The sequence below is a fragment of the Callospermophilus lateralis genome, chromosome 7 (assembly GCF_048772815.1).
Source record: "Callospermophilus lateralis isolate mCalLat2 chromosome 7, mCalLat2.hap1, whole genome shotgun sequence".
In the NCBI taxonomy this organism is placed as follows: domain Eukaryota; kingdom Metazoa; phylum Chordata; class Mammalia; order Rodentia; family Sciuridae; genus Callospermophilus; species Callospermophilus lateralis.
In genome coordinates this window covers 20,222,388-20,294,107 of record NC_135311.1, presented here as the reverse complement: position 1 = coordinate 20,294,107, position 71,720 = coordinate 20,222,388, and the positions used below count along the sequence as shown (strand labels likewise).

General features: G+C 43.4%; 1 protein-coding gene across 2 annotated transcripts; it reads left to right on the top strand.

The window, feature by feature from the left end:
• Positions 1–34,173: 34,173 nt before the first annotated feature.
• Positions 34,174–63,582, top strand: Atp1a1 (ATPase Na+/K+ transporting subunit alpha 1). Of its 2 annotated transcripts, none has more exons than XM_076862852.1 (23): positions 34,174–34,487; positions 44,594–44,704; positions 45,310–45,369; positions 47,016–47,219; positions 47,805–47,918; positions 48,259–48,393; positions 48,520–48,637; positions 49,035–49,303; positions 49,829–50,027; positions 50,340–50,449; positions 52,742–52,876; positions 53,334–53,526; positions 54,797–54,972; positions 55,669–55,805; positions 56,585–56,735; positions 57,280–57,448; positions 57,582–57,736; positions 58,343–58,466; positions 59,559–59,704; positions 59,836–59,966; positions 60,243–60,344; positions 62,534–62,625; positions 63,223–63,582. In XM_076862852.1, the coding sequence occupies exons 1-23, from the start codon at positions 34,476–34,478 to the stop codon at positions 63,249–63,251; spliced, it is 3,072 nt and encodes a 1,023-aa protein (XP_076718967.1). In that variant the 5' UTR covers positions 34,174–34,475; the 3' UTR covers positions 63,252–63,582. The 2 variants fall into 2 exon arrangements, with proteins under 2 accessions (XP_076718967.1, XP_076718966.1); XM_076862851.1 differs by lacking the exon at positions 34,174–34,487 and adding an exon at positions 42,619–42,725.
• Positions 63,583–71,720: the final 8,138 nt, after the last annotated feature.

Sequence of the window (71,720 nt, the reverse complement as noted above, 5' to 3'; positions counted from 1 at the left end):
GAATCACCTTGGTCAAGGTCACATCCTTCCTGAGGTAGCCTGCCTCCAAAGGCTTATTGGAATGGGTTATAAAGCCTCAGCCCCCTTCTCTGGAACTCAGGACAACTCTATAGCAACGTCCCTGTTTCATGGGGAGACTGAGTCACAGCTCGACTTCTTCCACGGGTCTAAGTCTCACGAGCTTTTTCCCATATATTTTTGCAAGCCAGTCTCCACCTCAGAGTTAGCTTCCCAGGCAACCTAATTGAGACAATGACCAGAAGAATCTAGTAAAAATTTTTTTTTAAATTATGTAACTGCCTCTTAAATTACGTGTCTGCCTTTTTCTTTTTTTTTTCTTTTAACCCCTGCCATTAGCAATAAAGCTCTTTAAATGCAAATGATAGATGTTCTCGCGCAGCCTTCATTCTTGACGCAGCAGTGTCAATCTCACGGGAGAGTATTAGAAATGCAAAAGCTCAGCCCACCCCAGACCAACTCAATCAGAATGTGTATTTTAACAAAATCCTCAGATGATTCATATTCGCAGTCATGCTCCGTAAGCCCTGGCCTACATGACAGTTGGGTAAGGATGGATCCACAGGAATGTGCTTATCACTACCAGAAGTATCCCAGCCACCCCGCTTTTCTTCCCAATGAGAGTGAACCGTTTTTAGTTCAGAAGTTATTGTTCCTACTAGAAGGAGTTTGAAGACATGACTTTGCCACAGAACAACCACAAACAAAGAAGCAGAACACAGAGAGATGGTCAGCGAATTGCTCCTTTTTAAGGATCTGATCTGCAGGGGTATGTCAACTGCAGAAAGAAAATATATAAAGTTAGTACCAGCATTTCTCAGCATATAAAGGAAAGATAAAAGCCCTCCCTGGCAATACAATCAATGACCTTTGAACACAAGCAGTGATTCGGATCTTTCCCAAATGGCAATAAGGAACCTAGTCTAAGAGATCTGTCCCATCATTCAGGCATATAGGTAGCTCTGGGCCAGAGGCAACTCACCCTGAACCACCTCTTAGCCACACCAGTTAAAGGTTTTCACTTGTTTCTCAGAAGGGCAGAGCTAATGAATGGATGAATGGCAAGAGTTTGCTATAGGCAATGTGCTGAAACGTTAATGTCATGAAATGATTCATGGGGAACATTAGGTCATTCTCAGTAGATCTCTTTGTTGCTGGTGAAACACCGCATTCAACTGCCTCTGTTATTTCTTCATGCAAGAATATCTAGTCAGAGCTTGGTTTCTATATGGCTTTTCCAATAAAAATTTTAGAGTAGGCAATAATGGGTTACTAACACTCCACCACCATGCTTTGTCTATACTGGACTATGGTCTGTTCCCAAGGAAAAATTTGGCACAGCCAGTCCTATTAGAAAAGCAACCCCATGGGCAACTGTAAGCATTAGTGGCCACCAAGAGGCCAGGCCAGGGCTCACATTCCAGATAAGTTGGAACAAATGCGTCCTGCCCACCTGTTCCATGGAATGCCACGACAAAACCCCAGTGGCCTGAAAAGTAACAGGTGGATTGGAGAATACCAGAATTTGAAGTGCTATTCAACCAGCCACGGGTGTCCCATTTGTCCCCTGATCTTCCCCTCCCTAAAATTGGAAGCAGGCACCAGGTACGGAGAGAGGGAGTCTTCTAGTTCTAGCTCAAGGATAAGTTATTGCTCAGAGAGAGTGAAAAAAAAAAAATCATCCTCTTGTTGTTGTTTTGTATTTTTTTTCCTTTTCTCCAATCCCAGGCAATCCTGTGGCACCAGCAGCAGTGGTCATGGTGGCAGCAGCTGCAGTGAAGGTCATAGGGAAATCTTCCCTTTTGCTTGGATGAGCTGAGGTCCCAAGAGAATGAGGAAAACCTCCATTCTTTCCGCCCCCCCCCCACCCTTTCTCTATTCTCCCACTACATGGCCATAGGAAATGTGCAGTATAGCAACAGCTTCCTGGCAGAGGAGGGAAAGGGGAGCCTCAGAGGACTGGAAAGTACTAGAAAGAGCACAGAAAGAGAGGAACTCAGGAAAGTGGCCACAGACACAGCCTCCTGGTCTCCATCTGGGGCTGGGGCTGGGGCGCTGATCCAAGACAGCACACCGGAGCCCATGAGAAATGAATTGAGGATTCACCACTCCCCAGGTCCAAGACTGGCCACCCAGTGGCACACACATGAGAAAGATCTGCTTTCTGCAAAGGCTTAGAAAACAAAACAGATGATAAAAACGACAACTCGCAGAAGGCTGGCAGAATTTTCAGCCTAAATCTGTCCAGGTTGATTGCCTCGTAAAGCATTAATATTAATACTCACATAAGATACAAACAAAACCAAGTTTCTCATCACATAAATTCAAAGTGTTTAGAATACAATCCAAAATTACTTGACATAATTCCCTATTGGTGCAGGAACCAAAGGACACAAACTTAGGGCTTAAATTTTCTTATTGTAAAGTTCTGTAGTTCAAAAATCCCAAATCAGCCTCACCAGGCTAACTCTGGGTACCAGCAGGGCTGCTTCCTGTTGGAAGCCGTAAGGGAGAATCTGTCTCCCCGCCTTTTCTGGTTTCTAGGAGCCTCCCACATAGCTTATGGTCGGGACCCCTTCCTTCATCTTCAAAGACAGCAACATAACTTTTCTCTGACCCTTCTTCTAGGGTTACATCCCTTTCTGACCACAGCCAGGAAATGTTCTCTGCTTTGAAGAATGCCTGTGATTGCATTGGGTCCACCTGGATAATCCCGTACACTGTCCCCACCTCAAGGTCAGCAAACAAGAAATCTTGATTTGCATGTGCAACCTTAATTCTTTTGTGTCATATTGCATGGCCAAGTCAACGCTCAGAGAATCAAGACAGGAGATTTTGGAGGCCACTTTACTCTTCCTTCAGTCCTCAGTATACGAAGAACCACTAAATCTCCACTCAGTGAAAACATCCAAAAGACGTCAGCGCTGAGATGATGCAGATGTTGGAATTTTCTGACAAAGACTTTAAATAGCTTTTATAAAATATTCCAGGAAGTAAGGGAGAACACTCTCGAAGTAAGTGGAAAGATAAAAAGGTCTCAGCAGAGAAGTAGAAAGTATAAAGAAGATCCAAATGTAAATTTTAGGACTGAAAATTAAAAACTTCCTCTATAGGCAAATAGAAATTATCCAATATAATTCAAGAGAGGGAAAAAAAAAAAAAACGGACAGATCTTAGGGATCAGTGAAACAATACCAAATGTTTAACATTTGTGTCATCAGAGCGCCAGAAAAGAAGGGAAAAAAAATAAGGCAGAGCAGAAAGAAAAAAAAAACCTCCCGGAAAAAATAATGACTAAAAACTTTCCAAATTTGGCAAAGGATATAAATCCACAGATTCAAGAAGCTTAGTGAACTCCAAATAGGATAAATCCCAAGGCCATGTCCAGATACATTGTAATCCAAATGCTGAAAACTAAGATGAAGAGAACCTTTGAAAGCATCCAGAAAGACACACCAAGGAGAACAATTCAAATGACTGTGGATTTCTTATCAGAAATCAGGACCATGCAATTATGAATAAGTGGCAAAGGTTTTGTTTTCCAATTTTGCTCATCAAATTGGAAGACAAAATATTTAAAGTTACTATCTGGTGTTAGGATATGAGAAAATTAGTGAGAAAAAAAAAGAAAAACATTGGTGAAGGATAATTAAGCATAATATCTCAAAATCTTAAATCAACACACTTTTTATTCCTCGATTCTACTTCTAGAAATTTATCCTACAGAAATATCTGTTCATGTGCCAAAGGATGAATTGTGGCATTGTGTGTGATGGCAAATAAGGATATTAATTAACAAAATATTACAAATTAATACAGATGAAGTAATGCTTAAATAAATTAGACAACATCACAAGTGGGATATGATGTACTTTTTAAAACAATTATGTTGGAACCAAGTCTACTGGCATGGGGAGAAGTGAGGATGTACTGTAAAACAATAAAATGAAACTTGTCCAACAGTACACATACACATAAAGCAGGTTTTATAACTGTGTGTGAGATTATAATTGACTAGAAAAAGAACTGAGAAATAAAGCCCAAACATCAGAGTTGCTCTTGAGGAGTCTGAGGGAAGGTTACTTGTTACTCTATCTTTACATGCATATATTTACAAAGCCCATTATCCTGCAGTGTTCTGATCCTAGACATTCACCAGTCATTCACTGCTTTCTAAGAATTTAACATTTTATTCACTTCTCTTAAGGAAATCCAATCATCTCGTTTAGCACTCCCTAGTCTATGAGTTATTTATTGCTGCATAACAAATTTCTTCAAATTTTACCAGCTCAAAAGAACCAAACTGTTTTATCTCATACATCCTCTGAGGATTGGGAAGCCAGGGTGACGAGGCTGGATACTCTGGTCAGGGTCTCTAATGAACTTGCTGTCAACTCTGCAGGCCTGACCTGGGTTGGAAGACCCATGTACAAGTCCCTCACATAGCTGTTGGAAAGATCTCCTGCTGGCTCGTTGCCAGAGGCCTTGGTTCCTCCCTGCACAGGTCTCTCTATAGGATGCTCCCAGGGCGGCTGCCTTCCCTTCATTTGATTGGTTAAGGAAAGACAGAGAGAGCAACCGAGATGGAGCTGCAATGAGTTTTGTACCTAATCTGCACTTGAACTAGCACCACATCTTGTTATAATCTACTGTTTACAGAAATTACCCTTGGTACAATGTGGGAGGGGAATACAAAAAAGTGTGAATGCCAGAAGACAGGGATCATTGAGGGCCATCTTAAAGATACTGTGATAGCTCATTTTTCCTCGCTCTCTTTCTCTTGTCCCCTTAATTCGCAGACATTAGTTCACAGGACTTTTAAAGTACATTTCTCTCCTGATGCCATCACTGGTCCATTTAGGGGTTTGGGTGTATCTATTCTTTCATCAAAGGAAAACTTCTGAACTAATAAACTCCAGAACATGGAGCCCCCATCCTGTGAACAAGGGAATTCTGATTTTCCTAGAATGTGATGATTAAAGAGAGTTGGAAAAGTGAAAATATGGAAGAATTGTTCAAGGAGAAAAAATCATAGGTAGAACCAAGCTCCTCAGTGAGAATCTCTTCCATGAGGGGACATATCATCTGCTTCCATCCTGCAGCCCAATCTTTAATCCTCACAAGTTAGGGCAGCCATCTCTTCTCCCAAGTGGAAATTCCCATCAGCCACAGAATGAGGAGGTAGAAATGCTTGCCACCTTAGAAATCAACAATAAGGGCCACTAAAATCCTCTGTTACTGAGAAAATATTAGAAGTCAGTAGATAAAAGCTGGAAGTTAAAGGCTACCCATGTCTGCACTAAAACAATATGCAGTCCTCCAAGACAGAGCACGTCGGAGAATATGTAAGAAAATTTCCTGATGTGTGCAAAAGATATGTACTGTAAACCTTCGAGTATAATTAAATGGTGTTACACTGTGTAGCCTAGGTTCAGCCAAACATTTCATTAAGTTTTTCATAATATGCTTGTATAAATAGGGAGAAATAAAAGTAAGAGTTGATTCATCACAGGTTGAGTAATTTTTATGCAAAGAGTGTTGATTAAATCATTGTTAACGTGAAGCAAGTACCATGCCTCGGGGCTTTGAATTTGGCCCTGTCTCATTCAACACTTTTATGAACTATTTGGACAAAGACAAAGAAAATGTGCTTATTACATTTTGAAGTGTTACAGAGTTAGACTGGAGATCAAAGACATCAAATAATAAAATCAGAATTTCTGAAGGTCTCCAACAGGCTGAAATGACAGGTCAGAACCCTTGAAAATGAGTAGGAAGCAGCATATAATCCTGTCCAAGTAAAAATAGGACAGACTGGTACAACACAGTTAATGGAGAAAAGCTTCAAGTGAACCACGTATTTAATATGAGTCAGCAGTTTGCCAAGTCTGCCAAAAAAGGTAGCGCAAAAAAAAAATCATTCTGCATTGTAAAGAATACAGTGCTGAGAACTAGGGAGATCTGGTCCAATGAACACCAGGCTGGAAATATGTGGATTCTTGGAACGATTGGGAGATTCCTCTTTGACCATTTATATGTACACTTTAACTCCAATATCATACTGTTCTCTGTTGGTAGCGTTGTTCGTAATGACTAGTCTAGTAATTCTATCCAAGAAGAAAAAAGAAAGGAGTTTGATTTATTCCTTTAAGAAATATTTGCTAGGAAAAAAATAGATTTGGCAGATAATCTGCTAGAATTCAGAAATATAAAGATGCTTGGAACACAGACCCTGAGGATTAGAATCTAGGACATGGAGAGACTAGGGCCTGAATATTTGTATCCCTCCCAAATCTATGTTAAAACCTAATCCCTAATGTAAGAGTACAAGGGATTGGGTATTTGGGAGGTGGTTAGTTCTGAGAGCCATGCCCTCATTGGTGGGATTAGCGCTTTTATAAAGGAGGCCTGAGGGAGATCCTTCATTCCTTTCGCAGTGAAAAGACTCAGCAAGAAGGTGCCATCTATGAAGCAGAAAGTAAGGCCTAACCAGACTAAACTCTGCTGCTACTTTGACTTTGGACTTCCAACCTCCAGAACTGTGCAGAGTGAATATCCGTTGTTTGTGAATTACCTACACTAAGGAGTTTTGTTCTTACAACCTGAATGGATTAGGATCGGGGTATGGAAGGTGGGGCTGGCAGAATTCTGAGCTGACCTTCCAAAATTCTCATTCATATACCTTCTTCCAGGTATTCAGCCAACATTAACACCGACCCTTCTGTGAAGGGATTTTTTAATCAATGTGATTAAAGTTCTAGATCAGTTAAACTTAAGAAGATTATCCAGATGGGCCTCACCCAATCACATAAACTTTTTAAAAGGAGAGAGTTTTCTCGAGCTGGTGGCAGAAGTCGGAGGTTGAAAGCAGTAAAGGATTCCACGTACCATTGCTGGCTTGAAGCAGGAAGAAGCCACCTAGTAAGGAAGACAGATTCCTCTAGGAGCTGAGAATAATCACTAGCTGATAACTTTCAAGGAAACAGAGACCTTAGACCTACAACTAGAAGGAAATGAACCTGCCAATAACAAGAATGAGTTTGGAAGAAGACCCCAAGCTCCAGATGAGATCAGCAGTCCCAGTCAATCTAGGCCTTTCAATCTAGTGAAACCTTGAGCCGGGTATCTGGCCACACCATTTGCCATAATTAGGTGCCCTTATAGTACATTTTATAAGATGGTCTGTGATAGACAAAAGAGTTTAAGTGACTTGTCCAATGTCATACAGTTTATCAAACAATCTAGATTCTACAAAAGTCTTTGCTTAACACAGCACTGAAGTTTCTACCTCTTCCCACTTTTGCTGGCCAAAACTGAAAGCCTTTAAATCATGAGCTAAGCAAGCTGGCTCCGCCAGCCCCCACTCACCTGTCCTGCATAGGCACTCAGACATGCTGCCTGTGGTGCTGCAAATAATCATTAGCATATACTGAGTGCTTACTATGTGTCCAGCACTATTCAAAGCATGTTGTATATTAATGCTTCTAACCTGCAAAATGACACCGATGGAAACTACTATCACTACCCCCCCCCTATTTCATAGATGAAAAGACCATGCTAGCACTGAAAGTTTGAAGATCATGTATATGGTCATACAACTAAGTGGTAGAACTGAGATGAGGACCCCAGTAACCTGGATCCTGAGCCTGTGCCACTGAGTTTTTGAGCATCTTCTGTGTTCTGGGTACTAGACTGGGTCCTCTGCATATAGTTTCTCTAATCTTCACAGTATTCCTGTAAAAGATTTATGTTCCCAATTTTACCACCCAGGAACTTGAATGTCGAAGAGATTAAATAAACTAGCTGAAGATCTTGCCTAGTAGGTATAAATGTCCAGTTTCTACCAGGTTTATGCCATTCTGTAAAGTAACTTGCCTTTCCATGCACATGTTTGTTTGTTTTTTTCCTATATCTCTAACCAGGTTTCCTATTCTATCCTCCCAAGACCTATCTGAGATTACAGCCCAGGTCTGTGTTCTGAGCAAGGTAGAGGGAGGAGACAGAAAGAAGAAGGTGGTGGCTGCCAGCTGCTGCTCCAAATAAAATATATCCCCATTTACAAAGGCACCGGGACTGGTTGCCTAGCAACATCTTTCCGCCTCCCCAACCTGCTCCACCCCATCCCTACCCACTGCACATTATGCACACCCTTTGGCCTGCAAATGCCCTTTGGAGACATCCCCCTCAAGGCTGTCTTTGTTCACGTTAACCTGATTTGCTGGGCAAACGCTTGCAGCTTGCAACTTGCAGGGGAGTCCAGGAAGCACACAATTTGTGCCACAGATGGCCCTGGGACAGGCGAAACAGAGCTGTCCTCCCTGCATGGCCCATCCCTTGGCTCTCACAGGGTAGCTAGCACTGCAGGAAGGAGGGGGTCTCATTTCAGGCTCTTTGTCATATCCCCAAAGGTTTAAAAAAAGAGTTTTGTTTTTCACATATGTCAGGTCCTTTAAATAGTTCTTTGAAATAAAAGTTTGATTGGGATAGAATTAAAGCAGGCTGTCTGGATTTCTTTTTTCATCTTATCTCCCATGTTTGAAGTTAGAGCCTCTTAAATTTAAACTTATCTTCAGTTCAACCAGTCTAAAAGGCCTTGGGGCTATTCTTGTCCTAGAGTCTTAAAGAGAAGCAGGATGAGGCAGAGAATATGCAGTTCTCTGAGCTCTTCAAACACAAACGAAAAGTTGCAACAATAGTAATGTCCCAAAAAGTCCAGAAGCTTCCAAATTCATGGTAAGAAGGGGATGCTAAACTGGGAGTCAGGGCTGCATTAATGCTTCCATGGGCTCTGGGCACCTGGGTCTCTATGAGCCCTTTTTCCATAAAAAGAAAGAGAAAATATTAAAAAATGATATTTTATGACTAGCTGGTATAAAGACAAATATAATCCAGCTGGATTCACTTATACACACACACACACACACACACACACACACACACATACACACACAGAGTTATATTCATATATATAGTTATGATATACTCATGTATATATATAGTTATGCTATACTCATATTTTACTGATTTTAAAAGAGATTAAAATATTTTTATGTCTCCTGAAAGTATTGTAGGCCCAAGCCACTGTTCCCACAGTGCCCAGTGACTAAGTGGCCCTGTTGAGAGCAGGTCAACACATGGTGACTGTTGCTAAGGCTGGGTGCCCAGCTGCATGCCCGGAGCTGTGTGGTAGGAAAAGATGTAAGTGCTGCCTGCTTTCAAAGGCTTCCAGCCTAACTGGAGAGAAAAACAAATCTGATGGCCCCCCTCACCGAACCATAGAAACTCAAGTTGGCAATCACTACGGAAGCCCTTAAGACTCCTTTCTGGCCTGTTTGTATTTCCATGTAAATAAATAATACATTTGCTTTAAAAGCAAAACTTATGGAGAAAAGTCCAGAGAGATGAGAAGTGACACTAGACGGTGTGGTGGTAGATTGGTGGGAATGGGCTTCCCCTCCGGTGGAATGGGCTGGCTGAGAAATAAAAGTTAAGAGAAATAAAACATCGAAAAAACCACAGAACACAGAGAGTATGTCGCGAGGGGGCAAAATTGCTACGTGCGCCGTCGAGGGGAGAAATAAAGAATGTCCACGTACTTCCACCCCTTTCAACGTTTCATTCACTCAAATTACTCAATACAGTTTCACTCTATAGGTTCTTAATCAAGAAAACAACAATCCTTAATGCTAGGCACTGCAATCGATATAACCAATTCACAGCAAACAATTCTAGATTAATTCTAAGCACTGGAAAACACACTTAATCGTGACAGGCTAATGACAGACATTTCCTCCGCATGCTAAGTTCAAAAGTCTTCAGCCTTAGGCTTTATGTCCAGCAGATGCACACTCACTCAGACCGCAGTGACAAGGTCTGGATCCAAGGCAGGCTTTTCCTGGCGTGGAGTGGACGACTGGTTGAGGAGAGGGTTGTAGGGAGAAGCTGTGGCTCTCACTAAGGTCCAGACGAGACGGTAGAGTTTGAGAGCGGTGAGGATCACATAGAGGCTCAGGAAATGATGACAAGTGATGGGATGTCGGGTCCTCATCAGGCTCTCCAACTCGAGGGCATCCTTGTTTTGGTTGGCTGAATCCCTGTTCATTTGCTCTATTATTTATACTAAACTTGGGGGATTTTTTGACCCCCCCTTTCAATCCTTATCATCATTTTCCCTGGGGTCAGAAACCTCTGGTCTGGTGGTCTCCACCCTGATCTTCTTGCCTTTCCCTCTTATCAGGCGAGGACAGCCTGCCAGGGGCTTCACTCTGTTTATCAGGGTGAGGGGAAGTGACTTGTCTGAGGCCACACTGGAGGGCTCTGTGGGTGTGCCCGGTGAGACTGCAGGTTTCAAACTGGAGCTTTTTAAATGGAGTTGCTTAGGCTCAGGCCTAAGGCCCTCCTCACAGTGTACTTTCAAAAGCTGGGTAGGACAGGCAAGCTGATCAGCCCGACAGAGCTTCTGGACAAAATGGAGCCCACACCTGCTTAATTTATATCGGGGAAAATGTCAAAGAGATTCTATAGAATGTTCTTTTCCAAAAAAGGTCAAAGGTGGGCTCTTCGGTTCCTAACAGGTGAGGCCCATCTCCGGAGCTATGATGGGGGAGCTTCCTAGCAGAGTGTAGAGAAAGGTCACGTGCACTGGGAAATCTATTGCCCTGGGAGAGCCATGCCTATCTCTCTCTGGCTTTTATGCTGAGAGAAGATTCTCATGAATTTCACATGTGGCTTCCCTCAGTGGAGCCCAGTGGGAGGTCACTGGGGGCATACCCTCAAAAGAGATTGTGGAACCCCAACAGTCCTCTCTCCCTCTGCTCCTTGTTCAAGATATGATCACTTGCTTGCTTCCAACCTGTACCCTTGTCATTGCCATCCGCCAGATGCCACAAGGTGATGTGGTCAAGAAGCAGCCCTCGGGAAACCTATGCTATGTCATTGGGACTCACGGAGCCTCCAAAACTGTGACCCAAATAAACCTAAGTTAGCTGCCTCGGGTATTTACTGTGATAACATAAAGCCAATTAATACAGCCGAAGACTAGGATGCTGTAGCAAATACTGACATCCCAAGGCTCCTTATGTAAACACCTGCAACTCCCTGGGTTTTTCCAGCTTCAAGAATAGGCTTAGCCTATATATAAGACAAGCAGGGATTTTCAGAGAGTTAATGCCCGAGAAGCAATCCTCAACCAGTGATGGATAGGGAGTTAACATATAAATAACCCAGCTTCCTTATTCTTCATGCGGAATAACTCTGAGGCAGAGTCTATGAAATCTTACAGAATTTCCCTGTGATATTGGCCTTCTAGGGTCCTGGGAGAGATCATAGTCATCCTGGCTATACCTTCTTTGAATGAGAGTCTTCTTTGGATGAAGGGACTATGTAGCTAGCTCCCAGACCACGGGCATCTTAATGGAAGGACTGACATTTCTTCACTTTCCTTTGTCCAGTACTGGGAATTGAACTCAGGGCCTCACACGAGCTAGACAAACGCTCTATCATTGAGCTACTTCCTCAGCCAGTTTGACTATATGGTAAGACAGAGTCTTGCTCAATTGCCATCTGGCCTTAAGTTTGTGGTCCTTCTGCCTCAGCCTCCTGAGTAACTGGGATTACAAACATGCATCACCAGGCCCAGCTAAGGCTAACATTCTTAATAGATGACTATCAACTTTGTTATGATTTAGATTAGCCCACTGATGTGGGTTAACTAGCCGTTTTTACCCTCCACAACCTTCTGCCATGAGATTCTGCCTCGTCTTAGGCTCAGAGCAATGGAGTCAGCTGTCTATAGACTGAGAAGCTCTAAAATTGTGAGCATGAAATTGTGAGCACCAAATAGACTTTTCCTCTTTTAAAATTGTTCTTATCAAGCCTTTTGGTCACAACAACAAAAAAGCTGACTAAAACATGTCTTTCTGATGGATTTACCTTTTTTATTTCATCTTAAAATGTCCTTCTTTAATCATAGAGAAAATTCAAAATACTTAGATATGAACCAAACTGAAAGTATAGCATTCCAAAACTTACAGGGGCATGGCGAAAGCAGTGCCAAGGAAAATATATGTAGCTACAAAAGCTTACAAGGAAAAACAAGAAATATCTTAAATCAGCAACCTGACTTTAAAATTTAAGAAAATAAACAAACAAACAAAACCCCAAATCTAGCAGAAAAAAAGAAAATGGAAATAATTAAGATTAGAGCAGAAAACAACAAAATAAAGTCTAGAAAAAAACAAGAGGCAAAAATTGTGAAAATGAAAATTGTTTTCTCTAAAAGGGTCGACAAATAGACAAACCCTTAACTAAGTGGACCAAGAAAAAAGAGAGAAGCAGCCAGGCACAGTGGCACATGCCTATAATCCCAGCATCTGGGGAGACTGAGGCAGGAGGATCTCAAGTTCAAAGCCAGCCTCAGCAAAAGCAAGGTGCTAAGCAACTCAGTGAGACCTTGTCTCTAAATAAAATACAAAATAGGGCTGGGGATGTGGCTCAGTGGTTGAGTGCCTCTGAGTTCCATCCCTGGTACCCCCCTACCACCACCACAAAAAGAAAGAAAAAAAGAGAGATACGACAATTACTAAGACAAAAAAATGAAAATAGGGAAATCTCTACCAATTCTACAGAAACAAAAAGAGTTAAAAGAAAGTACTACGAGTAAATGTGTTCTAACAAATTGGTTAACCTTGATGAAATGGACAAATTCCAAAAAAAAAAAAACAACAAAATCTAGTGTCTCAGATCACGTATGCCGCTATAACCAAATATCTGAGACTGGAAATTTATGAAGTACAGAAATTTAATTCCTCATCATTCTGGAGACTGGAAAGTCCAACGTGAAGGCAAGAGCAGGTTCCATGTCTCTTGAGAGCACTTTGTCCTCTACTTCTGTGATGTCACCATGAGCAACGTCTTCACGCGGGGGAAGTTACCAAAGGACAAAAAGGGAATGAACACTGAGTTCTCACGGGGTAAAAGAGAAGAGCATAAGGAGATGAAAGGGATAAACTCTGTCTTTCAAGCTCTTTTATAAGATGCTGACCCCACCCCAGAGGCATAGCCCTCATGGACCTAATCATCTCCTGAATCCCCCTCTTAGTACTGATCCATTGAGTATTTAAGTTTTAGGGAGGATACAAACACTTAATGATAGTACCTACCAAGACTACATCACAAAAAAAAAGAGCCAGTCAGCACAGATCTACTACTAGTAAGGACGTTCAATTCATACTCAAATTTTTCCAAAGAAAAGCCCCGGACTGCATGGTGAATTCTATCAAACATTTAAAGAACTAGTACCAATCCTCAAAGTCTCCAAGAAGTGGAAGAAGAAAGGCTGTTTCTTGAACTCATTCTTATGAGGCCAGCATTACCCTAACATGAAAACCTGACAGACACTATAAGAAAACTGTAGACCAATGTCCCTGATGGATATTGATGCAAAAAACTCTCAATAAAACTGAATTCATTGGGTTATTTGGTTTTTGGTGTTTAGCTTTTTGAGTTCTTTATATACCCTAGAGAATAGTGCTCTATCTGATGTGTGAGGGGTAAAAATTTGCTCCCAAGATACAGGCTCTCTATTCACCTCTCAGATTGTTTCTTTTGCTGAGAAGAAACTTTTTAGTTTGAGTCTACCTCATTTATTGATTCTTGATTTTAATTCTTGTGCTATAGGAGTCTTATTAAGGAAGTTGGGGCCTAATCCCACATGATGGAGATTAGGGCCTGCTTTTTCTTCTATTAGGACACAGGATCTCTGGTTTCATTCCTAGGACCTTGATCCACTTTGAATTGAGTTTTGTGTATGGTGAGACAGAGGGGTTTAATTTAGAATAGTGAATTTAGAATAGATGAACTCTTGATAGGGCAGAGGGGTGGGAGGGGTACGGAGGGTACAGGGGTTTAGAAATGATGGTGGAATGTGATGAACGTCATTATCCAAAGTTCATGTACGAAGACACAAATTGGTGTGAATATACTTTGTATACAACCAGAGAGATGAAAAATTGTGCTCTATATGTGTAATATGAATTGTAATGCATTTCACTGTCGTATATAAATAAAAAAAGAAAAAAAATGCAAAACAAAATAAACTTGTGATAAATTAAAAAGAACTGAATTCCTCTGCATATTAAAATCATATTATATGCCATGTCCAAGTGGGATTTATTTCTGGAATGCAAGGATGGTTCAGCCTATGAAAAACAATCAATGTAATATACCACAGTGACAGAATGAAAGGGGAGAAAGCACACAATGATTTTGATTAAGGCAGAAAAAAAAGCATTAGACAAAATTCAACACCCTTTCATGAAAAAAAAAATACTCAAAAACCTAGGAATTGGAGGAGAGGAGCTGAACATAATAAAAACCATATATGAAAACCCTACTCAGTGAAAATCACACTCAATGAAAGACTAAAATCTTTTCCTCTAAAATCAGGAACAAGACAAAGATATTCACTTTTTGCCAGTTCTTTTCAATATATTACTTAAAGTTCTACAATTGCTCTTAATGTTCCTAATTGCTCTTATAGTCAGAGCAATTAGGTAAGGGAAAAACAGTGAAAGGCATCCAAACTGAGAAGGAAGGAGTAAAATAATCTCTTTTCACAAATTACATGATCTCATATGTAGAAAACCCTAAAGATGTAAATAATGTTAGAGGTAATGAGAAAATTCAACAAAGTAGCAAGATACAAAGCTAATGCACACACACAAAAAAAACCATTTGCCTTTCTGTACACAAACAATTAATATTATGAAAAGGAAATCACAAAACAATTCCATTTATAATAACACCACAAAGAATAAAATAGTTATGATTCACTTAAGCAAGGAGATAAAAGACTGGTACAATGAAAACTGCAAAACATGGCTTAAAATTTTAAAGTAGACATAAATAAATAAAAACACAGCCCATGTTCATGGATTGAAAGATATACTCTTAAAATGTGAATACTACCCAAAGCAATGTACGGATTCGGTGTAATTTTCATCAAAGTCCCGATGATGTTTTTTTTTTCAATATTGGGAATCGAAACAAAGCATACAATGGGAGATGATGTGGCAGTTCCTCAAAAGACTAAAAATAGAATTTCTGTATGATTCAGCAATTCCACCTCTGGAATTAAAAAATGGTTTTTAATTAAAAGAAATGAACCATTCCAGTGACCATTACCTATTATTTGAATGATATTGTTATGGTTTCTCAAGCTTATGAATGAGACAATAAAAGAAAGTTTAGAGGTGAAATGATTGGGTTATGAGAACCTTAACCCAATTAGTGAATTAATCCCCCAATAGGGATTAACTGAATTATAACTGTATGGACTGAGACCTCTGAATCCACGAGCCCCAAAATAAACTTTTTCCCTCTGTGTTGTTTTGCCAGGTATTTTGGTCACAGCATTGAAATACCTGACTAAAACACGTGGTTTTAGATTTTTTTATTATCCTGGACTTCCTCCTCTGCATGACTTAAAGATGTTGGAATCACTGTAAAACAGTATTAAGTAATTAATCTAATGCTACTCTATTGCTAACTTCTCTACATAAATTATCTAAATGACCCTTAATAGAAACTGGGAGATAAGTGTGTAAATGAGGAGGCCAAGGCACAAGGAAATTAAAGAACTTGATGGGATTTGGACAATGCAAGCCCAAATGATCTGATTCGGGAGCCTCCTTTTTTAGTCATCTCTTAAAACTATGACTCCTATTTCACTAAGTTCAAGCAAAATCTGATTTAATAATTTAATAGAAAAAATTGCATGAATGGTAATGTGCAAAATTATTTTTCTCCAATTATCTGTCTCTCTTTCTGCCTGAATGTATGTATAAAGAAATACCCAGAATGTATTTCCCAAGGGCTGATCCTTCTTGTTTATGGTGGTGGGTTTGGAGGATTTTGTTTTATGTTTTCTTTGCCTTTTTTTTTTTTTTTGGTCTTCTCCTAGCTTTTTATGTTGTTTGGATTTTTATGATAAATATGCATTATATTTGTTTTTTCCCTTCCAATGGCTTTATCAAGGTATAATTTATATACCATAAACTTTACTCAAGTGTATGCTTCAGTGAATTTCAGTGTATTCACAGAAATTTGCAATTATCTCTACAATCTAATTTTAGGAGTAGAATAACTTAGTCATATGGTCTGTACTAATCTTTGAAAAAAACCTGCTAGACTGTTTTTTCAAAGGGGCCGCACCATTTTACATTTCCAATCAGCAATGTGTCAACATTTCTCCACATTCTTACCAAATACCTGTTTATGTCCTTTTTTATTATAGTTACTCTAGTGGGTGTCATTACGGTTTTGATTTGCATTTCTAATGACTAATGACACTGAGAATCTTTTGACATGTTTATTGGCTATTGGTATATCTTTTTCCAAAATATATTATTTTTATAACAATCAAAATGATTAATTTTTAAAAAGACTTTTTGACATTGATCACTGGGCATAATCACCCAGATGACATCTGCCCAGCACAGAGTACAATACGTCAGTTGCCTGTGACATGCACTTGCCTATCTGCGAAGGCAGCCAGGACGTTGGGCCAACTGTCTCCATAGACACATTACACCATTAACTCAAATGAAGCCTGTGGTCAACTCAATACCCCAGATCCTGTTCACACTGACTATTGTGAAGCTGGTTTCTCTCATTCTTTTTTAGACAAGTGATTTTATTGAAACTAAACACTGAAGTTTATATTTATCCCTGTTGAATTTTATCCGGTCAGTTTAAATCCAATATTGTCCCCTATAAAAATAATATTTTATTTCAATTTTATCATCTCCCTTTACCTATCTGGCATGTAAAAAAAATCCCCTATCTGGGGATGTACAAATATCCAAAAAGGTGGATTTCTGATGATTACATTTTCTGAATCAAATTCCTACTTTTCCATAAGCAACACAAGGACTCAATTATGAGAAATAATTTTGTTAGAAGTAAATTTAGCTGGATACCATGACACAAGTCCACAATCTCAGGTACTGTGGCAGGAAGATCACAAGTTTGAGGCCAATCAGGGCAACTTAGCCAGGCCCTGTCTCACAATGAAAGGGTCTAGGGATGTAGCTCCAAGGCAGAGTGCTTGCCTAACACATGTGAAACCCCAGTAATGGGCAAAATTTTTATATTAAAAGCCACTGTAAAGGGGCTGGGATGTAGCTTAAGCTCCGTGGTGGAGCTGTTTCCTAGCATGTGAAAGGCCCTGGGTTTGATCCTAAGCACACCCCACCCCCCCCAAAAAAAAAAGAAAGAAAGAAAACACAAATATGACAGACCTATGAAACTCTGTATTTTTATTTTTCAAGATTATCATAGGGACATATCTTTGCTTTATGAGAAGCTTCTAAATGAGCTTTGCTGTCTAACTGTGCTTCAGAATAATGGCCATTTTTAACAGAGACTGAAAGAGATATAAAGTATATAAATATATTTAAAAAGAAAGTATATAAAATGTCACTGATAGGCAGATAGGTCAGATGTAGGGTTTTCTTTCACATTTTGATTCTTTCTAATTTCCTTCTCAGTGGAAACTTTTTCTTGAAATTCTGGGTGACTTTTCACCATTAGGTACTACATTGCATCACCCAATCATATCCGACTTCCTCCTGAGACCAGTCCAATCCTTCCCCTTCTCTAAGGTCCTCCGCAGATCCCTCTTAGGTTGTGCAGGACCCTCTCTGTTTCGTTTTCTCCAACTGCCTTCCATCCTCAGTTCCCATTTCCCTCCCTTCTCTAGTCCAAGCCTAGTGCATTTAATCTTTCTAGTCCAACTTGCCTATGTTCTTCTAGGTAAACAGGCATGCATTAGAAAGTGTTTAGATGTCTGACTTTTAAAATATGTAAATAATATTAGGCTGTATGTTATTAGATTTCCTACTTTAATGGGCCAATGTTATATTTTTGAGAAATATTCAGGTGTAATATGTAAACCTAATTTGGTATCTATCTGCTGCATGCTATTCCATTAAATGCACGCTAAAGGTACTTACTTACATGCTTCAAGGTGCACAGTCATCCTGAAAAACCCTTTTATGAACATCCTTGTAAATTTCCTACCTTTACACTGTTCTCTGTGCTGGTCAGAGATAAATACCCATAAAGAGAAGTTTGCAGATTTGACTTACAGTTTCTCTGAGGCATGAAGAAGAAAATTGCTAAGTTATAGGCTCATGCATGCATAATTTCTATAAAAATTTCGATGTTGCTCCCCAGAAGAGCAGTAGTGTTTTACTCTCCCATAGTAGTAGTGCCAAGACTTTGTTTCAACTTATTCTCCCTGGCGCTTGGTGTTGTGTGACTTCATGGCTTTGCCAATCTGACGGAGGTGAAACACCATCTCAACATGCTCTACCAGCTCCTTTGTGACAACTGGTCAAGTTGAACATCTGTCTCCTTATATGATTATGGGAACTGCCTATGCATGTCCATTGTCCTTTTTTTTCAATTATTTTTCTGTCTTTTTATTGCTGACTGGCATTAATCCCCCATGCATAGTGGCTGTTAAGATCTTAAAGGCTTCAGACATTGCAAATAGCTTCCAGACTGACACCAATCACTTGTCACTGTTAACCTTGCCTAGGATGTCTCGCACCCAACTATGTCTTTCATTTTTTATTATTGTGAAATTACTCCATTTACCTCTTGACAGCAGAAGCTTAGGGCTTTATTTAATAATTCCCTTACCACCAAAAGACAGACCGATATTCCCTACCTTATCCTCTGCTAGTTTTATAGTTTTCTTTTCACACTTTGTCCTTAATCCATTTTGATTTTTTAATGGGTTAAGACAGGGATTCCACTGTATTTTCTGTATATAATAAGACTTTTCTCCACAGTATTTTCTACTTCGTCTATCGATTTGCTCCAGACTTGTTGAGTTATTCCTACCATATACTTGCTTTTCATAAATGGATAGTTTGATTTGGGGACTTTCCATTCTTTTCACTGGTTTACCTGCTTGTTCTGCACCTAAACTTTGCAACTGCATATTTTTCTCAAATGTGTCATTTTCTAGTAGAGTGGTCCCATCCTTATATTCTTTTTTAGTTACTTAATTACTCAAGATTCTTGACTCTTTCATATAAAAGTTAAAATCAGTTTATTATAATTCTAGCAATTCTTGCTGATTTTCATTGGGATTATAATGATATGACATCAGAGCAATGCTAAATTGTTTCAGATATTTATTGAGGTCTTTCTTTCATTTTTCCTTTAATAAAACAAGAGAAGATTTTTTTCAATAAAGTTCTGATACATTCTTTATCAATATAATATCAGATACCTTGTTGCTTTTGAAAATTACATATAAATAAAAAACTATACACATCTTGTATAGCCATGTGTTTTATAAATTAATACTACATTTTCTAACATGGTCTTATAAATTAATATTTCATTTTCTATTTGTACTCCTGTGGTCTCTTTAGAGTTGCATTTGAAGAGAGGGAACCCACACTTCAGTTATTTACCCTATCGTATGCAACCATATTTAATACCTATATCCAGTCAATATCTTTAAACTTATGCTTCATTTGTGACCAGTGGCCGTCTTATGGTTTGGATCCGGAATGTTCCCCAAATTCTCATGTGTTGAGGCATGAGGTGGGGCTTTAAAAATGATTGGACCATGGAGGCTCTCAATTCATTCATCATTGGATTAATCCATTTGGTGGATCAATAATTTGAATGGACTACTAAAAAGTAGTGGTAACCGTAAGCAAGTAGGGCAAGATTAGAGGAAGCAGGGAGCAGAGGTTGTGCCCTTGGGAACTCTAGTTGTCCCCAACCCTTTCTTCTGTTTCTTTCCCTATCTCCACACTTCCCCTCCATCCTGGCTGCCAAGAGCTGAGCAGCCTTCCCCTGCTGTGCCCTTCTGCCATGATTTTCGGTCTTAGCTCAGGCCCAAAGCAATGGCACCAACCAACCATGAATTGAAACCTTCAAAACTTCAGACCAAAATAAATCTTTCCTCCTCTGAGTTGTTCTTGTCAGGTATTTGAGTTATAGAAAAAACAAACAAAGAAACAAACAAAACCGACCCACACAGGCTCCAGAGAGATCAGCATCTTCACTGAGATAGCTACTTGCACATTATGTCTTACATTACTTTCCTTGAGATGTAGCTCTGTGCTACGTGCGCACAGACAGAAATAGAGAGCTGCTGTCTGCAGGGCCCTTGCTAAACTGGAATCTGAAGATGTGAGTGTAGTCCTTGCTCTACTTCTGACTTTGAACCAGTCCATAATCCCTCTGAGTACCACCTTACCCTTCATGAACATTGACTAAGAAGTTGTCACAACAATTCAAAGAGGAAATAGATGTGTCTTGCACAGAATTTGGCATGTGGACCCAATGCCTGCTATTGGAAGCTAAAGGCAATGAATACTTAAATCAGCAATGGCAAGAAAGGATCAAAGACAGAAAAGGATTATGAGCTTCAAAACCTGTTTCCAATGATTGATAATTATTACCAAATTTACTCCAGCCAAGAACATTAGAGACAATTGATAACTATGTCTCTACATATCACATGCATTCATCAGTCACCGCTGAAAGGAGAGGCCCCGCAACTTGAAGACTGTCACTGGCCCTGGGCTTCCTGAAGCAGTCCAAGGAACATTTTTTCTGGGAATCTGTTCTTTTGGGTGAAGGAGGAAGCTGCTGTGGGTGGTGAGATACTCTTCCTCTGCAAAGGGATAATTTCAGCAGAATCCCAAATAGTACGATCAAGTTAGCTGTATTGAAATGCAAATTTTGTGCACATTAAAAAGTACCTTTACAGCAGCCCCTCCTGATCTTAGGGGGATACATTCCAAGACCCTCAGAGAATGCTTGAAGCACAGATAGTATTGAAACATATATATATAAATATATATATATATATATATATATATTAGTTTTTACCTATATATGTATATTTACAATAAAGCTTAATTTATAAATTAGGAATAGTAAGATAATAATAATAACTAATAATAAATGCAACAATAACAACAATATACTATAATAAAAGTTATTCAAAATTTACCAATTGTTTATTTTGCATTTAATATTTTTGCATTGCAATTGACCACAGGAAACTGAAGTCTCAGAAATTGAATCCTCAGATGATGGGGTGCTGCTGTGGTTGAAATAAGTAAGAATCCCTCTTATTTCCAACTACAATGGAGATACTAGAATGAAAGATGATTTCACAGTGAGGATGGATTTGAAAGAGGCAGGATCCCATAAGCATTCTGTAGAAACCCCTATAAACCTTTCCCAGGGATCTATAGCTAAAAGGAGAGAGGGAATCATTGAGATTGTGATGAAGAATGTAGCAGGAAGAGAAGGAGCAGGGAAAATTTGAAGAATAGGCGCTCAACACCTATGTGGGAAGACCCAAGCTCAAAGACTGGGCACCTCGGCAAAAGCGGGCTTCCTGGGGGAACATGGGAAGTATGAAAGAGGTTTAGATAGGGCAAAGGGGAGGGAGAAGAAGAGAGCGGGCATTGGATAGGAAAGATGGTGAAATGAGATGGACATCATTATCCTAGGTGCAAGTATGAAGACACGAATGGTGTGACTCTACTTTGCGTATAATCAGAGAAATGAAAAATTGTGCTCTAATATGAATGCATTCTCCTGTCATGTATAGCAAATCAGGACAAATTAATTAATTAATTAATCAATTAATTAATTTTAAAAGAAAGGGGAAAAAAAGCAGCCTTCCTGACCTTCCTAGCAAAATGGTATCCCCCACCCCAGGTCACTCAGTCACACCACCCTGCTTTAGGTCTCCTTTGAGCTACTCATTATCTTGCTTGTTTGTCTCTTTGTTATTATTCATGTCATTCACTAGGCTGGAAACATTAGGTTGAAAACTCAATAGGAACAGGGATGTGATCCGTCTTGTTCCTCTAGCTTGATCAGTGCCAGAAAGAATGGACACTCAACAAATGTCACTTGAATGAATGAAGAGAGTCCAGGTCTAACAGACATGGTGCAGTAGATGGGCATGGCGGCACACACCCGTAATCCCAGCAGCTCTGGAAGCTGAGGCAGGAGAATCACAGGTTCAAAAGTCAGTCCCAGCAACAGTGAGATGCTAAGCAACTCAGTGAGACCCTGTCTCTAAATAAAATACAAAATAGGGCTGAGGATGTGGCTCAGGGGTTGAGTGTTCCTGAGTTCAGTTCAATCCCCAGTAACCCACCCACCCACCCACCCACCCATCCCCCCAAAAGAAAAAGAAATAGTGTAGTAACTATTTCTAGTTTCCTCACGTCACATGAGGGCACTAATGGACCTTAGTGGTAGAAGGAAAATGAGGATGGAAAGTTGCCATAAAACAATTTGGTGGAACAAGCAACTGCTCGGGTAAGTGCCACCCCAAGGAGCACTCTTGAGTCTATCTGCCAGCAATAAGAAAGATGAACACACATTGTCCCTGTTGTGACTTAACCCCCGTGTCCCTGTGGATCTATACATTCCTGGTTTATCTTGAGATAATTGTCAGGGAGTAATACAAGATATAGAGCCCATGGCAATGACCTTGAATGAATGAGTAATGCAGCAAGCTACAAAGTTCTTAAGAGAAAGTTTGAGGTGATCTCATTCTCCTGAGCTTCCCTATTCTCTGTTCATTGCGCATAGTGGGTGGTGTCATGGGGGAATGATTTGGATAAAGAAATAATCAATTATTTTGGTTTTCTTTGTTCGTACCCCTCTCTGTGTTTTGAGAGAAAGAATAATAGAATGGGATTGGAAAGGTGGCAGACCTCTAATGAAATCACTTTTTTTTTTTTTTTTTTTAACAAAATGATAACACTAGAACCATAAGGCAAACCAGTAGGGGGTGTTAAAGATAAAATTCCCACTCAGAAGTCAATGGAAATGTAGTTACAGGCAATTATTGTGTGTTCTCTGTTTCCCTTGTAAGCGAATTGACCTTTAAAAATAAAATTGCTCTTGATTGTTTTTAAAATCTCATTATCTGTGCTTCAGAGATTGTTTCCAACTGTTGCCCATATATTTTTAAAATCTCCAAGTGTCCTGTCGTAAATCACAGTAAGTAAAATTTCTTGGATTATTAACTTCCCCATGTATTTTAAATATTCATACTATATATTTCACAATGAATAGATACATGATATTATATAAAAATTAAATACTATACAGTCATGAAGTAGTATATTTAAAGAACATTTTGTGACATGCAGAAATATTCCTTATATAATCTTATATATAAAACAGGATATAAAACTTCACATTGAGAATGCTCTTCATTTGTGTTTCATTACATTTAAAATAATGATTATGGGATTATGAGTGCAAATATAGGTGAGTTTTATTTCCTACTTTATGTCCTATAACAGTTTCTTTTTTCTTTTTTTACTTGTAGATGGACACAATACTTTTACCTTATTCGTTTATTTTCATGTGGTGCGGTGGAACGAACCCTGCACCCTACGCATGCTAGGCAAGATGTCCACTGCTGAGCCACCACCCCAGTCCCTTTAACAGTTTCTTTGTAATTCCTGAATCCTCTTCAATAAATATCACTCTTAAAATCCAGCTTTTATATTAAAAAAACTATCAGCTATCTGTTCAATACAATTTAATTTGTCTTTAAGGTATCTTTTTGAGGTAGACAGGGAAATCGATTTTACTCTTGTATTTTAAGGTCAAACTAATGAGATCGTGACTATAATCAAATAGCTCATGGCAAAGAATTGGAATCTGAAAGGGAAACCAACCTCTTAGATTGACAGGGCCTCTTCCCCTCCCCAGTTATGAGTCCCTGGGAGCCACGCACAGAGCTGATCTCTGCCCTGGTGACTGGCTGTCCAGCACTGACTTCCTCTTTGCAATGCTGTATCTGGAGGAGCCCCAGAACCTGAGTCTGAGGCTCCCCTCCCCTAGTCAGTTCTCTAACCTTCTGCCTAGGGAAGCTGAAAATCTCAAAATGTATCTCTGGTTTTCACAATTTTCAAATCATTGAATCCATCCAGCTGAGATCATTTCAGGTACAAATGCTATTATTGCAAAGGGCACCATTAACATGTTTCTGAGTTGCTAGAAGCCCAACTTCAGAATCAGCATGCCCAAGTCCCCTTGACCACTTCTTGAGAACAAGGACTGTATCCATTCTTTTCCAGATTCCTAAACAAATTCTCGATACAAAGACTTATGTTTGTCACGGAATCTTCATCAACAGCCATTAACTTACTAGTCATCAGCCTTAGGACAATTGAGGCTACTAGTTCAAATCCAGAATTGGTCCACAGTGTATGCAAAAAGCAACATTTCACTACCAGGTGAAACGATTTGTTCATCAAATGAGGGATCTCTAAATTTTCATTAAGAGAATTAAAAAAAAAAAATCTTGCAACTTACTGGAAAGTGGCTGTTTTAATTTTTTTTTCAAATGACAAATGACAACCATTTCTTTCTTTTGGTCCTTGCTCTTGACAAACAAACAAAAATGTTTGTTACCTGGTTTCATACATAGAAATTTGACTTTAATTCGTACCAAGAGGAACCCAGCCATTAGTATTCTTTGAAAAATCTCTTTTGACAATTCTAATGCTCTGCTAGGTTTGAGAACTACTGATTTAAACTGTGAATCTTTGCCTCTATGACATATTTAGTATCTGTGACTTATCCGATGCCAAGTCTTTGGTCAAGAATGCAACATCCAATTATAACACAGATCCCACGGGTAAGATCAGTTTTAGGATTTTCCATGTGGTTTCCAGAAATGTACTACAGTGAGAATCAAGTATTGTTGGATATTTTATATTTTTCCAATATCCAAATACCTCCCAAAGAAGTACATACCATAAACCTATCTTCTAGATGTTCATAGAGTCTATGAACAACACCCACAGAAAATCACAATATAGGTCTTCTACAAAAACCAAACCTTTTGCTCTCCATAGGATTCTATGAGAAGAATCCTTTAAAAAGCAAATGAGGCTAACACAGGAATCTCTGATACCTGTGTTGGAAAAGGAAGTTTTGCTGGTAAGCCTACAACAGCCCTTGTCCCCAAGACACTAGGACATTCTGGTCCCTCCAGCCTCCCTGCATCCCTGACCAGGAACAGAATCTAGAATCAGTACTCTGCCTCCATCTGCCCATGACCCCAACTCTATTCCAAAGCATAAGGACCTATTTTTCTGATTTCCTGCACACTAAGTATGGATTACAGTGTTAGAAGATGAAGTCCTATCTGTTCAGAGCTCAGAGAAGAAAACATTTTGCATAAAGGCAGAGATGTGGTTAGCCAGATGCTGCAGCAGAGAGAGAAACAGGAGTAGGCAAAAGAACAGGGAGACTTGAGACACTGTCCATTTGGCAAGAACGAGGAGAGTAAATAGACAATAATATCTCATGGGCTTAGAATGTGATTGATTCTAGATCAATATCAAAAGAGCCTTATTGGACAGAAATTCGTTTTGAGAAGGAAATTCATGAACTTGAATGCTTGAGAACAGGATACTGTGGATAAAATAATACGGCATCTTTTCAAATTTGAGCAAGTGCCCCTTTATTGGATTAAGAAAAGAGATCATGAGGCAGAGGGAACATAAGGGAGCCTGCTGGGAGATGGTACTGGCCACGTGAGGCTCTCTGGCTACATCTGACTCCTTACTTTCTGCTTCCTGCATGTGTTAAGCTGGATATAAAATATCCAGCTCCATATCCAGGCCCTGTCTAAACTACTGCCCTCTATCTTCTCTTCAGGATTCTCTTCCTATTGTCTCCTCTTGTTCTCCCTGGCTCTGGTTGGATAGCCTTGAAGTAGAACTGAGTGATGTCATCCAGTAGCCTAAGGAGCCCCCACTCATATTGATGTGGGGGTCAAGGGACTGTCCTTGGAGAGAAAAGAGTCTTCCCAGAAAAGTAGTGAGGAGTCATCCTGAGTCCAGAAATCCTGCAAAATATTTTTAACTTAATTTCACCTTCACATTAATTTCTCTGGTTGAAAAAAGAAAGATGCTTCCTTGAATTCTCGCATATTGAAAACAGTAGTGTGTGTGTGTGTGTCCGTACGCACGCCCGTTAAGATGCAGCCGTCTTGAGAAATGAGTAAAGTGAGGTTTTTAAGATGGGCTTATATAAGAATCCAGGGTATCATGGAAAATTATATTTAAGAGTACTGATCCTTTAAATTACATGTTTTGGATTTACTCCCTCCCCCTTTTTAAGAAGCAAAACATTTTGGTTCTTGAAGTTGACTCTTTGTAGTTGCCCTAAAGCTAAGAAAACATCATGGTGCAGTGGAAAGAGAAGGAGCTGTGGCTCTTGATTTGACATTAAGCAGCAGCTCTGTGACCCTAGAAAGCACTTGTACCCTCTCAGCCTCAATCTGATCCTGTAAGAAGAGGTTGGGCCAGGTTATTTCTGTTGCAGAATTCTCACTTCATGAGCTCAGTGTCCTTTCTAAAATCCAAAGTGCCTGTAAGCTAGAGTTTTATCCAAAGCTCAGCTTCCCTCCTAATTCAAGAATCAAATGCCGTCTGCATAAATCTCCTAATTGCACTCAGTTCTATTGCAGACATTTCAGATATGTAAGAAATGGACTCAAGAGAAGCACAAGAACTTGCTCAAGACCACCCAAGTTCAAAGCAGCTCTGTTTCTTGCTTTTTCGTGTCCTAAGCAATAGGGCATCAGCTCTGACATCAGCTCTGTGAAGGTAAGTGAAAGATGCACTTAGCCCAGACAGGTCTGGCTGGAGAGCTATTTTGCAGAGCTCCTGACTCCTGTTCTCTTGGTACATGGGGGTCTGAGGTGACTGAAACCCTCACATGCTGTTTATGCTGTACAAACATGCCTCCCATTGGGGAGCCGGAGTGACTGACAGTACCAATAGCAGCAGAGAACAGGAGGGCCTGATATTTCCCACCAGGCTGCTCACCCCTGTCTCCATTATTTGAGTAACTGGAAACAGCCTCCTGCATCCTCCAAGAGAGCAAGGTGATTTAAGTCACACATATTTCTGTGACATGGATGTCTAAACAGGAAGCCAAAGAGAATTGGCCTTTCAGATTTTATGTTTTTTAAGACATGTGGCTAGAAGTGAACAAGACCAACGATTCCTGCTGTAATTCTCAGTTTCTGCAGCCTGAGAAATGCAGCATGCATTGAGGTAACCTGATACAACGTGGCTTTCACTACTTAGAAATTAAGGTTTCTCCGCTGCTCATGGAATGCGAGCCTGTGTTTAGAAGTCAATGCAGGACCTTAGCTGACACTTCCATACCTGCCAAGAGCCACTGATGTGAACCAGGTGGCCTGCTTCAAGCAGAATTCAATTACCCAGATGGCAACTGTTTCTTAATTCAAAACTTTAACAGCACTTTTTTTTTTTTTTACCATTATGAAAAATGAGAGAGAGAGAAGAGAATACATTGAGTTTGAGCACTTCTGGTTTATGAGATTACAGCCATGGGAGGAAAGCATGTCCCTGGCCTCCCCCCAGCTCTCTGCAGCTCCGGTCCTAAGCACAATGCCTGTCTTATTCCTGGAACAGAAGTGACGGGCCTGAAATTCAGCCTCCTCTTGGGTCTGTTCTTCGGAAGCTAGAATAACTCTCCCTCTCTAATTAGCGATTGCATTAGCAGATGGTATCTTTTTTTTTTTTTTTTTTTTTAAGTGGAAAGGAAAAATGAGAAAAGGTTTTAAAGGTTTTAAATTGCATTTGGAAACAATGCTTTCTTTTTCCTGAGGAGGTTGTTCAGCATCAGCCCCTGAACTGCAGATCCTGGATTTTCAAGGCTTCTTATTCTGCAGGTGAAAATCTCTCAGCTGGGCTCCAGCTGCTATGTTGCAGTGGGCCTATTTCCCTGCTTCTCTCCTATGGTTTGGTATTCACAGGACCAGTTCAGACAGGTAGAGTGTTCAATGACCTCTACCTCCCAACTGGGTAGACCCAGCTGGCTATGTTTCAGTAGACAGATTTCTTTGTTGGACAAGAGATTGCTAGGGAAAGAGGAGAGCCAGCATAAAGTAGATTCTGTTCTCACTCCTCCTCTAGACTGATTTTTGCGGATGCCTTCATTCTTGCTTGGCCTTTGTGTTTTCCAGGCTTAGGAGGGATTTGGAATCAAGACAAGATCATCCCTTACTTTTTCTGAACAGTTACTACCTGGTAGACAATGTTGACCCTGGTAGCAGCATGGTGGTACAGTTACTATATAGTTTTTATAAATAAAAAGTTTCATGTAGGTAAGGAAAATGGTATTGTTTGAAGAAGGTATTTGTTTGGGATACTGTTATTTGACCAACAGTTTTGGATCCACCCACTACCACCAGTATCACTATCATCTTCTACCATTGCCTTCCTCACCACTACCATCATCACCATCACCGACTCCACCAGGACCTCTACCACCATGTTCATAATCAGGTGTCAAATGTCAAGTTGGCAGGGACTTGTCAAAAAAGCAAAAAGCTGAGATTTGTTGGCACACAGACATCTTTAACATGAGCTATTTGGACAATTGAAGCTAAATTATTCATTAATTTGGCCTCTTCCTCCTTTTTCTTTATCCTCTATAATTCTAATCTTTATAGATGAGATCCATTGCCAAGTGGCTTAAAAAATTTCTTTAGACAGTGGAATTGCATTAAGCTCTGGTCTCTGAGAGAAGCAGAAGCCAAAAAAGCCCTTGGTCTATTTGGAATTATGTTTAGAAAAACAAAACACAGAGAACCCAGATAAAATCCCTGAATCTTTCCAAAAAAATTGAACAATCTTTCAGGATTAGGGAATTGCATGTTAACTGATGGTTAAAATTATGTCTCAATTACAGTTTCTCATCATATCCAGCTATTTGAAAGCCTCTGTTTAGGGAAAAGTAGGGGATAATGTGGATAATAATGGGAATTAAGGCATGCTGCATTTGGGTCACACACAAAAAAAAAAAAAAAGAGAGAGAGAGAGAGAGAGAGAGAGAGGAAAATAAATTGAGAATGCTGTCACAAAAATATTCAGGAAGATATAGATGTCTTGAGATTCTGGGTTCTATAATATCATCAGAAGAACTTTGATAAATGGGCTGGTTGTGGAGTCCTATCCTAGCATTCTGGTGCTACCAGAGAAATCCTTCCAAAGCACAAATCTGATCATGCCACAACCCTGCTTAAAACCCTGCTGTGAGGCCCTGTGGCCCACCTGATAAAGCTGAAGTCCTTCTATGGCTTCTGTGTCCCCCCCACCCCCCGCAGACTGTACTCTGCTCATCTTTTGAACCCTGCGGCTCTCCCTCTCTCAACATAAGCTTGAGCCATTTTGAACTGCTGGCCAGTCCTCCAACAGACTGTTTATGTTCCAAAACTTTTGCTCATGTACCGTGTCTGATAGTGTCCCTTGGCTCCTCGCAAACACACACAGCCACTTAGTGACTTCCAATCCATCTTTCAAGGTCCAGCAAGGGAAGCTTTCTGATTCCGGGCAAAACTGGCCCCTTCCTCCTTCACATCTCTGAGATAACCATTTTAAGTACAGCTCCTCTCCCTGTGCTACTAACATCTCATTGTATGTCTTTCTTTTATGTCCGATTGGGAGCTTTATGAGAGTAGAGAGTACATCTTAGTACATCTTTATATACCAGCACCCAGCACAGGGCTAGGCTCAAAGTAGATACCAAATATTGGTTCCTCCATTTTTTTCCCCCCATGAATCAACTCTTAATTTTGTTAAATAGTATAAGAATACTAGAGTTATGGGTTAGAGAAGGTTCTTTATGAGAGGGACAGAAAGGGGTTTATTTGTAAGAGTTCCTACGTGGAGGTCATCCATCACTAAAATGGCAGCATCTCGAGTAAAACATAAGCTGTTAAAAATGAATTGAGCTGATTACTATTTTTGTACCTGACCTACTTTTTTGGTTACTTCTATGGCTGTTACAAAAGCCTCCAGAATTTTATAAATGAAACAAACCACTTTTTGATGGCCTCATATTCACTTCTGTTAAGGTAGTTCTTTACTGAGAAGAAAATCTGCACATTCTCTCTGATACCCCTCTTTAGTGCAAAGGCATTTATTGGCAGAGTATTGCTCTCAATAGGACCAACTTCCACCAAACATTCTCTGTTGTTTTCCCATAGAGGAGTTTAAGGCCAAGAATAGCAAATCCATCCACCCTAGTGATGGCAACTTATTTCCTTAATGCCCATCTTCCAAAACAGGCAGAGTAAAATGATAGTCACCTCCTGCCATTTCTCTGTTTCCAGCTTGCCATACTGGTTTGTAAGCATGCTCCAAACCACCTCCTTGGATGAAGATAGAACTCTGGTAGGAGGACAGTTTTTCACTTCAGACCTCTTCTTTGTTGTTATTTGATTTTTGTTTGCATTGCCCCCATGATTGATGATTTGTAGAAAACAATTAGTTAGTTTTCAAATGCCAGAATATCATAACATTTTATAGTGTTTTGAGTTGAAATGAGGAGAAAAGTGAGGTGTGTGTGTGTGTGTGTGTGTGTGTGTGTCCATGTCTGGGGCAAAAGTGCTACGAGACAGAATCCTGTCTTAATTTTAGAATCCAATGTAAAACACATGGGAAACAACTAAAGAATCCTTTATTACTGTTTATTTATAAGAACTGTTCTTCATAAGAGCACTATAAGTAACAGTCATGTTAAGAGGATACTGAGTAAGAGTAATAAAATGTAATTCCATTCTGATTGATAGCATCTAGAAGGTATGACAGTTTTCAAGTAAATTCTGACACTTAAAATTTCCAGAGGCAACACTTAAAGTCTTCTACAACCTTTAGCAGTAGAAAACACATTGGAAAGAATATTAAAGAGCTTTCAAAAGGAATGGAGAAGAAAATAGGGTTTGGGAGGAAAGTTAATGGGAGTCAGAATTATTTAACTGGCAGACTGTAAAGGTCAGCAATGTGCCTAGAATTATGCTTTGAAAGCAGGAGGCAATAGATTTGCTTCTGAACAGGAGAAGGGAAATAAATTTGCACAGGACGGGTAGAAATGGGCTAGGAAGAACTTGGGAAATGATGTGCAGAGCTGACTGCAGGGCAGGGAGAGTGGTTTTCTGGGGGAAACTGGGAAATGGGTAAATACCTGCTGATTGTTTTCATGCTAACTATAGGGCAAGCTAGGCAAAACAAAACAAAACAAAAAACAAAAACAAACAACAACAACAAAAAAAAAAAACCTTGTCATTCCAGATTCCTAGCTCATTGATTTCCTCCCTTTTTTTTCCTTCCTATGGAAAATGCTAAACTTGGGGTGGGCTCCAACTCATATTCTAAAGTCCTTAATTGCAATGATGTGTTTATTCAATCCAGCAAGTACTTACCCAAAGTGCTAACATTCTTGGCTCAAAATACCGACTTGCATCATATTTTTCACACATCTGCTGACTCTATTCACAATGACTGGGTCAACCCTCCTTGGTTGTGATCAAATCCTCCTTAAAGCTATCCAGGCTTGGCAGCCTTAAGGTCTATAAATGCTGAGTCTCTGGGCCAATCTGTTTTATTGTACCCAAGCTAGGAGCTTAAAAACAGCTGATAGGATAAGAAGCACATAGAATAGAGAAACATTACTTCCCCTGCCCCCTCTCTCTTCTAGAACCCATGTTTGTCCCCTGCACTGTCTGGGAGTTAGAAAAGGTACCTGGAAGTCCTGCCACTATGCTTGGAATATCCAATGTAAGTCACTCCCTGAGTCTTGTTTCTACATCATGAAATAAGGACAGTGTTACATTTTGAATCTCTAAGGTTTTATTCAGAAACCTTTCCTAAGACTAGAAAAGAATACTTTTCCAAGAAATTGACTTTTCTACCTTTGGCCATTTAAGTTCAAAAGTGTTTCTTTGACATCTGAGGATTCTGCACCTCAGTCTTGGCCATGCCTTCCTTCCCTTTTCTGGGTCCCATAGACATGACAAGAGATCCATATTTTAACCAGGTAGGGTTCTTTCCATCACTCTTTCCCATGGAACACTATAGTTCTATGCTCACAGACCCAACTTTAGAATTAGTCAGATGCTTCCCATTTTGCAATTTGGAGAACAAGCTTCTTCAATAACACGTGGCCTCAGGAAGGCCCCTGAGCCTCTAGTCTCCCTCTCTTTGCCTTGCCGACTTGGGAGAATTCAAGGACTTCATATATGTAAAACTACTATATGAAGCCAAAATCAAAATCCAGAGTTTAGTTAACATTCCTTCTATTTTCACCCTTTCTGTACCCAAGAACCCAACTAGATCTTTGTGGTCCTCCTGAGAAGACTTGAGCAACCTGCATCTATCAAAAAAAAAAAAAAAAAAAAAAAAAAAAAAAAAAAAAAAGGGCTCTAGTAGAAAGGGAAATACTTTGGTTTATGAAGGTTGTTTTGTTAAATGAATGAGTGGTAATTTTACTTATGGAGGGAGAATAAGGCATCAGCTGGCAGGAGAAAGTTACATTGTTCAGACTTGTGCTTTCTACATTTTGTTGTTGCTGCTATTCAGACCAGGGCCCAAGGGGTAATTAATCTTAAACAAGCTTAGAGATCCTTAGCAAGTAAAAGCCTGCTACAGAATAGCAGTAAAGGGGGGCTGTGAGGCATAGAAATGAGGATTTTTTTTTTTTTTAGAGCTTTGATAACATTGTAGCCTTTTGTTAAATTAACAGGATTGGGAACTCTGTTCTGAATTTGGGGGCTCTTCCTCCAGCATCCCTGACTTGAATTTTGTTTACAATTCTGCCTTCCTGGGAGTGATTAAATCAAGTCTGTAGGACACAAAAGCCCTTAACCATGTATCTTTGGACAAGAGGAAGGGGACTCTTACCAGCAAAGTTTCTTTTATAAAGGCATGAGAATTTTACTAAGAATGTAAGGGATAACACAGTTGCTAGTTTTTTTTTTTTTTTTTCTCTTTTCCTTCCCCATTTTTTTTCAAGCTTCATATTCTTGTTTGTTCATGTTGAATTAATTCTTGAAGTTGATAAGAGTTGCTTTAACTTGCTTAGTAAGTTAATATTTTCCTTGTTTTTCATAGAAATTTCCCAGAGATATGGAGTGACTTTCTCCTGTGAATCCTGTGGTTCCCCAGTGTATACTTGACTTCCTGACAATTGTTGATAATATACTTTTTTTTTTCTATGTCAGAGAACTTCAGCCACTGTGGCCTCTGTTATGAAGCACTCAAGGTTGCGGGTGGAGTGTGGTCTGAGTCCCCCTCGCCAACCCAAGACTGCCCTAGAGGAGTTGATACCGCGCAGGTGGACAGAATGGAGAAGCAGATAAGACTTCAAACACCTCCCCTTTACGCCACCCTTTCTTGCTAAAGATACACATTTTGGGGGGTGGGGGGGTGTTCAAGTTTTTCTTCCCTAAAAAGAGAATCCCCCAAATCGACAACTAGGTTTCATTTGCACAGTGGTGTGAATGAATTAATTGGATGACCTTTGGATTGTCACTTGGGGGTCTTGAATGGAGTGAGATGTGTGAGTTGTGGTGAGGGGTGGTGTGCGCGGGTCCTCTGGCGAGGCCAGTTCAAACTCATTTTCTGATGGTGGAGTAAGAAGTGAATACGAGGACCCCACGTCAGCAGCGGAGGCATCCGAAAAGCCACTTAGAACCTAGGGATGCCATCCGCAGATGGGCGTGGGTCCTGGGTTATGCCGAGGCAAAGTACCTCAGACACAGGCCATCCGAGACATCCGAGACCCCTGGTGCATGCCTTAGTCCCAGACGGACGCTCTGGAAAAGCAACTCCGTACTAGGCTTTGGTGCCTAGTCTCTGGCAACCAGGGGAGCCCAGTACCGAGACTTTACCGCATCCATTGCGAACCCTCAGTGCCCTACACAGCAGACGGGTCACGCTGGGGCCGCGCCATGGAAGGAAGGGCGCGGGTGTACCATGGACTCCAAGTCTTTGCTGCCCAGTGGGGAAGCGCTCCCCACAACCCTCCCGGGACTTGGGCACGCGCACCCATACCCGGGGCCTCGGCGCCCTCCTGCCTGGAGCCGGGACTGGCCGCAGCCAGCGCGGTCCCGGCCCGGGGGGTGGGACTTGGGGCGGGGGCGGAGCCAGCCCCGAGGCCGGTGTCAGGTTGCTCCGGTAACGGTGACGTGTGAGGCGTGGGCGGGGCCAGCACGCAGGTTGCATATTTTAGGAAGTGAGGAGGAGGCGCGGGCTTGAGCTGCGGCGGGGTCTGGGGCGCAGAGCAGCGGCGGGAGGAGGCGGACACGTGGCAGCAGCAGCGGTAGCAGCCCCGGCGGCGGCGGCGGCGGCGGCAGCAACAGCGGCGGCGGCGGCATCGACCGGAGCTGCCTGCCGCCCTCCCTCCCTCCCGCCCCGCGGCAGCCCTAGCTCCCTCCTCTAGGCTCCCCCGGCCCCGCTCGCTCGGCCGGGAGCTGCTCTCTTCTTTTTCTCTCTCTATTCTTAAGCGACCGGACCGGGCGCCAGGCACCGAGCACCGCCACCATGGGGAAGGGGGTGAGTGTCCGGTGATCCCGGGGAGGGGCGCGGGGAGCCCTGGAGGGGAAGAGAAGGAAGTCTGGAGGGCCACCGCAGCCAGCGGGAGGCCGCGGAGGAGGAAGCGGCGCGGCTTAAAAGACGACGCACTTTGGAAATGGAGGGAGCGCCGAGGGGACGCGCGGCCGCGCAGGGCGGTGCGCAGACCGCGGGCAGAGGCTGCGGGCCTCCAAGACCGTGCGCGCGGTGGCGGGGGAGGTTCTGGGGACCGCGCTCGGGAAGTGGCGCCGGGAGGAGGGCCAGAGATAGCGGGGCCGCCCCGGGACGGAGCGGGCCGCCGGCGGCATCCCCGAGCCCGGCTCCCCCGCCCCGGCCGCCCTCACCTCCCGTCTCTCCTCTTCCTTTTTCCCTCCTCCCTCGGTGCCCGGAGGAAAGGCGCGCCCCTCCCCTTCCCCTGGGGCGCTCCGCCGGGGCCCCCTCCCCGGCTGCCGTTCCCGCCGAGGCCCGGCGCCGGCGGGGGCAGCCTCCGGGTCGAGGCTCCTTCTTCTGGAAGCGCTGGGGCTTAGCCAGCTCCCCGCAGAGGCGGCCGCCCTCCCCCAAAGGAAAAAACTGGCTTCCCCTTACTGCGGAGCCAGTCGGGCGTGCTGGTGCCAGAAAGGGTGTGTCTTCACCGCCCTAAGATGGCCTTTAAGGTATACTTTTGAGAGCTTTATTGGGCCACTTTCCATAACAGGATGCGCCCGAGGTAATCCGAGTTGCCTTGACGGTGGGGAGAGGTGTGCGGATTTATTCGAGGGATGGGCCTTGAAGGAAGGCAGACTAACCAGCCAGGGCCTCTGGGTACAATAAACCCGAAAAAAAAAAAAAAAAAAAAAAAAAAAAGACTTGGGTAGTACGTGGGGGTAGGAATGGCTTGCGGGTTTCCAGCACCCAAGAGGCATCTGTCTGGAGGGCAGGAGAATGAGTGGCACCCAGCGCGAACAACATCGCTTTCTCACGTTTCTGGAACCCACTGTAGCCACTCCAGAACACCGAATTAAGGACCCCCCAAAGAGCTCAAGTTCAATTGAGAAAAATTTACACAAAATGACCCTAAAAATTGTCCGTGGAATGAAAAAGCACCGAGTCATGAGACACGGGTGGGAGAGAATCCACTCCTTCCTCTCCAGGGCTTAGCGCCTTGCGCGCCCCATAGACCTTTCCTGGTTCTAAGGCTCCTGGATGTGAACAGAGAGATGGGTGCAGAGGGAGGGCTCATTCTTCAGTGACTTTAAATGGATTTTGAAGAAGGTAATTGAAAGGCTTGGGCCTGGGAGGGAGAGTGGGATCGAGTGGGAATGTGTACCATGTGTTGTTTTTAGAAGCATAAAATATGGAGGTCTGGTCCTGGTCAGGTAGCATCAGAGCAAAGAGCTGAATGCCAGCCCTCTTTTTCCCCTTCCCAGGATGGAAACTGGGTTAGTGGCCTGTATTGTACCACACCATCTACCCTTTCCCCATTCCTATAAATATCTCCTTCTTTAAAGCACATTCTTTTTTATCTCTTCTTCCCTTAAGAAACTTTTCCTTTCTTTCCCAAGTGGAGATACATTACTGATTTTAAGGAGTATAGAGATCACAGATGTTTACTGGGGCCTAGGAAGGTGAAGTGATTTGCTCAAGGTCAAATGGTTGGTCAGTGAAAGAACAGAAGTCCCTGATTCCTGAACAGCATGTGATCTCCAGCCTAAAGGTACACTTACTCCTTCACCATTGCCCTGTGGCCATGACTCTGAAGTTATTCTTCAAATGAAACTGAGGTATTTGTGGTATTGAATTCTAGGCCAAGCAGATGTTTAGGTAAGTAACATATTACCTAGATGTCCGTGTTACCTAGATGTCTCTTAAACACACACTCAGGCCCAGTAGTGGTACAGTGCAGTAATACACCTTCCGTAGTTAGTGGATGTTTAATCCACATGTCTTAATGATCAGGGCATTATCCAAATGTAGACGTGACCCTGTTGTCTTCTGGTGTGCAAGCAGGTTGTGGTTAACATAGGATGGCATAGTGCCTGTCTGCTGTGTAGTATTTAGTATTTGAAGTTCCCTGAAACATTGATCATTAGGTTGCAAGTGTGCCTGTGTGTGTATGTACATATGTCCAAGCGTGTGCTTGTCCCAGTGGTTTATTGTGATAATACAAATGTTCAGAAGAATATTTCATACTGAAATGTTGGGATTTTTCCACATGGGGATTAGAATGTGGGTGGAGTGGTGACTAAAGCCCTGCTGATAATTGGTTAACCAGGAAGCCTGTGCCGGCAGTTAATTTTTAAGGTCATTGTTAATTTCTTCCCCTCCTCTTCTCAGTACTGTTTAGGGTTTAGGTCTTGATGATATTTCAGGTAATTCTTATGTCCTTAAAGATCTAGTTCCTAGCATTTGGTAAGAAAACAAAGAATGGCTCTTGCTGAATCATTCCTGGATGAAATAGGAATTTGTCCCTTTTTTTTTTTCCTTATTGGGTGTTTTTGCCAGTGACTTGGCCTAAGTTCTCAGCCATGCCTACCACCCACAGTTGTTTAGCTCACCAAAGGTACACACCATAACTGTTTAGAACTGCAAGAAACTCTGTTCTTTCAAGTTTATTAAAGATGGGGGAGGGAGTTCTCACCATACTTTTCACTGTAGTTCTAGGTTTGGTTTGAATATTAACTTAGTCACCTGGAAAAAATGGGTAGAGATTTAAAGAGGGGCGAGGGAAAGGATCAAGTGAAGGCTGCACTGGGGTACACATGTCAGCAGAAATCCTGGTTGCATGGTGACATTATCAGCTGCCCTTTTGAAGCTCAACTTGAAAGTGTGACTAAATATTCTTTGGCTGCTATAAAGCTAGTACTTTAGACTCAAAACATGGTAAGCCAGAGTCCTCCAAATGGAAAGTTGGCTGGCCTGGCCAGGAGCAGGTGGAGGGGTTACCACAGGAACTGCCCTGGGGGGGGGGGGGTGAGGGTCTAGAGAAGAGTTTGAGGTTGCCTTTAACCCTCCCTGTTGTTGTATGTTTAAGTGTAGCAGTTCCTTGCCTCTTGGGTTCTTTCTGTACCCTCTTATCTGGGTTGTATCCTCTTTTGGTAACTTTCTGTTTGTTAATTTGTGGTGTTCTCTGCCAGCAAGTTTGTAGCACTACAGTGACTCACCTTTGGGTGGGAGGGGAGGAAAGGGGGAGGCCTGCATCATAAACCTGAGAAGATGGGGAACAGCCAAAAAGCAAGCCTTTAAAAAAAAAAAAAAAAAAAACTAAGAAGCTGCTTCAGAAAATCCAGTAAGGTGTTTATGCAGGTGAGGGCTGATCTTTAAAAATGTAGACTGCTGGGATTGTTATTCCTAATTCACATTTACAAATAAGAAGTGAATTTCAACATCTGAAAGCACAATAGACCTGGCACTCGCCCATGTTCCATCTCAGAACCCTTCGAAATCATTGTCTGCTTATTATTTTAGCAAAAACTGCAATAAGTGGCTTTCTCTTCAGATCAGACTGTGCTCTTTTAAATAAACCTAAACTGAATGAAAAAGAGGCTTTAAATAGCTTTGAAAGATTCTGCTGGAAAAGCGAAATAATTGCTTCCTTGGAAAACAAGCAGGTGTTTAAAAAGGAGAAGAAGAAAAAAATCCTGACGCGCTTCAGTTTCTGGTCTGGCCCAGGTGTAGAGTACTCACCCTGAGGATCAAGTGGAGTCATCTGTGTTGTTTATACAGCGAGCACAGGGCCAGTGTGTGCTGGGGCTTACAAAGTAATAGGAATTGAGAGAACATCAGATCTTGAACTGAGTTTGCTGTTTCTCAGTTAATTGTGAGCCCTTTCAAAGCTAGAGAACAATTTTTTCTTTCTCCTGAAAAAAACATATTAAAGGTTGAAACTGTTGGGAAATACTGTGAGTCGCTCTTCAAAGGAAAAAATCAAATGGAAGTGTCCATTGATATTGCTGAGAACTGTTATCTTTGCCCCCCAAAGAAAATATATTGAATAGCATCTTAAGAGTATTCATGTACTTTCACTTTTCAAGTAAAGAACTTTCATCACAATTGGTTATCATTTTTACATTTTTTTTTTTTAATCTTGTAAAGCGAATCTGACTCTTCAGCTTTGCGATGGGAGCCTGGATACAGGTCTGTGCTGCTTTCTTCTAGCTGCCCAGGGCCTTGTGCCAACTAGCAGGCCAGAAGGAGAAACACGAGTGTCAGATCAGATGGGCTCATGGTAATCAGAGTGGCTGGGTTTGGACAGCAAAATACTGGGCAAAATGTTTCCCCATCCCTGCCAGCGCTGTCCAAATCTAGATCACTCTGAAGTACGTGATAATATGAAATGAAGAGGACTTTTTAAGTCTTCTCCTTTTTTAAAACCCTTTTGTGAATGTGCTTTGGGGAAAGGAAACGTTAACCGAGTCTGGTCTGAACTTTCTCCCATTGCTATGAATTGAGTGTATGAAGGGAAGTGTGTTCTTTGGCCCAAGTCAGAGAGAGACTGTTCTTTGCCTATGACTCACCTCATTAATTGTGCTGAAATCCGTTGTCAGGAATCCACAAGAAGTTCCTTGCATTTATGTGACCGACATTTGGAGTAGCAGGTTATGTTGGCAAGAAAAGAGGTACCCACCATCCCGTACTTTCTCTCTGGTTTCACTTGGGTCTGGAGCCAAGGGATTTTTATCCAATGGTCTCATTCCCTAGTTTCTTTGTGAGTTTACAATGAAATATATTTGGACTTTATCTCTTTATCTGGTTTTATTGAAACCCTATTTAGTAACAATGATCTGATCTTCTCTGTTGGTGATCTGAAAAGTTGATTCCTGGTGCCTTATGCTTTATCTTTGGGACTTGCATTGTTTGGGGGCCAGATAATCAGCCTAAGGTTTTGTGATCAGTGGGCTTTGGTGTTTATCTTCCTAGTCTGTAATCATGATGTTATCTGGGGCCCTAGGGCACTTTGGGGCTTACCCTCATGTTTTTCTTTTCCTCCGTGTGATGCTTCCATAACACCATTTTTGTTTATTTCCTTGGATGCCATTAACAGTCATTTTACTTCCCAGTCTAGGCTTCAGGGTATCAGTTGAGGATGCAGGGTTGAATGGAAGGTGTGGCTCAGTGGTAGACCACTTTCCTAGCATGGACAAGACCCTGGGTTTCATCCCCCAACCCCTCCCTGCCCCCCCCCCCCAAAAAAAAAAAAAAACTTGGAATTGATTTGGCCCTCACTGTAACAATTTTGCCAGTTATGGAATCTGTTGTCTCTTAAATCAGATTGATCTGGCAAAAAAAAAAAAAAAAAAAGAGAAAGAAAGAAAGGTGGGGTGAGAGATGAAGAGGAAAGCAAATGGAGGATGTTAAGAAGGAAGTAGAAAGTTTTAACTGTTTCAGTGCCTAATGTAGAGGTAGAGTAAGTATCCCATTGAGAAACTTAAGAGGTATATATGTGTATGTTCATTTTTGTTATTCATTTTTTAATTAATAGAGAAAACTAAATATGTTTCCAAGAGAGAGCAACTTTAAAGTACATTTTTTAACATTTTTAGGATTTTCATTTTTTAAGCAATTATGGATGCATGCTATTGCAGGTAGGTAGGCTGGTAGGCTTGTTAGAATTTACATGCGAGCAGATGGGGGGGTGGACAGAGGTTAAGTCGTGTTCCTCTTGGGATGACGGGGAACCCCATGGCTGGAAGTACAGCTGTTCTTTTTTGTCCCCTGCTGGCTGATGGGCTGCAGCCCAAGTTTAGTGATAGATATCGAGCCAGGCTCTCAAAGGGACCTCTAGCTTTGGCCATATTGGAGTATATTTTCTCCAGCATGTGTGTCTGGGTGAGTGAGAGGAGGAGCAGGAAGGCAGAGTAGTCTCTCGGTTATCTGGAGAGCATCCACTGTTTCATGACAATGTGTGTCCTTCCTCCCTCAGACCGGGCCATCTCAGCCTCAGGTCCCTGGCTAGAAAATTCCCTGTATGTAAACTATACCACTTAGTTTTAGGAACCAAAGGAGATAAAATATACGGGGTTCATCATTTGTTGATTTGATATTTCCTTTAAGTTTTAATTGACAAGATGAAATTTTAAAATGCCCAAAGTTGTTTTTCTTTAAGGGTCTGAAGTGTTTCTTAGAAAGTGAGGAATAGCAGTAATATATGTTAATTGGAATGAAGTTAACATCGTAATCTCTGTGTGGCACTGTGCAGAGTACCTTTACATATACAACTGTATTTGATGATGATTTAATGTTACCCAGGAAAATTGGATACACACACACACACACACAAACTCCACCACCTTTTATGTTAACCTCAAATAGGCAGTTCCTCTGGGCAACCAGCTGGATTAGAGCTATCCCCTGGCTTCTCTGCCAAGGTAGAATTTGCCAAATTGAGTTCAAAGGTGCCATTTCTACAACTCTCAGCCAGCTTTGAAGTGGGCTGCACGTGGGGCAGTTACTTTTGCCTTCCTTGTACCCCTAGTCCAAAGCTTCTGTTTGTAGGTTTTGGAAACTGCGGTTTGTCGATGTGTCGTTTCCAGATTTGATGGCAGTTCCTTGACTAATCAGACTATCGAGATACCTTCTGTAGGTTCTAATAGTTATGCCAAGTGCTGTTCTCATTTTGGGGAGGAGGATACTGAGGCTGACTGTTCAAGGTCATGTAGCTGGCAGGTGGCAGAACTAGAATGACTACAGGCTGCGTTCAAAGCATCTTCAACAGGCTGTCTAAAGGAAGAGAGAACCTCGAGCTTCCTATTTTCCTCTAATCATTTTCAGCAGAAATTTCAGAAGTTTAAAATACTCCCAAGATCCCTCCTGGCCACAGGACTTAGGATGCCCTAGTGGGATTGTCCTTAATGCAAGGTGGACGAATCAATGAAGATTGGGGGCTGGGGCTGGCTGCTATTGGTGGCCACTGTGCTTAGGTAGACCTGAAGGGGTACGCTCTTTTTCTAATTTTGTTGCACTTTTGAGTGTGGCCTTTCCCCCGCCCCCTCACTGCTTATTTTTGGATAACTCTCTGTAGCTGTCATATGTGTTCCACACCCTTTCCCCCTTTAAGCAATTAATTACTGAAGAAGAGGAAGGAACATCTTCCTCTCTGAAGGTCTTGGGGCCATCTCCCTCACTCATCGTGAAGATTTAGAGTACATATCATTAGATGATTGAAGCTTGTTACATGGTTTAACTTTGGTTCTTGTCAAGAATTTCCTCTTCCTGGGCCTAATTACCTTTCTCTGTACGTGAATGAAATAGCAAAATTCCTAATGAATCTTTGAGAAGACAGAAGAAAGTAATGGGAAGCACAGGATGAAACAATGACACGGGCTGAAACTATGTCACACTGGGAGAGCCCCTGCCCTCTCTGTGACTTCCCAGTTCTTAAATTAGAATGGAAAAGCAACAACAGCAAAAAAAACCCACAACCCACTGTAGTTTTACCAGTGGCCCTTATGAGGATAGTGTGGCCTGTTGAGTGCCCTTGTACTCTTCCTCCTAGACTCTCAGCGGGGTGCCATGGTGCATGATGGGAGTGGGGAAGTGATCCCGACTTCCTGACTGGAGAAGGGTCTGTGCGCCCAGTACCCAAACCTAGCGGGAGGTCGCTGAAGTCGAAGAAATGCTGTGTTTGTCCTTCCTCCTTATGGTGACCTTTGTTTTCCCAAAAAAGCTTTTAAAAGAAATAATAAAGAAAATACTGTTGGATCCAGTTTTACCCATGTTACCTGTCTCACCCAGCACCCCAGAGACACACACACACACTCAAGACCTTTTCAGGATTGAAATTGTAGTAATTAAAACTGACAGGAACTTAAGTATTGCTTGATCCCTACTAGGATAAGCTAGTATTAAATTATTGTCTTACTTTTGTGGAGAAGAACTAAATTGAATAAGCTGCTTAGTTTTGGACAAACGTTGCCTGGTGGGGGAAAAAATTAAAAATTTGAAGACCAATTTCTTATGTTGACACTCTTTTCATGTGCCTTTTCACAAATGATTTCATTTAAAACTATACCTTATGTGGCATGATTTGATTGAAAAAAAGGGTGTTTTTTTTTTTTAGGGAATCTAGGTTCTCCCAACTAGCTCACCATTGATAGCTATGGAGCTGCAAGCAAGACATCTATTTTGTGAACGTGATAAGACTTTGGAATGCATCCAAGGCCTTGCTGCTCCAAAAATTCTCTCCCCCTTTCTTTTGGAGTGGAAAATATTGTAAAACTGAAGAGTAATCAAAGCATACAGATGGTGAGGATGAGGGGTTTTAACTCTTGATTTCCATGTATCGAAATATGTTTTAATGGTACTCGGCTTCCTTAAAATTTTGTGAACTGGATTTTAAAAAATCCATACAGGACTGGCCAGATAAAAGATCTTAGAGATGCCTGGTCAATGTCTTTAAAATGATTTTCTAAGTGTTGTGCTTTCCCATGAAGTATGTGAAGGTAGTGGCTCTTTAGACTGTGGACTCCTCACTGGTAGAAGCCCTCCCTCTCTTTTCCTTTTGTTTAGTTTGCCTCTCTGCTTCCAATGTGTGTGACTATTTTTCATTTTAACTCTGGCACCAAGAGCTATACTCAAAAGAGGCACTCACCAATGTGGTTGCCGCTCGCTAGAGAGAATGTCAAGAATGTTGACTATCTTTAGACCTGCTCCATTCTGAACAGATAAGACGAAAACTGAAGTACCCCGCTCTCTCTTGGAAGAAGTTATTTGTCAAGTCACACTGCCAAGGACCACAGAAGTCGAACAATGTAACTGATATAAATATCTCCCACACCCACTAATTTGGAGCAGGATTTCTCTTGGGAGTCTTAAATTCAAGTGGGAATACTGTATTTTATTTGCAGCTTGATTACTTATGACTGAAACATAACTTTTCAACTTCCATTTCAGCACAATAAAAATGTAATGATATAGACACACACGCGTTCCTGAGTATTGGTTTGTGACTATTGATGGACTTCTGAGAGTTAGAAATGAGTAAGGGCAAGCCAGGAAATAATAGTAACTCCACTTATCCATTTTAAGGAAATTGCTAAAACCTATCAGACCCCCTAACTTGTAGTTGTGGGAAGTAGACTGGGGAGTGGGTTTCTGGAATGAGGCCTCTTCTGGTCTGGGGACTGACTTCAGAGCACCAAGTTGAGGCTTCGTGTAGATAAGCTCAGGCTTTTTAAATGGGTGGGGGAGTGGAACAATCTAAATTTAAACTATAGAATCAACATTTTCTTTAAAAAAAAAAATATATATATATATATATATATATTCTTCCAGTTTTCTAGAGGCGTAGGTGGATCCTGTGAATTATGTGATAGTGCACACGTTTTTCCTACGCGCTGCTTATGTCAAAACATTTCAGTGACTTTGATTTGGGGGATTTTATTTTTAGGTGACAAAATGAGGTGGGGACTCCCTTGGGGGAGGGGTCTCAAAGAATTTTAGGGACTTTCAGACTGACTTTTTTTCAAATGAAAAGATGAAAAGGTCATTGTCTTATGTAAAGAATTTAAACACAATGTAAAAGTAGCTAGCATTTAGATATGTCGTTTAACCTTCTCAGAAACCCTAAATGAAGCTGGCACTGTTCTTATCTCCGTGCTGTAGCAGAGGAAATTGAAATTTGAGCACTAGTGACTTGCCCAAGCACACACACACACAGGGGACTGCTAGAGCCCAGAACTTGCTCTCAGGCCTGTCCGAATCAGAAGGCAAACTCCAGAGTCCTGTGGTTTAAGTTAACAATGTAAAAGATGGTTCCATTGTTTCTGGGGGGAGGATGGAAGGCAGCTGAATAGGGATTTTGGCGGTGGCACAACTCTCCCTATTCACCCCAAATGGAAATTTCTCTGTCAAGGCCATTCTGAGGCTTGCCTGCTCTGACTCCCCTCCTGTTCCTCATGCCCTTGGGTGGAGACGGAGTGTCTTGCGTTGGTGTAGATGGTCGTCAGCGGAGTGTCCTGTATCACTGCGTACGTTTTCAGGAATGTTACTCCAGTGACCATTCCAAACCATGAGGCCCAACCTAAAACTCCCAGCATGCCCTGCCGCAGACCTGTTTGTCTCCAGGTGCTGCGCATCCTTCATAACCACCCCTTTCTCACGTTCTCCTGCAGGTTGGACGTGATAAGTATGAACCTGCAGCCGTTTCAGAACATGGTGACAAAAAGGGCAAAAAGGCCAAGAAGGAGAGGGATATGGATGAACTAAAGAAAGAAGTTTCTATGGTAAGTACTGGAGGAAGTTTGCTTTCTGTTCTCCTTAAAAATAAACAGACCCCTGCCCCAATCCTTCAGTCAGGGGATTGTTTTATTTTGGAAGAGGTCATAGCATTTGTATAGCTCTTACCCAATTGTATGTTAAAATTCACACTTTGAATTTTTAAAATTCAGAATTTAACACTTTAAAAGCTTTTGGAGTATCAGAAAACTTACTCGTTTGGGCGCAGTCAAAAGTCCACAGAAGGGGGCTGTAGCTGATCTCATGGTCTCTGCGTTTCTCTGGCTTATTTTGAACATGGGGGACTTGTCATCTCTTCAGACTTCCACCAACACAACCTATCTAGACTCTATAAAGTTCAAGTCAAACAAGGCTTACTAGATCTCAAAGCTGCTGGGTCTCCCTGAGTGGATGTGTCAGGCGATCATGGACCTCCATCACCTGGCATTGGCTAGCTTTTGCAGTAGCTGTGTGGTTACCATGCCATCGGGCACTGGTACGGGCACACCAACTGAAGAGACAACTCGTTTATAAGCTGCAAGATAGGAATAAGTAACAGTGCTCTTTCATGCGGCAGTGTTTCATTCTTCTCTTTGTTTTTGTGTTCTCTTAGGATGACCATAAACTCAGCCTTGATGAACTTCATCGTAAATACGGAACAGACTTGAGCCGAGTATGTTTTGTTTGAAACTTGTGCAGAACCCTCGATCCCCTGTCACATTTTGCCTCGCGTCATAGGTCTGACCTTGGGGGCTCTTGGAGGATGGGAGGAGGCCTTTTTAGATTTTTGTAGACAGTGACTAAAAAGCTGAAATGTGTTGAATGCCTAACAGATACGTAGTCACTGTTTCGGCGAAGACTCCCCAGCCACCCTGAGCTCTCTGAGAGGAGCCTCAACTCAAATCAGTTGCTGACATGGTCACCTGCGCCACCCTATCTCTAAGCACCCTGCCCGTGTTATCTCACCAAGTCACTATATTAGAGTCTACTGAAGTGTGCTGTGGCCTGAGTAGGTTACTGAAATGCTCTGGGTCTATTTCCTTGCTTTTTTGTTGTTGTTGTTGTTGTTGTTGTTACTAGAGATTGAAACCAGAGGCACTTAACCACTGAGCCACATCCCCAGATCCTTTTATTTTTTGTTTAGGGACAGGGTCTTGCTAAATTGCTGAGACTGGCTTTGAACTTGTGATCCTCTTGCCTCAGCCTCCCAGGTTGCTGGGATTACCTGCGTGAGCCACCATAATCAGCGATTTCCTTACTTCTAAAAGGGGTTTAATAGTAGTTTAAAAAGAAATTTGTCATGAAAATTATAAACAGGTTGATTAAAGCACAACACTAAGTACCTGGTGAGTTGGTAGTGCTTAGAAGTTTGGTGGTTGTTTTGATTATTCTACCAAGGGTTGATCCAGTATGGACTTGAGGCAGAGAGGGTCATGAATATTTCCATGTTTTTTTTTTTTTTTTATTGACTGCTTCATTTTTTTCTTTCTGCTTACCCCAAACTCTTGAGTGGATTCTAATATTAAACATAATGGTGACACAGAATATGTATAAACTAATACTTTAGGCATAAATGTGTTTTATATTCTCTTTTTTGGCTTAGTATTTTGATAAGACCAAATAATCTTATTTTCCCAACTTGATGGGAGTCGTATATCTGTATTGTCAGTGAACCTTGGCCCATGAGAAAATAGCAGGGCATCTGTACAGTGGACTTTCCCACTGATACTTTTCACCTGACAGGTTTACTGAGAGTTAGTTAAAATATGCACATTTATGAGCCCTTCCCCACCAGATGACTATCTTAATTGCCATCCCAAGAATAAAGTTCTATTCTTAAAACTTGGCTGTTAATCCAGTAAGAGGTTACATTTCTACAGAAAATTTTCCTTCTGAAGTTTGCAGAGGGTTTTTTTCTCCTTTCCCTGACAGAATCAATATATAGAATACTTGAAGTTTTTAATTTGCAAAACTGAAATGAGTAGTTAAAATAGATATCTTTTTGGTAAAAATACAATTTACCATGAATCCTTTGATCTAAAACTTAGGAAGAAAAATAGGCTGGATTCAGATGTGTCCTTGAATCATTTTTTAAAGTTTTAATTGCAGTGTTTTGAGTTTGTCAGGAGACTTGGCCTTGTTCGTTTTCCCAAACCCTCAGAGTTAGTCATAGAGGGATCTGCCAGGTCCTACCTTGGCTCAGCAGCTTGGGAAGCTGTTTCCTCCCTATATCCTTCAGTGCAGTCTCCCAGTTATCAGGGAAGCACATTAGCTTGCAGGTTTGGTGCCTGCCTTATCTTGCATTCCCCTTCTCCCCAGGGCTTGACAACTGCACGAGCTGCTGAGATCCTGGCCCGAGATGGTCCTAATGCACTCACACCCCCTCCCACGACCCCTGAATGGGTCAAGTTCTGCCGGCAGCTCTTTGGGGGATTCTCAATGTTGCTATGGATTGGAGCACTTCTTTGTTTCTTGGCTTATGGTATCCAAGCTGCCACAGAAGAGGAACCTCAAAACGATAATGTGAGTTCTATAATCGGGCATGTGGATTAGAGAGTACACAACAGTCTCCATCCCCCCACCCTTTTTTTTTTTTAAGTTTACCACTAGTTACCTGATGGGTTTAAGCACACTTTCTTCCTGGTTTGTTCACTCTTCTCCCTCCACCTTGCACTCTTGGGTTCTCCTACTAATTGTGTACCCTATGCAGCTGCTATGGTCTAGCTGTGGTCCTTAGATGACAGAGAACAGCTTTTCTAGTTGGCACATGACACCTGTCCAGAAATGTTTGGTAGCTGTTCTTTCAGAAGTCACAAGTTGTTTGGAAAAAAAAAAAAAAAAAAAAAAACTCTTGTTTCAGTAACAAAGGAGAAATGAATTCATATAGGATATTTCCAAAAGTCTACCATTAGTTAACAGGTGTCTGTGACTATTTCTGACCCTTCTGTATGGAGGATCTGGAGAGAGAAGTAGAAGAAATGAGTTTTGCATTTCTGAAGACTTTATCTCTCTTGTTTAAATGTTTGCTTTTTATTCAGCCAAAAATGACCTGAATGTCCCCAGTTCTTTCCTGAGAGCCACTGTCCTAACTTGTCTTTGCCCTCCCAGCTCTACCTTGGTGTGGTGCTGTCAGCTGTCGTCATCATAACTGGTTGTTTCTCCTACTATCAAGAAGCTAAAAGTTCAAAGATCATGGAATCCTTCAAAAACATGGTCCCTCAGGTACCTCACGCTTTGTCCTTCCCCATTGGGTGACTTAGCCTCTAAAATGTGAACCAATGCCAAGTTAAGATTTTCCAACTATTAAGTGACTCCATCCAAACATGAACTCTTAAAGCAAGCACAGTATCAAAAAAAAAAAAAAAAAAAAATACCGCCTCTTAAGTGACTATTGAGTAAGCTTTGGTATCTCATATAAATCCAAAGATGAATAATATGTTTGTTTATTATTCAGATAATTAGAAGTGTGGGGGTCATTTATAATTTCATTTTCTTGTTTTGGACACTACCCTTTTCTTGTCGGTATCCATTTAACAATATAAACTGTTTTCCCCTTCCAAAGCAAGCCCTTGTGATTCGAAATGGTGAGAAAATGAGCATAAATGCGGAAGAAGTTGTAGTTGGGGATCTGGTGGAAGTGAAAGGAGGAGACCGAATCCCTGCCGATCTCAGAATCATATCTGCCAATGGCTGCAAGGTAGATTTTTCTAGGCAAAAACCTCTCGTAGCCGGACCTGCTTCTTGGGCAGATCCAATTGGGGAGCGGAAGCCCCTGATGAGGCCAGCGTATTCACATGGCACTTTTCATTGTTTTCACACACAGGTGGATAACTCCTCACTCACGGGTGAATCGGAACCCCAGACTAGGTCTCCAGATTTCACAAATGAAAACCCCCTGGAGACGAGGAACATTGCCTTTTTCTCAACCAACTGTGTTGAAGGTAAACCATTCTAAGGCGCTATTTGGCATGACATGCATTTACCTTGGGCACTAACAACACAGGAAAACCGTGGGGGCAATTGCTCTTCTACCATTGGCTCCATTTCTGACAGCTTACATCAAGTGCAGAGCAGAGGAGGTTCCTTGCCGTCAGGAAACCTGGGTATCCTGGTTGACGGCACCAATCCCGTATGGAAATTGCAATTGCTGTCCTGCCAGTGGGTAGAAATCCCTTTGCCAAACTTAGGTTTGAAAAAAAAAACAGCAAAAGCAACCAAAGACCTTAAAAAACGTTTATCTTGCCCCTTTCTAAAACCAACCTATGTCATTGTGCAAATTCTGGGCTGTCATTCCTGTTCCGTACACAATTTGGTTCAGCTCTCTCTCCCTTTTCTCAGGCACGGCACGTGGTATTGTTGTGTACACCGGGGATCGCACTGTGATGGGAAGAATTGCCACTCTTGCTTCTGGGCTGGAAGGGGGCCAGACCCCCATTGCGGCAGAAATTGAACATTTCATCCAACTCATCACGGGTGTGGCTGTGTTCCTGGGGGTGTCTTTCTTCATCCTTTCTCTGATCCTCGAGTACACCTGGCTTGAAGCAGTCATCTTCCTCATCGGTATCATTGTAGCCAACGTGCCCGAAGGTTTGCTGGCCACTGTCACGGTGAGAGGCTCGGGGAAGGCATGGTCACCCTCCCTCAGTGCGGCATGCAATGGGGCCAAACACACATGCTGGCTTCTTCTAAGGGGTTGCCCGCTTAGGTTTTATTCCTCGTGTTTGTATGTCATTTTTCTGCCGCACCCCGTCATGTAGTAAGCTTTGACAGTGAGAAAGCCTCAGCATGTGTTTATTCAAAACCCAAATATTTACATTGTGTTCCTGAATTATCACATGATCCAGTACAGGGTAATGGAGAAAAGAAGAACTTTGGGATTAGTGGCAGGGTTGGAAGCATACCATGTGGCAAACTTTGGCCATTATTATTTTTCTTAATATACTGCCTTTTTTTTTTTTTTGGTTGGGGGAGGAAGCCCCACATACCTATTACCATTATGTCTTCAGAATTCAGAAGACGGTTGAAAAGAATTTGATTTTCGACAAATGTCTTCCCTGTTAGGGGATGGCAGGTATTTGTGTAGAATTCCAGCCTGGCTCAGTGAAATCATCTTGTTCCTCACGCCACCCTAGGTGTGTCTGACGCTTACTGCCAAACGCATGGCAAGGAAAAACTGCTTAGTGAAGAACCTGGAGGCTGTGGAGACCTTGGGGTCCACATCCACCATCTGCTCTGATAAAACTGGAACTCTGACTCAGAACCGGATGACGGTAGCCCACATGTGGTTTGACAATCAAATCCACGAAGCTGATACAACAGAGAATCAGAGTGGTAAGACCTGCGGCTGCCTTGCACCGGTAGCCACCTGCCAATGTTGAGCTTGCTTTTTTAGCTTTTTGATTTTGTTGTTGTTGCTGTTAGGCACATGACAGTTTTTTTTTTTTTTTTTTTTTTAATCATTTATAAAGAATCAAGGGTGTTTTGGGCATGATAGATCAGTTCATGTACCCTGCACATGCCTGGAAAATGCCTAAAACCTGGTTTCGTTCATTAGGGAGCAAAAGGACTTTACTGGGATGACTTGAGAACGCAGCACTCTAAGTTAATGCGTCATTTTCCTGCTTGTTTTCTTGCCTCTGATAGGTGTCTCTTTCGATAAGACTTCCGCCACCTGGCTCGCTCTGTCCAGGATCGCAGGTCTTTGTAACAGGGCAGTGTTTCAGGCTAACCAGGAAAACCTGCCTATTCTTAAGGTATGCTCAGGAGTTGCGGTTGGCCTGCGGTTGCTTCGGTGGGGGGCTGTGAACACCCCATGGGAACCGCCTCTCAGCAGTCCTGTTGAGAAGCAGCACTCTATCTTTGTGTGTGCCCAGTCACTTCACTGTAGAGGGCTTGAGCTCTCTGTGGGAGGCTTCACTGTAGATAGTCCAGATTGTGTTGCCTGTAGCTCTGAAGGATTTTTAGTGCCCATGGTCCATGTTCTTTGGAAAAAAGGGAAAATATAGTAAAAATCTGACCCAGGTGGGCTGAAAGTCTTTCTTGGTAAAGAACTAATGATCCAGTTTTACTAGTCTTGAGTTCATATGATATCATCTAACCTAGAGGACACTGAGGGCTACTTTAGTGACTTGGATAATTATATTTTCATATTAGGATACACTAGATTCCAGTAAATCCCTTAAGCCATTTATTTTCTTAAAATAGCTCAGCTATTTCTCTTATCTTATTTGTTCTTAGCTTGTTAACTAATGATGCAAAAATAAGATCAAGACAAAAATAAGCTCAGCCTCATGGAATTCTCATGCAGTTTGGAATGACTGAGATTTTACTGTGTTGCCCAAGCAAAGACACAGGGTCAGAAGAATCACGAGGTGCACAGAGTCCTTGAAGAGTTCCGAGTGCTGTGCAAGGCTCCCTGGGCTCCTGTGTCCTCTAGTGCTATCTGTGGTAGTTCTCCATATGAACAGAGTTGCCAAAACAACTGTGGCCTAGCTGTAACTGAACTGGCTTCTATTGTGAAGATAGCACTTGCTTATTCTTTTTTTTTATTTTTATGTGGTGCTGAGGATCGAACCCAGCGCCCCACACATGCCAGGTGAGCGCGCTGCCGCTTGAGCCACATCCCCAACTTGCTTATTCTTTAAAAGACGTTTTCTTGCCGGGCGTGGTTGTGCATACCTGTAATCCAGTGGCTTGGGAGGCTGAGACGGGAGATTTGCAAGTTCAAATCCACCCTCAGCAATTTAGCAAGGGCCTAAGCAACTTAGTGAGACCCTGTCTTAAAAACCAGAAAAGGGTTGGGGATTTGGCTCAGTGATAAAGTGCCCCTGGTTTAATTCCCGGTACCAAAACAAACAAAAAAATAAAAGATTTTCTTGGCATAAATTGATGCTGGTTTAAGAATGATGTTTATTTTGTGCATAAAACTAGAGATGCCTGCTTTTGAGTTTTTCCATACCTCAAAGTGGAAATTTTCAAGACTTGAACATCAAAACTCACAAGAATCAAATCTTCCCTGATTAAAAAAAAAAAAAAAAAAAAAAAACCAGAAAAGTAACAGGAGATATATTCTAAGTATTTGGGGAATTGATCCATGTCATTGGCATTATTACCATTAACTTGTAGAGGGGTCAGCAGTAGCTTCACTCTGCTTAACAACTGACTTTTCTGAAGAATGATCCCTACTTATTTTGTGTTTTTTACCAAACCCAGCCACATTCCTACTATATTTGAAACCATTAATTTGTTCATCTGCATGTGCAGCCTTAAAGTCAGGGTCAGATGTTGCCCTGTGTAAAAGATATTTATAACTAGCGATGTTTACCTGAATAAAAGTTACTTGTAACGAGCGATGTTGTTAGTAAGACAAAATACGAGTGTTTCACCAGTAAGTGTATCACACAGAGCAAGGTATGTGTCTCCTGAGGTGGAGGCTGTAATGAAAGTGCTGGCTGAGTACGTTGCTGTCTGAACTGACAACAGCCTGCAGTTTACAATCTTCGGGTCCAGATAATTTTGCACAGTTGAATTATGTTTAGAATATAAATTCCTTTGCTGTGCCCTTAACATAGTTTGTCCCCAATTCTGAAACCACCCCCTTTCCCACTTTCATTTTTTTTTTTTTTTACAAGTTGTAGGGCAATGAGACACTATAAATGTTTACTTATTTCGTATTTTCAGAATCACAACCAGAAATATGTAATTGGGAATAGCATTGGCTTTGCGACTTTTCAGCAGGCCAGGGAAGTTAAAAATAGGCAAAGCAGGTTGGGAGGGTGTTTTGCTTCTTCAGGGTAGGTGACACCTTCACCCAGCCTGCTGCCAGAAGCTGCTGTGGGTTGGGGAGGGAGGTTGGAGTTGGACTCTATGGGCTGGGTCCCTGGTGGGCTGGGTCCCTGGGTCCTAGTGATGCTGCTTTCTCCTCACCTGTCTGGTCTCACCTGAGAGGATTAGAATATGTCCAGAGTTCTCTTTCACGTTTTCCAGTGATGCCTCAGTGAAGCGAGGCTTTGGCGGGTAATTAACAGGTGATGTTTCCTTCACAGCGGGCAGTTGCGGGAGATGCCTCTGAGTCGGCACTCTTAAAATGCATCGAGCTCTGCTGCGGCTCTGTGAAGGAGATGAGAGATAGATACGCCAAAATCGTCGAGATACCCTTCAACTCCACCAATAAGTACCAGGTCTGGAGATCCAGGGAAGCATGAGTGGGCAAGGGCAGGCTGGGGACAAGACAAGGGAGGAACGTGAGCCCAAAGAGGACATGTATAGAATATTAGTAGGATAAATGTCGTCTCTTCCAAAAGACTTGTTTGTGGGTTGGTGGGGTGGGGTGGGATGGGGAGAGGGATCAGGGCACATGTGACACTCCCCTTGTTCCCTGATGTCCTTCGGGAGAATTTTATGAACATACCCATAAAAAATGACGTGTGTTCTCATAAAAGCTCGTGAATGCACCTACAGTATTAGTTTTCTCTGTAGCATTTAAAAGTTATGTCACGAGACACGAGCTGCTTCAGAGTACAGAAAGGGAATTCTGGGTTCATTTTGTGACGTAGACTAAGTCGGGAGTGAAGCCTATTTTCCTCCTGGATGGCCACGCGCAGCCAACCCTGTTTCCATCTGAATATTCCCCCTCAGTTGTCCATTCATAAGAACCTCAACGCCGGTGAGCCCCGACACCTGTTGGTGATGAAGGGCGCTCCAGAAAGGATCCTGGACCGCTGCAGCTCCATCCTCCTCCACGGCAAGGAGCAGCCCCTGGACGAGGAGCTGAAAGACGCCTTTCAGAACGCCTACCTGGAGCTGGGCGGCCTCGGAGAGCGCGTGCTAGGTAGGCAGCCGAGCGGCCAGAAGCACCTGGGCGGGACCCTGTCCAGTGCTCTAGTCTCAGGCAGTCAAGGTGACCACCTTCACTCGGCCTCAGTTGGCCTTCCTTTGAGTTGTTCTGGGGCCGTCCTCCTCCTTGATTTGCCCCCTCCTGCTTTGAAAACAGTAAGTGCTAGGAGAGAATCGGCGCAGTGGGCCGTGGGAAGGGGAATCCTGATGGTTTGCCTCTGGCTTGTGGGCTCATGTTGGTCAGTTCTATTAAGGACAGGGGAGGGAATTTTATTATCTCACCTTTGTTGCGATGGCCATGGTCTGCAAGTTTAATGAAGTTAATTAATTCTCAGTGCACCTGGGGCGAAGCCTTTCCCGACTGCAGAGGGATAGTTGTGCTGCTCCAGGGGAGCTGGTGCACCCGCTCGGAACCTAGCAATTTCTGGTCGGGCGAGGCTGCTTCCTGTCCTCTCTATCCTGACAGCTACAGGGGCTTTGAAGTTCATTATGTAGTTCTCCGTATTCTCCTCAGCATGGCTAACTTGCAACCAATTAGTTGGTCTCCTTCTCTGGTTCATACCCTTTGCTGCTGTCCAACCCAAAGATCGCCGTCTTCTCTTAAGTCACTGTGCTTCTCCGCCTTTACCACCCCCGAAGTAGCATCGGCCTCTCTCCTTGAGTCCAAATTGCCACCTTTTATCTCCTTGAAAGACCCTTGTGACCGTCCTACAGCATTCAAAGGAAGGTCCAGAACATCTTGTCTCTTGTAGCATCATCATATGATAATATGAGTAATAAACCCCTTGGCAGAACATCTGATCTGCATTTAATCTCTAAGCAGCTAGTATGAGTTGCTGCTTTGGTGCTCAGTAATAATATTTTAGATAAATGAACAAGTGAGCAGATCTGTGACCCCCACAGGAAGTAGCTGAGATGGAGAATTAAATATTTTTTTTGCCAAATCTAAACATCTTACTGTCAGTGGCAGCTCTAGAACCCTGGTAGGCTGGTGCTCAAAATTCGTGTTAGCAATTCAGTCTTTTCTACACTAAACAGATCTTTTTTCTTGATAATGCTTGGTAATGGAGTCTGTCTTTTTGGGTGTTTTTTCTTTTTTCAACAATTCTGTATTCTTCTTCTTGTTAAATAAAATCTTTCCTCTGTTATAAAACTGAGACCATGAAGAAACATTCCAAACTAAACATGCAGCAGGGGACGGGCCCCGTGCAGTGGTCCTTCCTACAGTGCTTGAGGTCCTCATGGGCTCCCTGCCTTCCTTGCAGGTTTCTGCCACCTCCTTCTGCCGGATGAGCAGTTTCCTGAAGGCTTCCAGTTCGACACTGATGAAGTGAACTTCCCTGTGGATAACCTCTGCTTTGTTGGGCTCATCTCCATGATTGACCCTCCACGAGCTGCTGTTCCTGATGCCGTGGGCAAATGTCGAAGTGCTGGAATTAAGGTAGCGCCAGCCCCCCCTTCCTTGGCCTCGTCTCTCCGGGCTTCAGGATGCCCTCCTTTGTGACTGTCACCTCAGGGGCAAGCCGTTGCTTCTCCCACCTGGAGCATTCATTATAAAATGTTGGTGTAAACATACAGATGAGCCATTAAAGGGGAGACCTGCTTTTAGATAAAAGTAAGCAAAGTAAAAAGCAAAAGATGTGGAGCTTTAAATCTGGAAATATTCGAATTGCTCTACATCAATATTCTAAGCATTATCATCACATCAAAAAGAATGACAGTTTTGAGTCCTTGTTACATGTTATTCTCTCTCAAAATTGGGCCAGTTCAAGAATGCCAGCTAGCAATGCAGAGCACTTTTACCAGCATCTGATTTTTTTTTTTTATCTTTTTCTTGCTGGGTTTGGTTAGTTTGCGTTATTTTTATGTGACTGTATAAAAGGAAAATTAGGTACTGAGTATGCATTGTGATGTGATCATGTACCGAGATAAAATCTGGGCATGGCTTTTTGTTTTCTTTCTGTGAATATAGTGTTTCAGCAAGTTGATGTTTATCAGCTTTATGTTTGCATTCTTTCCCTTTTGGCATTCCAGGCTAGATCATCCTAATTTCCTCTTGCCTACCTACATATAAAACTTTTTTAAGGGCATCTGCTTGGCAGCCACATTCAGTCAATTATCCCATCTGTTATCACAGGTCATCATGGTCACAGGCGACCATCCAATCACAGCCAAAGCCATTGCCAAAGGCGTGGGCATCATCTCGGAAGGCAATGAGACTGTGGAAGACATCGCTGCCCGCCTCAACATCCCAGTGAACCAGGTGAACCCCAGGTAAGGAGGGAAGCTTGGTTCTGTAATGGTTTGCCTCTGGGTTGTCCCTGGGTAGGGAACCCACCTGCACTGCCAGAGAGCTCATCTCAGTTGCCAACACTGGGATGCTGCTTTCTGTTCTGAGTGCTGTTTTTTTTTAGTGACATTGAGATAGGGATGATTCCCACTTGGAAGCTGAAGCTTAGAAAGGTTCATAGCACCTCAGAACTGTTGAAGTCCTCCAGTAAATCCCTACAGTCCCAATTTTGTGCTGTTAACCACTGAGCTATACTGTCTAACACTTAGTACCTTGTCAATCTCCAGATTCATACTAACACAATAAAATGAGAACCAGGTAATGCAGGACAAAGAGGTTGGGGGGGGGGATAGTTGGTAACAAAGTAAAATAGATAACGGGGACAAATGAGTTTTGTTTTGTTAAGGTTTAAGGCCTCCTCACTCAGTTTGGCTATTAGGGTAAGCTTTGGGTCTTTTATCAGCTCTTCCACTTTCTGAAACTTGGCCATTTTATTTCAATGTGTGTCTGATAAAGATGAGGGAAAGGAAGATAGTAGGCAGTCCCCCCAACCCCAACTAGTGGTTGTGAGACTTGAACGTGATAATATATATGAAAATGTCCTGTAGACTGTAAAGTTCTGCACAAGAAGTAGCTCCTAGATGACGTTCTGTGCGTGTAGTGTTCTGCATAGTTTAACAACATCCTCTCTGGAGGTGATGGGTATCGAGCTGGTAAAGTGATGGATGACCTTTTTTTTATTTCTTTCTGCTCCTGATTTTAGAGATGCCAAGGCCTGTGTAGTGCATGGCAGTGATTTGAAGGACATGACAGCCGAGCAGCTGGATGACATTTTGAAGTACCACACTGAGATTGTGTTTGCCAGGACCTCCCCTCAGCAGAAGCTTATCATTGTGGAAGGCTGCCAGAGACAGGTCAGTGGGCTGCATCAGGCACGCACCCTTAGACTGATGCAGGCAACGTTAGTGAGCGGAGTTCCAGTAAGAACTAAGCCACGGTCGGGGGAGCCTGCCCGCTTGGCCAGACTGACGGTATTCATTGCCTCTCAGGAGTTCCCAGATAAGGGATGGGGGCGTATATGAACTGTTAAGCCGTGACAGAAGGACTTGCCAGTACAGGTCCCCACTGTGGCTAAAAACCTGATCCTCAGTGGCATCATCTGCATTAGCAGTATGAAGTCTTAGAAACTTAGTATACATGGAAATGGCTTGGAGACTCTGGCCTCCAACCTCCAATAGGAATGAGACTTCCAAGAGTTCCATTCACCAAAGCCATTCCTAGGTAGCCCTAGTTAACACAGGGAGAATAGTTTATGGTCATTTCTCCCTTCCGTCATGTGGTCTGTCCAGTCTCAGTGGGAGGGGAGCAGTGGCTGTAATCGTGCCGCGTGCATCACCCTCGTTCCATCCCTGGAACTGGTAAGTTTTATTAACCCATCTCCCTTCTTGTTCTGGGTAGGGGGCTATTGTGGCCGTCACTGGTGATGGCGTTAATGACTCTCCAGCTCTGAAGAAAGCAGACATTGGGGTTGCTATGGGGATCGCCGGTTCAGATGTGTCTAAGCAAGCTGCTGACATGATTCTTTTGGATGACAACTTTGCCTCAATTGTGACTGGAGTAGAGGAAGGTGAGTTATTGTGCTTGAGGATATTCACCATCTAGATACTGCAGTTGGCATCCGTGTCTGCACTTGGTGGATATGTTCAGTTTCTAGTCTGCCTGTCTCTTTACACCAGACAGTAAAAGTCTTGCTTTCCTAGGTCGTCTGATCTTTGACAACTTGAAGAAATCCATTGCTTATACCCTAACCAGTAACATTCCGGAAATCACCCCCTTCCTGATATTTATTATTGCAAACATTCCACTCCCACTGGGGACCGTCACCATCCTCTGCATTGACTTGGGCACTGACATGGTAAGTGAATGTCACAGCCACACATCAGGTAGTAATAACATCTCCTCCAACACCAGCAGGAACATTCACTCCTTGTTACTGGGACCCACAAGGCTGATGTTGGGAAAAGAGTTCTTAGGAGCTGTAGCCAGTGTGTGTCCCAACCTCAGCTTCAAAGAATGAGTATGAGCATTTTCCAGTCTACACTCACTTATCAGATAGGAATCTTCCCTTTTATGTGGTTTGGCCTTTTTTAAAAAAAAAAAAAAAAAAAAAAGCGTGATCTATAATATTATTTCATGAGATTAAAAAAAAATTTTTTGCACACCTGTAATCCCAGTGGCTCAGGAGGCTGAGGCAGGAGGATCGCAAGTTCAAAGCCAGCCTCAGCAATGACAAGGTGCTAAACAACTCAGTAAGACCCTGTCTCTAAAGTCAAATACAAAGTAGGGATGGGAATGTGGCTCAGTAGTCAAGTGCCCCGAGTTCAATCCCTGGTACCAAAAATAAATAAATAAATAAATAAATAAGATTTTTTAAAAGGGAGAGTAAGAATTTTATAAAAAGAGGCTCATAATACATCTTCCCTGTTTTTCATAACTGTGAGTCCTTTCTCCCCTCCTGCAGGTTCCTGCCATCTCCCTGGCATATGAGCAAGCTGAGAGTGACATCATGAAGAGGCAGCCCAGAAATCCCAAAACTGACAAACTTGTGAATGAGCGGCTGATTAGCATGGCCTACGGACAGATTGGTGAGCCACAGCACTGAGCAGGAAGCTGGCACATTGAAAGGATGTGTAGTGGCATGTCTGCCTCAGATCAGGATGGATTTCTGAGACTTCAAATCCAGTATGAGCCACATAATATAGGGTTTAGACTGGAGTTCTTAAACATTTTCTTCCATGTGAAGAGAAATAGAAGTCTCTGGCTGCCTGCCCGGTGACTTTTGTGGAGACTATGATTCTTTAGCCCAAGCACCCTGTAATTGGGCTTGGTTTTGCCTGAGAACCAAGGAGGTGCTTCCTCACTGAGCCCTGCAGAACACCAGGTTCTGCTAAGGAACGGTGCGTCTCATTGACTCAAGGTCACCTTCCCTGGGGATGCACACTTAACTGTCACTGATTTGGATAGAGGGTAAAGAACTTTAGAAATGTATGCATTTAACAGTGTGACCAAGTGACAAGTGGTCTAGGTGGCATGCCTTTCATTTCTAAATCCTTTGTTTGGTTTCCTTCAGGGGAACCTGATGAAGATACCCTGAGCGTCTTGTTCTAGATTAGTGGGTGGCCTTGCTGTGAAAACTAAGGTGAAGTAGAACAGATTAGCAGCTTATGCAAATTATGACAAAAACTCATTAGACAGTGGCTGGCAGTAGAGCAATTGGATATGGATAGCATCCCGGGTCGAGCTCCAGGACAACTTAATTTTGAGAGGAAGACGGCCACGTCTCTGGATGCATAGCATGAGACCTATCCTGAGGAACTCGGGGTGTGAAGTGGAAAAGAAGTCATTGCTTTTCAGATTAAAAAGGGGGAACTAGATTTCCCCTTGGAGTCATGCCCATATACAAGAAGATGATCAAGGAAGGGAAATGGCAGTTGTAAAAGCAAGGCCCATCAATTAATTTTTTATACTCTAAAAGCAGAGAGGGCTTTATTTAGGTCAGTGCACCCTGCGGTCCTCAAGTCCATCACTCCTAGGGCCCACACGTGACCGGGCATCTCTCCTGTGCCTTCATCATCCAGCCATGAGGACCCGCTTTGTGCTCCCTCAGGCAGCCACCATGATCAGATGCAGGCTGTGGAGATGAACTTCTTGTTGAAAGGTGGTTTTCCCCACTCCAGGTATGATCCAGGCCCTGGGGGGCTTCTTCACTTACTTTGTGATTCTGGCTGAGAATGGCTTCCTCCCGATTCACCTGCTGGGCATCCGAGTGGACTGGGATGACCGCTGGATCAATGATGTGGAAGACAGCTATGGGCAACAGTGGGTGAGTGAGGGCCGCTTACCTGACCAGCATAGTAGCCTGGTAGCTCGTCGAGCCCTGAAGGACTGTGGCCACACCGCCACCAGCCGTGTTGTTGAAGCACCAAGGCTTACGCTTTGGCCTTTGCGTTTCAGACCTATGAGCAGAGGAAAATCGTGGAGTTCACCTGCCACACAGCCTTCTTCGTCAGTATTGTGGTGGTGCAGTGGGCCGACCTGGTCATCTGTAAGACCCGGAGGAATTCTGTGTTCCAGCAGGGGATGAAGTGAGTAGCAAAGGGCACATCACGGGCTCTGGCGGCTTTTCATTCAGCCCTCTGCAAAAAGTCCAGCATTTGGCACATAATGGGCCAAATTTCTGGAATCTCTAGCCTTTTGGAGCAAATTTAAGAAGCAAAATGGAATTTTCTAGTTGTTCTCCTTTGGCCTCTGTGTGCTAATTACGTAGGTAGACATGGATCTGCCGTTCAGTGCGTGGCATTGAAGATAAACCTTTTTGTTCACATCTTTTAAGCTTTTCTTTTTCTCCCCTTGAATTTTAGGAACAAGATCTTGATATTTGGCCTCTTTGAAGAGACAGCCCTCGCTGCTTTCCTTTCCTACTGCCCTGGAATGGGTGTCGCCCTGAGGATGTATCCCCTCAAGTAAGTAGAGCCTCTCACATTCCAAAAAGTGTAGAAATAGCATGTGTGATGTGCGTGGCACCTCTTCAGAATTTTTGGGTGGTGTGTATGAGAATTCCTATGGATTGAAAAGTTAGGAAAGCTTGACTGAGCAGTAAATCGGGCTAGCAAATCCAGACTTGCATGGCTGCAGCTGGTGCCCGGGATTTGGCCCAGTGTGAGAATAGGCAGGCTCCAGTTCCTTTCAGTTGCTCAATAGCTAACCGTTAGGCCCTCAGGTCCCTTACAACTATAGTCCAGCTGTCTTTGGAGACCACCCGGAGCTGTCCTGGAGTTTAGGGACCCAGGCCCAAATCTATCATAGTAGATCTGATGAGAGCCATCAGTCTGACTCCATGTCTTTGGTCAGAACCAGGCTGGCCTTAAAACACAGTGAATGATTTTGCACTTCTGTTTAAACTTAAATTTTCACATTCAGTGTTGACCATCATCTCTGGTAGCTGTTTGAAACCGAGTGTGTTTGGTGATGTTCCGTAACCGGTTAAGGTGAAGCAGCTATGACTTGATTAGAATATGTTAAGCCGCAGAATTGGGCACCCAGAAGAGCCTTTGAGGAAGCTTTTGGTTTAAAGCATCAGTGTCTAGGAATTCCCACTCCCCCGGTCCTTGCTCAGATTCGACTGGACCCTCTCTGAGCTGGCCTATTGCCAGCACTACCATTCACCAGTCTCATCCTTACACTCGTCAAAAACCACTGGCTTCATTCGCTGTTGTGTATGTGCAAGCATCTATCTATGGTGCGAGGTGAGGCTGGCATCCAGGGTCTCTCTTACCATCCCAAACTGTTCTTTAGCCTTACCTTGCACCCCTGCAAGCCTATGGGAGGTGAGTTCAATATTCCCCTGTCCTCCGCCTGTGGGTTTGGTAAGGTCCCTCCCTTCTGTTCCCCATCAATCCTGATGGGCGGATTTCCTTGGAGCTTGTCTCTGAGTGATCTTGTCCTCTTTCTCCTGGACAGTGGCATCCTTTCTTTGGCATTACTTGTCATTTCTGTTCCCCGGTAGATAATAATCTTGAAGGCATGGCCCCTAGTGTCCTTTTTGTCTTTGTTTCCCCAATGCCCTGAACAGAATTGGTGCACAGAGAGGCGAGACATGTCTCAGTTGAATTCTGTCAGCTTGAGCCAGTTTTTATCAGGAGAAGGCCAGAGAAGGTCACCAAGCTTTCTAAAAGGCTGAAATGGAAAATCACACTAAAAAGACAGTCATGCGTCAGGACATTGCCATTTTCTGGGCCTTCAACCCCTTGTGACCACTAGAGAACTTGTTCTTTTTTTTGGACCTTTATTTATTTCTATGTGGTGCTGAGGATCGAGCCCACTGCCTCACACATGCTAGGCAAGCGCTCTGCCACCGAGCCACAACCCCAGCCTGGAGAACTTGTTCTTGACGGGCTCTATCCAGTTGTGGAAGGTGGTTTGGTTCTTCTGGTAGTTGAGTCAAGTGTGATCACCTTTTCCCTGCTGTGGAAGACACACAGGAAGAGGAGGTGACTTCCAAGGCTCCGCCAGAGCCAGCCTCCTCACATGGGAGCTGGTTGTCAAGAGAGCAAGTGGAGGCTGCCCGGAGCCTGTCTCCAGCCTGGGGACCATGTGGCAGCAGCCTCCAGGGCCCTTGAAGGCCTTTGTCATCTGTTAGAGCTCAACCTTTTTTTTTTTTTTTTTTTGATTCCCAGGTCTAGGACTCAGAACACACAGCTGGCTGTCCCAAATCTCATTGTCAAGAGACCAAGTTTAGGGGATGAATAAACGGGTTTTGATCCACCGTGGCAGTTCTTTGTCTTCAGATGTTAAGACTTGAAACAAATGTGTTCAGAACCCTCTTAAGCTCTTTAGATAGAAAAAAGAAGAAAGAAAATGTCCACTTGCTCCAGGTTGTTAACAGAAAGTGTACTTGACTCACCTGGGAAACCAGTTCTTGGCTTCCTTTAGGAAGCCCGCGGGCCGGCTTCTGCATCTCCGGGCCCTGGGCACATGCAGCAGTAGTCTGCTCCTGAGGAGTTTCATTTGCTCTGTGATGACTCAGGACTTACCCGTGACCGTTCTTCGCTGATGGCTGCCTCATCACAGTGGTGGCGTGCGGTCTCTGTTCCTTTGAATTGACCGTGTTTGTGTGTGTGTCTAACTGGAACCTGGTTCTCTCTACTTCCAGGCCTACCTGGTGGTTCTGTGCCTTCCCCTACTCCCTTCTCATCTTCGTGTATGATGAAGTCAGGAAGCTCATCATCCGGCGACGCCCTGGCGGTAATTGGGGCATTTTCACTTTGGTTGGAAGGGGAGGGTGCTGTCCTGTGGGGGGGGTCTCTGGTTTTCATCCTGATGGCTGAGGCCGTTACCCCAGCACACTGAGCTGAATGCAGTCACGTCTTCAGTCCCTGCATCTCCTTCGGCTTTGATTGCATTTTAGATTTTTCAAATATAATGTAGAGAATACTTGCCAAAAGCCCAGACAGCCTTTCCAGATGACAGTATTCCTCAAGAATTCAGTAAGTACACTTAGCCAGACATGGTGGTGCCTACGTGTAATCCCAGCTGCCTGGGAGGCTGAGGCAGGAAGATCAAATTCAAGGCCAGTCTCAGCAACTTAGGGACAATCTGTCCTAAAATTGAAAAAGGTCTAGGGATGTAGCCTAGTGGTAAAGTACCCTGGGTTCAATCCCAAGTACTTGCAATAAATAAATATGTAGATAACACACACATAGATACATACAGTTGAGGTTCTGTGTTGAATTGGGGTTGTAACCTCACCCTGCCTCCGTTGTTCTCGGGTCGATTCTCATGGGATTTCTCTTGGAAATGCTGGAGCGAGGACTCACTTTAGTATCTTTTTCTCTGTCGCAGGCTGGGTGGAGAAGGAAACCTACTATTAGTCCCCTGTCCTGCACGCCGTGGAGCATCATGCCACACACTCTGCATCCATCACCCACCCCCTCTCTGTGTACTTCAGTCTTGGAACTCGGAACTCTACCCTGGTAGGAAAGCACCGAAGCATGTGGGGGAAGCCAGACGTCCTGGAATGAAGCATGTAGCTATACTGGGGGGTGGGGGGAGGGCTGCCTGAAAAACATCCATCTACAGAATGACATCGGGGAAGGTTTTTACGTGCCTTTTTTGTTTTTGTAAAAAAGGAAAACCTGGAAAGACTGAAAGAATACATTTTATATCTGGATTTTTACAAATAAAGATGGCTATTATAATGGACTTTGTCTTGTGTCCTTGTCACTTCTTGTGTGTGTGTATGTGGGATCATCTGCGGTTCTCTGTGTGGGTCCCCAGGCCGGCAGCTTCCCCCGGGGCTTGTTAGGAAGGCCAGCCACACACACGGAGGCCGATCAGCAGTGTGTTTAATGTGCTCTCCAGGTGCCTGGTTCCCGCTCAGGTTTGAGAAGCAGGGTTAGGAGAAAACCCTGTGCCCCTGCTTATTGGGAGTAGGTGAGGCTCCCTGACCTATTTTTCTGGGTGCTGCATCGGGTGCTGTGCTGTGACTCCACCTGCTGCCTGGGCATCTGGCCCCTTGACAGGAAACTCTTCATCTGAGGGACTTCCAGACGCACAGCCTTAGCTCGGGCCTTCATGTGCGGGCCCCTCAGGCCTTCCCACTGGCTCTCTGAAGACCACCGCGGCCTCCAGTGCCCCAGACTCAGGTTTGCCTGAGGCAGGAATCTGCACGCACTAAGTCAGGCCTGGGTGCTCATCCGGTGTTTCTCTCCATCCGACTCATTCTGAAGTTGGCACCAGCAGAACCATTTCAAGGACTGGTAACAGCCGAGCACTTCCGCTGGCGGTCATCGCCGATTTGTCCCCTTTGAGCAAGGAGCAAGTACAACAAGGAGTACTCTCACCTCGGGCACCGAACGGTGATCATCACCCGCCAGAAGATCATCGTATTTTTTTCTTCTGAAAAGTTTGATTCATATCTTAGGCTTCTGTGATGCTCTGACGGAAGGAAGGGGAGGAAGGAGGGTGACCCCACACACACTGCTGCTGCTGCCACTCCGGCGGCATGACCTGGAAGGGCAGGACCGTCCCTTCATCTGGGACACCTCAGTGCTTGCAGGCAAGGCATCCTTAATGAGCCGTGGTCCAGGCCAACATGAGGACCCTTAAAGACCTCGGGATTAGAAGGCTGGAGACCAACGGTGATTAGGTCTTCCTTGAGGTCATCTTGCACTGCAGGGACTCAGCTGTGATGGCAGGAGAGAGGCCACTCTGTGTGCCCAGACTGACACTGGTCTTCTCAGGCTTGTCCCCTCCCCAGGCCCCATATGTCCTTTTTTTCTGCCCTTTTCTATTTGACAAAAAAAAAAAAAAAAAAAAAAAAAACCTTCACTAATCTACTCGAGGGATGTTTGAGGGATGTTTGGGAAGATTTGTGTGTGTGTGTGTGTGTGTGTGTGGTTGTTACTATTTTTATTTTAATACTAGGATTGAACCCAGAGGTACTTTACCACTGAGCTGCACCCCCCCAGCCCTTTTCATTTTTTTTTATTTTGAGACAGGGTCTCACTAAGTTGCCCAGGCTGGCCCTGAACTTGTGATCCTTCTGCCTCAGCCTCCAGAGTCACCGGGATTCCAGGTGTCTGCCACCGTGCCCAACTCCCACTCACCTTCTGGATAGCATTTAGTTAGGTCTTTCCTCTTGGGGAAACACTCAGTGGACCCTAGTGTTTGAATAAACTTGCTGTGGCACTACACCCCTGTTTCTGTTCCCAAATGGACTGTGAGTTCCATAATGACACAGACCAGATTGTACCCTCCCCAACATCAAGCACATTCAGTGTTTGCGGAGTGAATGAATGTTTATTCCCAGAATTTTTTTTTTTTTCTTTTTTCCTTTTTTGGATGTTACCCAAGCAGCCATAATTTTAACATTGTCCTCTCACCTGGAGTCTGTTTCTTGGCTCAGAGCTGACACTTCACCCAAGGGAAATCCGGGCCCAGGCTTGCCACCAACCAGGCTGTTCGTTAGGGCCTCTCCTCCTCTCTCCAGGCTGAATGAATCATGCATGGAACTGGCTATGATGGCGTTGAGTGGGGACCGTGGCAAACAAAGGTCTTCAGTAAAAAGATGAGCTCAAAAAGAGACATGGGGACACCCAGGGGACACTCATCCCTGGACTTGCCCGGGCTCTAGAGCTTTTTAGTCCTTGTCCTGGGCCTCAAGTGACCTCACAGGAAAACCCTCCTTAGGCCCAGCTAATGTGGAATCCGCCATGAAGAGTGCTGACGAGTCCCCTACACCCAATTCTAACCGTCTCTCGGCTTTGAAATCATTCACAGCCTTTCCCCCTCTAACCTAGAGGGTCTGTGAGGTCCGAGAACCTGACTGCTCATTTCCATTTCTTCCCTAATGCCCAGGTCAGGTCATAACTCAGAAAACTCTTTAAGACAGTGGCCCAAGCTCTGTACTCAAAGAGAAGGGCCAAGGGCCAAAGAGCTTTGTCCATGCACCATGTGGTCAGAGGTGAAGGCAAGGTTGAGACCGACGGACCCACATGTGACATGTCCCGCCGAGACTGTGTGCCACCTCTGAGGCAAACCCGCTGGGCAGGCGTTGAGAGTGGTCTCCACTGTGGTTCCGGAAGCCTCACCCAGATTTTCAGGTGGGCAACGTGGGCACATCACTTACCTCTCCAAAGCCTCTCTGTCTACAAATTGGAGAGGGCCCCAGCCTCCCTCATGAGGCTGCCATGGAGTTTAAATGAAATAAAACGTGGAAAGGGCCTGGCACAGTGCCCGATCCTCTGTAAAGTTTCAGAAAACATTTCCCCACCCCCACACACATCTCCACTGTGACTGTACTCCAGGAGTCCCCTGAAGATAAACCCAGGCGGGGAGTTTGATTTCCCACGTAATGAAACTACCTACATAACTGTACAGTGATTGTCACGTGCCAAGCAATGTCTTGCATTATAACCATTTTGTAAGTGAGAAAACTGAGGCTCAGAGAAGCAAAGTAACTTGGCAGAAGTCCCACAGCTCATAAGTGGCAGAGGTGGGCAAGTCCGCCTCCAACCCAGTCAGATGTGGAGTCCAGGATCCTAACGCTTTGTACCTGGCACCTGTGCCTGCTAGGGAAGTGGACTGTGGTGCAAAGAGCTACAGCAAGGGCCAAGAATCTGGGAAGGGCAGCATTTTTATGAAAGTACAAAGAACAGGGAAGGTTAGAGTTGGTGTTCCAACATAAGATCATGGAAACTTTCTTGGAAATTAAACCCACGTTGTTGAACAGTTACTCAAATGAATTTGCCCCCAGGAGCTGCCGGGTGATCAAGCTGCGACTTGTGCAATGGGAAAGCAAGAAGGCGGTGGCGCTAATCCTGCCTCTCCCATTGGGCTAAGGGCCACCTGCTTCCCAGGCTGTGGCCCCCTCGGGACAGGGCTTCCAGCTGAAGGGTGGCAGGTCCCTCGCGTCCCACCGGCTGCAGAAACGCCCCTCTGCGTTAATGATTGCTTTCCAGGACTCAGAGGCCTTAACACTGTCTTTCCCGGACCCTGCTGTCTGTAAAAAGCAGGGTCCCTTCCCTTCGGCTCCCTGCTCTTCCCTCCTTTTCTCTTCCTTTCCCTTCCCTTCCCTCACCCAAGGTTCTGACTCAGTACAGTTAATTTGTGCGTAGGAAAGCAGAGCTGTTTAAAGACGTTGTTCAGTAATGTGAAGAATCCTTTTGTAGTATGAATAATTGCTCCGTTTGAAACTAGTTGCAAGCTCTTACATTCTTCCTAAAAATGACAGGCATATAAGACGCTAATGCCAGCTAATTTGTACCAGAGATGTACTTTCCCCCTTTACTGGTCTTCCCTGTGTGTTCTCCACGCCCAAGATGCCTTCGAGACCAATGAAGCTCAAGAAAGCAGACGGCCAACGTGCTCAAAGCCGGCTCTTCATCCCATATGGCTGTGCCAGGAGAGAAGCCCAGGGTTCCTGCAGGCCACCCGTTCCAGTCCCCCCGTCGTCCCTGGGGCCAGCAGGCAGGGTTTCCTGAGGAAAGGAGAACCAACATTCACTACACCTGCCACACCATCTTTGGCACTTTGTTTTATTTGATCCTATGAAGCAGATAGAGCTGGACAGTATTGCCCTGTGCAGAGGGAAACTCAGAGAGTTTAGTAACTTTTACTAAGTGAGGGAGGAAGTGTTTGAGCACAGATTTATAAGCCTAGGGTCTTTCCACCACACCAAGCGGCTGTGCTCTAGGGGGGCATAAAAGCCCCCCACGTTGCCATTGGCAGTTTTGACCTCGACATTTCACCCTAAAGCTGAGACCCAACACATCATCTCACACACATAAATGTGGGCTCACAGACGGGTGGGTCCACACACTAGGCCCTGCATCTAGGTATGCTAATCCAAAAGTAGCAGTGAGGGCCGGAGCTCCCTGGTTCTTGAAGAAGCCCTGTGCCTTTTCTTCTTGGCCTCATTTTCCAACATCCCTTATGGGAGGCACGCTCACCTGAACACTCTGGGCAGTGGAATGCACGCTGACCTGATAGATGCATCACTTCCAGGGCTGACCCCTAAATCCTTGCAGAACAGATCATTCTCCTTCTACGTCTGCCAGCTGAATGGCGGAAGACAGAGTGCAGCCCTCCTTGGCTGCACACTAGCATCCCGAGGGGAACTTCAAACCTCTCCACGTCCCAGCTGCATTCAAGAGCAATGAAGCCTGAATCTCTGGGAGTGGAACCCGGGCATGGAGATCTATTAAAACTCTCCAGGTGACTCTGACGTGCAGCCAAGGTTAAGAACCATGGCCTTAGAGCAAAGTGTGAGCCCAGTCCAGCAATATAAGCAACAGCTGGGAGCTTGCTAGAAAAATGGACATTCTCAGGCTCCACTCCAGTCCTACTGAATCAGAAACTCTGGGGTGGTGTTAAGCCCTCCGGGTGATTCTATTGTACACTGATCACTGCCCTGGAGAGAGGGCCTGGGTCCTGCACTGCTGCTTGGAGAAGGGCCCTGTGGACAGCCACCCTATCACAATACCCATGTTGGACTAGCGTGTGGGTGAAGAATAAACGTACTGAGTTAAGCCTCTGATTTCCTAGGTAAAGCGACCCTGTGGTTTCAGAGAGAACGTGGAAGAGCTGAAGGTAGGGAGTGAGCCGTGGTGTGCAGGAACGGCTCATTTGTTCAGTGTTTGGGAATGCGGCGAGCCTGCTAACTTCCCCCTGGTAGCACAAAGTGGACCAAGGCTGGAATAGTCACACCATGGAAATCATCAAATGCCACACACCAGGACCTCTTTTCCCGGGAGCTAGTGGTTGAACATTAACTCGGTGTCACAATGGCAGAGTGGCGCAAGGGCCCTGCACGGTAATGAACTATGGAAGGAAAGGCCATTACCTGAGGCTCCAAGCCCCAGCCAGCACTCAGCTGCTCTCAACCACACCCTGTGGGTGCCAAGTCCTTGTACTTAGAGCTTCTGGAAGCTGAGCGAGGAGGACCACAGAAACACAGGAAGCAAGAAGTGCCTTGCAGGTTAAGAATCATGAGCAGCTGTAGAGTGGGTTTCTCAACCTTGGTGCTGTAAACCCTTTGGGTCAGATGGTTCTTTGTTGGGGGTGGTCCTCTTGTTTACGGTAGCATGTTCAGCAGTATCCCTGGCCTTCGCCTGCTAGGTGCCATTAGCCATCCTTCTCCTCCAGGCTGTGCTACAGAAAAGGATCTCCAGGCATTTCTAAATGGCTGCTGGAAGGCAAAATCACCCCTAGTTGAGAACCACTGGTGAAGAACTCTGTAGATGGATCTGATATGCAGATGCTAACACTCAATAATATGGTGAGGGAGGGGGGGAGAAGAGAAGTTCATTGGATCAGACAAAAGGGAATGAAGGCAGGGAGGGGGGCTGGGGACAGGAAAGACCATGGAAGGAACTGGACGTAACTCTCCCGTGTTCATATATTATACACCACCAGTGAAACTTCGTGTACAGTCGCAAGAATCGGATCCTAATTAGAATGAATTATACTCCAAATAAATATCAAAATAAATTCTACTGTCATGTATATATACAAAGAACAAATAAACAAATAAGCCACTCGGAAGTCTGAGGCAGGAGGATAGCAAGTTTAAGGCCAGTCTCAGCTACTTAAACAGACCCTATCTCAAGGGGCCGGGGTTGTGGCTCAGTAGTAGAGTGCACGCCTAGCACGCATGAGGCACTGGGTTCGATCCTCAGCACCACGTAAAAAGTAAAATAAAGATATTGTGTCCACCTACAACTAAAAAATAAATATTAAAAAAAGAGATTCTGTCTCAAAATAAAAAATATAAAGGATTAGGATGCAGCTCAGTTGTAAAGCACCTCTGGATTCAATCCCTAGTACCTCCCTGCAAAGTATTAGATAGATGGGAAGAAACAGCCTCATGGGGGAGGGACAGATCCCATTACAATTTAGAGGAAAAGATTTTCGGGTTCAACCCACTCCCACATTTGTTTCTAATCAATCTTGTCCCCTCTGTTCCCTCTCTGATCACTCCATTCCCTTCTCAACCACACAGTTCCTGGAGACTTTATCACTACATTTAATTTTTGGATTGGGAGTATCCAATGATGCTCCCAGAATGCTCCAGGTGTGTAGGCCTCTCCCTGGACACTATTGGTCTTCATTCCTCCCTCAAGAAAGTATGATTCAATGACTGAGAATACTAGTTCAAATGCCGTCTTGTCCGATGGATCCTGGCTCTGCCACACTTCAGCTGTGTGACTTTAAGCAATTTTTTTTTTTTTTTTAATCAGGGGTTGAACCCAGGGATGCTTAACCACTGAGCCACATCCCCCGCCCTTTTAAAATATTTTATTTAGAGACAGGATCTCTCTAAGTTTCTTAGGGCCTCAATAAGTTGCTGAGGCTGGCTTTCAACTTGTGATCCTCCTGCCTCAGCCTCCTGAGCCATTGTGATTACAGGCATGCACCATGGCACCTGCTTAAGCACATTTCTTGACCCCTATGAGCCTCCATTTCCTTGTTGAGCAAATGGGGCTTTCTCCATTTGAAAATATTTTCTCCATGAAAAAATACTCAACAAATATTGGCTATTGTTTTTCACAAAACAGATTTTACAGGGTCTAACCAGTGTGAAGGACTCTGCACCACAATCTGGGGACAGAGTCTGGCTCTGTCTTTGCCTTGTGTTGAGCAAACACAGCACAAAGTCTCAGTCCCTGCTACTCACAGTCCAGAAGACGGTGCAATGATCAGGGCTTAAGAAGATGTGTGGTAAGTGCCTGAATAAGAAAAATGCCCCGGTATTTAAAACTCACTGGAGGAGGCTTGGAGCCTGGGAGGAGGCTCCTTGAGAAATTAAAAGTGGGTACTGGGCAGACCTTCTTGTGCTCCACTGGGGGTATCTCGATTTTTCTGGGCCCTCCTGATAGAACCCCAAATTTTTTCTCTATTTCCTTTTCCCTTTTCCTCAATCATGCACAACCCCCATTACTTTGTTCTGCCCATAGGTAACCATTTTAGTGTTCATCTTTTAATTTCAGTGTATTTTTGCAACCTGGGAATTGTATGTGTGTGTGTGTGTGTGTGTGTGTGTGTGTGCGCGCGCGCGCACACGCCTGCTTGTGCACATGCTTTTTAACTTTTAACATGAACAGTCTCTAAGGGACACAAAAGTAGAGATGATAATGCAGCAAACCTGCACGTAGCCATCACCTTGAACAGTGGCCAACATTTTGTCAGTTTTGTGCCGTCTCTTTGCTGCCTTCCATCCCTCATGCTTTCTTTGAGTATTTTAAGACCTATCCCACATGTCCTTTCCCCCATAACCCTGCAGTATGCATCTTCAACAGAAAAATGACCTTTAGAAAACTCATAACCATCAAGCAGATTCTTTCTCCACCTCTGCCACTTTTCTTGCGAAACGTCTTGTCCTTAAGATCCATCCGGGTTGCTCTGGGCACTCCTAATCCACTGCTTCTAATTGCTGAGTACTCTTTATTGAGTGCATCCACCACATTTGACCTCTTCTAAGTAATGGCCACCCAGGTGGTGTGCTGCGCCCCTTCAGTGCCAGTAAAGCAGAGTGAACACCCTCACACGTGGCTCCTTGTGGCTCAGTGGGAACTTCCCTGGAGGCAGAATGGTGAGTCACATGGTACATGCATTTACATAATCTGACCCAAAGGACCAGACTGCCCTTCAGCATGGCTGCACCAGTGCATACGCCTCCCACCGTGTGTGAGGGTTCCCCAGCCCCCTCCTCCTGCCAAACACTAGAAGTATCCAGCTTTCTAGCTGTTCTCAGCCTGGTGGATGTAAATTTCCATTGAAACTCATATTTCTTTGGTGATTTACAATGATTTGAGTATTTTGCCATATGTTTGCTAGAC

Bases quoted from the DNA above. Each gene is read 5' to 3' on its own strand.
- Atp1a1 (XM_076862851.1), top strand. From the start codon at position 42,630: ATGCATCCAAGGCCTTGCTGCTCCAAAAATTCTCTCCCCCTTTCTTTT. The intron at 42,726-44,593 runs GTGAGGATGAGG...GTTCTCCTGCAG, and splicing joins GTAATCAAAGCATACAGATG to GTTGGACGTGATAAGTATGA. The intron at 47,220-47,804 runs GTGAGTTCTATA...TTGCCCTCCCAG, and splicing joins AGGAACCTCAAAACGATAAT to CTCTACCTTGGTGTGGTGCT.